We start from the raw sequence: 59268 nt of genomic DNA, 5'->3' as shown, positions 1-59268 counted from the left end.
TAGGTTTTATATGAAAGATGTAAGAAGCAGCTTCATTAGATAGTGACAACATATGCCAATAATACTATGACTATCCTTTGATAAAATCATTGCCTGGCAACAGGTAGCATACACCCAGTAAGACACAATAAACGCATGCTGTCGAGTCTTGCTTTTACAAGCAAACAGACATCAAAAACAGCCCCTATAGCCAGGATCCCCAGCTGACAGCTGAATTCTCCACAAGGGATATTATTGCTGATGCATCCAGCCTGTGGGTTCATAACAGCACCTCTCACTGATGACTGATCCATACTTTTCCAGATTGTACATCTTGTACATCTCTGTAAGGAAGTAGACTGGGAGACTGATCCAGCTAGGAAAAAATCAGGAGGAAAGAAGAAAGCTTTCATATACATCAGCTTCCAGAACAGACCAGTGTCAACACTATAGTTATTAAGTATGGTACAATAATTATTAACCAATAGGCGATCCTTCAGAAAAGCAAAGGGTTATAGCCTTTTTAAATATATAGTTAAAAAATTATTCTTCCTTCTCCTAGACTTCAGAACACAGAACGTATTATATTCCCAAATTCTCACTCCAGACTGCATCTGAAAGACTTAAACTAAGAAAAAAATGTTGCCTTTCTGATAGCAGTTGAAGTGTCTTACATAGGAATACTTGCCCCATTCCAATTTCATTCTTTACAGAGTTAATGTTTTCCCTTTCTTGTTCACTGAAGCCATCAGCAAATCAATTAAACATGAACAAAATGCATACAATAAGGTTTTTCCCTCTATCATTTTAGAATAAGATAGCTAGAGGATACACTTGTAAATTACTCATTTTGGGAAACTGTATTAGATTTTATTACAAAAAAACATTGTTTATATTTGAAAAACAGTTTGTGATAAGCCCAGTAGTTGTTTTCAAATCCTTCAACCATGACACTTAATGGGACAGATCTTGCAGACAGCACCAGGTTGCCATAGAGACTGCTGGATTAGGACTGAAGTCCATGGCTGAGAGAGGAACTGAGGCTGTTCAGGCCAATCTGCCCACTTACTGTAGGACCTGGCTGCGCACTCAGCACAGCTTTATCCTGCAAAAGTGGCCCTGAAGAAGTAGTACCTGAATTTCTTTCTAGGATGCCACTCTTCTCCTGACAGAAGATTTTGGTATGCATCTCCTGAGGGCAGGAATTACAGCCAGCACTACTTCAAGCTATTCAAAACGTTTTGTATTCCTAACGTTGTGCTGATGTGCAAGGGTTAAAGCAAAGAATTAAGAAGTTATTCTGTAACAAAAGTCTTTGGTGCCCCCTTGTGATAAAATACTTCCATCAGCAGAATGCACGTATTTGAAATAGAGGTCTATTTTCAGAGAGGAAAGCAGTTTGACCCTCAAGATGAATTCACATTTCGATTAGTTAATTGTGTAAATAATTTCCTAGAGTTAGTTTGTCATCTTGTTATCCATTCCTTTTTCCATGACATGCTCTATGACAACTACAATTATTTAAACTAAAGAAAAAATCTAGAACAGGAATTAAAATAATGAATACACTAGCAAGCATTCCTGTTCAGAGCACAAATCAGTATCCATACCTTGCCCTTCAGAAAATAAACTGTGCTTGTTGCTTGCCCATTTTGAATTCAAAGATTTGAAAGATCTTCGACAGAAAGGCTAGAGAATAACTGCATCCCAATGGCACATTCTGTACTGTACAAAATACATAGAAAGGATGAAAAACTGACCCTGAAATACTGATGTTTTGTGGGAGTGCTTTTCTGATAGAATTTTTTTTTCCCCTGGAAGACAGAAGAACATTCTCAGTGCAATCAAGCCATGTTTAAAAGCAGAAAAAGGCTACAATCTGTGGAGCATCTATTAGCCCACACACCAGGAAAGTGTACTGGATTCAAACCAGAGAAAAATACTAATTTTGAATCTCAGTGACCAATGTATTGGTTATTTAACTGCCAAGTACTGTCACAATGAAGCGTTTCTAAGAGACGTTTTTCAGGCCCCAGATAATTTTTCCACACACACTTGAAGACTTCGGGAACATCTGTTTGTGTCTTCTCAGGGAAGATGAGATTGGAGTCCTCCATTCAGCAGAAGCAATTTAAGATGACATTATTTTTGCTGAAGTGGAAAGACCACTATAGAACTCTTTTCTAATTATGCAAGAACTTTGCAGCTCCAAATAATTATATATATATATATAGCTCCAAATAATTATATATATATATATGTCATATATATATATATATATATGACATGTATAGATATATATCATATATATGATATATAAAATACACACATTTTAGCTGGGAAGTAAGAGTAGAGACTAGATTAACATTTGCTAACTATCCACCTTTTGCCAGAAATCACAATTCTTCTAATACTTCAGCTGGCCCCAGCCATGTCACAACGCTTCAGCTTTAACAGTTTGTGGGATTGGATCGTCACTATAATTCAGAACTGAAGAAGAGCACAGCTTCCCATTCACCAGAAATTGAAAGTATCCACAAAACTAAGACAGTTCAGTAACCCTCCCCCACAGTTGTTTTCAGACTTACTTTTATAACTCATGGGAAAAAAAGTAGGAGTACTTTTAAAGATAAACTCAAATCTCCAAGTTAAAGGTCTCTTCATATGAAGCTTCTAGTGTTCAACACCAAAGTCTAAGTTCATACAGAACTCCATCTCATTCATATTTTCAGTTGCATAGTTGGTGTCTTTACTACGTATCCAGCAGCACTCAATTCAATAAATCCTTACTAACATTTACATTTCCAAGTTTGGGCAGATTCTACTAATGTACAGGCTTGTCAAAATTCAGAGTAAAGCATTTTATTTTTTAAAAGAGAAGTATTAAATCTTGTTGCAATAAGCAGTTTAACTAACTGGAGCTCAAGAAGTGATGGAAAATAAAAGTTTCTTTTCGTTTAACTGTAAAAAACAAAGCAGCAGACAGATTTTGCTGAAGCATCTGACAAGTAATAACAACATGCCATATGTTTTGCATCAAAAATTCTATAAGATTCACTATAAAGAATTAGCACTTATAGATAATAGGAAGACAAAACACTAAATCACTACAAGACTGAAGTAGAGAAAGAAAAATCCCAGCAGTAGGAAATATGAAGTTACAACAGGTTAAACATCATCACTGGGAGTCAAATGAATGGGGCCAAAGCCTTTTCAGTGTTGTGCAGGAACAAGGGGTAACAGGTAAAATCTGGAACAGAAAGTTCCATGCAGACATGGAGAAGGAGCTGCTTTATTGTGAGGGTGACAGAGCACTGGAACAAGCTGCCCAGAGAGGATGTGGACTCTCCTTCTCTGGAGACATTCAAGACCCACCTGTGCTGTAAGGATGGCTGATATTCAGTGGTCCCCTCAAACCCTTACAATTATCTTAATATCCACTAAAAATTTACTGAAGAAAATGAGGTATTTTCAAAAATTGAGAAGAATGTACTCTAGAATATATGACTAGTCACTGGACACCTAGTGAGTAAATTGCAAGTGTGCAGAAGCCATATATAAGAAATACTACTCAGCGTGTATGAGTCCGTCCAGGCATTTAGGGGCGAGAAAGGAAAGCACTGACATTATTCAAGATCTGGAGGTGGTTTTACCTGGAATACTAGCTGCATAGATTCAAGGAATAGATTCAAATGGAAATAGTGAAGCGTCAGTAAGACAATCGGAGGAACAGAAGATGCATCTGAAATACTAAATAAATTTCAGGTTGTTTTGTCAAAAATGTAAAGGGTGAGAGGCTATTTGTACTATATAATCATAACATGTGGGGAAAAAGTTATTGAATAGATTTATTCAATAGGTATTCTAATAGCAATGCTGAAAAAAAGACAAATGGTTAAGTGACTAGTAGAGCAATCTGGAATAGATCTTCAATGTAAAGGTAATCAGACAAGGTTCTAACCAGTTTTAAGACAGCTCTTGATAAATTGATGTAAGAGCTTGGCACTGGACTGCAGGAAGCAGGAGTCCCTTCCTAACCTGATGTTTGTGTTTCTTCATGTGCCTATGAAGACAGAATGAAAAGGAATTACTTCTTACATTAAAATTACCCTGGATTGCCTAAAGTATACTAACAAATAACCAATATGTGGAAAAGGAAAATAATCTGACAGATGTTTTTGAGCTCCTTACTTTAATGAAGATAGAGTTACAGTGATAAAACTTAAAAACATTTTTTATTATATAAACAACTCAAAAGATTTATAGCAATTTTACCCAAGCTCCATGTCTCCAAGGAATGAATGATCAGAGACTTAAGTCATCTCAATTTCGCTCTCACAGACTAGTTGAAATTTATGGTCGCTGCTCTGAAACAGAAAGATTTATGAAGTATGATTGCTGAAGCAAGACCTGTCAGCAGCAAATGGCCATTTCTAAGAATTCTTTTTCAGGATTTAAACCCACAGCTTCAGCTCAAATCATCACCTTCAGAAATCTAAACACATTTCTACGGACATCCTTTGTAGGCAATATTGCTCCTCCCACAGCAGAACATGCCTGTCTGAAGAGAAATGGGAATGGCAAAAATGAGTTTTTCAGCAGTACATAAATTACATTACACATTAATTTTAACCTCATTATTCATGTCTTTCAGAGTGAAAGATAATTCACTCATTTCTTTCTCAAAACCTTGTAGTAAGAAAGAATTCTGGTGCTGGAGAATAGGCAAAACATTTCAGGAAACTCCTGACCATTAGCATCCTATTGCTTCTACCTAAGGACCACATTTGCATCCTTCTTCTCTATACTGGAAAGGAATGTTAGCACGTGATAAACCTTAGTCATTAAAGCTGCAGCAGCACTGAGCAAATATCAGGTTAAGGACTCCAAGAGTTAATTCAGCCAAGTAGGAAAAAGATAATGGGCATCAATCCCTCAACACCCTGAAACTATTTTATTTTACAAAGTAAGAAACTGTGTTCTCCTCTGCTGTTATATATATATTTCATATATATATACATAAAAATCTTCCAGTTCAAGACCTACCAGACTAACCATAGGCAAGAATAATACAAAGGTTTAACAGAATGCAAATGAATACAGAGTTAGAGCACTGATAATTGACTTAAACATTATTTTCTGGCAGATATATTGAGTTGATCTCGTCTTTAATGATATCATCCTTCGTTATTAAGGTTAGTACTAAAACTTTGGCATTTTACCAACCATGCTGTTTCACCCTCTACCATGCTACAGAATCCAAGTATGCTGAAAGTACTAACCAAAATACAATAGTTAGAAATGAGAAATAGGAAGTTATATCTTTAGAACATCCTAATATGAGCTGAATTGGTGCTTTTCTCTAATTCAACAGATAAAATGGAAGGAAAAAAGTCCGAAATTGCAATGAATAATTTTTAAACTATAAAAGGATATAGGAATAAGTATGAGACAACTACAAGGCAAGATAAAATAAAGTATGCACCTTATAACTTACTTGAAAGCCCATTTTATCAAGCTATCTTTTAAATACAGCCCAGTCCTAAGGCTTACCTGCAAATACACACGGTGAAGTTAAAGTCTCGAACAACACATGGTCCAAAAAACAAATAAAAGAGAGAAAGGAAGGGAAGGAGAGAGGAAACAGCTGACTACAAGCACTCCAAAAGAGGCTTATGATAAAAAAAAATCTCCGTGAAGATGGAATAGTAAATATCAAGTATCCAAGTAGAAAAATATCAACTGGGGAAGTAAACTGAGATTGTATCTCCATCATGTAAGTAGTGTTGTCTTCTGTTGTCAGTATTTACTCAAAATTTGATGTCTGGGAGGAAGACTGAATTATTTTTCTGCAAAGGGTCAATATGTTAACTCAAGTACAAAATCAGTGAATTCTCTTTATTAAGTCTAAAAGAGGAGAAAGGATAATTTCTATCCTTTAATTCAAGCAAAAATATGAAGATGATCAGTATCTGGAAGCTGAAGTAATACCTCACTAAACACATAGCCTAAGTCCGTAACAGTAGAGTGATACAACACCTTCTTTAGATATGTGATATATGCTGTGTCACCTGCAGTTTTCAAGTCAGTTTTCAAAGAAAAAAATATAAAAAACAGTAGAATCGATCATCACTGGAGCAACACTTTGATTTAGACTACTCTTCTACTGACTTGCACTATGGAGTCTAAGAACAACAGAATTATTATTCTAATTATGCAGAAAAATGCATAAAATTCAGACAACTAATGCATTCTTTTTGTGGTATCACCATTTATACAGATAGAAGTACTTGCAGGTACAACTTTTAAAGTAAATATTTTAAAAATAAGTGAACAATAAAGAAATTTCCAAAAACATTCTTTAAAAATCATTTTCTTTAATTTGTCATTAAGACAAGAATTGCATTTTTAAACACCTATGAGATGCTGTAAGCTAGATATTGAAGAATACATTTAAGATACTTTATTGAATAATTAAGATGTTAGTAAGTGCTTAGCTACTACATGACAGGTAAAACAAAACGTTTTAAAATATTCACTTTTTTCAAAAAGAAAAATGTACTGAATTAAGATATGTACACGTGAAATTATCTTGATAAGCAAAGCTACATCCGATTAGACTTCCAAGATGTCAGTACTTAGGAAGAAGGGGAAAAGGAATGAAATGTAAGGACTTGCGTGCCTTACAGATTTAGAGTCTTTTTAAATTTCTTTTGCTTTGGGCACTTCCTGGAGGAGCATCTTTTTTGTTCTTCTGTTTTGCTGATAAGCTGTTACATTCTTTAGACCCATGGAAAGCATGCAGACATAAAATACAGAACTCAAAGGCACAGGCCTCTCTGCTACATAGCCCCCATTTCTTTACCAATTGATACTTAGCAGGATATTGACATCTTGGACAGGGTTTTAGAGCTTCGTCAGTGAATAGAGTTTTAGCAACCTGTAGCAAAAAGGAGGGAGAGAAAAATAAGTTAGTTCTCATAAGTGAGAATTTTCTTAGAACTGAAAGTGACAAATTTCTTGGCTACCTACTTTTATGTATTCTTCCTGTCTACTGGTTGACTGGGGAACAGAACTGCATCTCCTGGGTGTAAGTTCAGTGTAAGAGGGTGGTGTTTGCAGTCCAGGAGTTCTGGCTTGAGCTTGAACTGGTCTTAGAGCAGATCTGTTGAGGACATTAAGTCTTGTGGCAGCATCTTCAGTTTTCAATAAGTGTTCCTGTAAAAGTTGATAATTATAAGGGGGATGAGAAGGAAGCAAATCAGAGCTTTATTTACTTCAGAATGTTTTTGCTTCCTAAGTTTTCTCCTTGCAACACCACAACAGAATATGTACAGTGCATGTATTTCCATTAAACATTTGTATTTAGTAAGGAGACAAGATAGGAACCACAAAAAATAAAGTCCCATGAGCAGGGTAAACAAACCAACAGTATTTAGCACTTGATTACTTTCACATCGGTCCTCACGTTTCTGAAACAGAATGCATCTCAATAGCAATCACAAAGCTACCAAACATAAGTTCTGTCACAGCTAAAGCATTGTGTGCACACATGGAGAATCTCCTGAAAAATGCATATTTATATTAATAATACATTTAATTTCTAGAAAGCTCTTAAGAACCATCTGTGTTTCCCTCTGTTCAAGTATACCATGAAGAAGATAAGATACTGGCAGCTCTGAAAAATAATCGGGAAGTAGTACAGAATTCCAATGGACTGTAGACTAGAGTGAAATGAGAAATACCATGATATAGAGGTGTTAGAAGCTATTTTAAAGACCCCAGGCTAGAATCACTTGATGAAAATATGCTCAGGGTGTAGGGGAAGGAAATCACATGGTTTTAACAGGAGTACTCAAAGTAGGAGCAGATGAAAAGCAGTAAAATCAAAGCAATGACATTCTCATGTTAACATGCTAGAACTGTTGCTATTAGCTACCTTTAAAAAGCTTAGTGCACCCTCTGTCTCAAATACTTTAATACACGGGAAAAAAAAGCAACCAAAAACATTACCTTTGAGACAACCCTTACCTCAGCTTCTTCTTTCAGCTGTTTTATGTATGACTTCCTCCTCCTGTCTGCTCTTTTATCTTGTACAATGATTTCACGCCAGTTTTTGCTTACTTTCCAAATGCTGGAACAAAGGAATGAAAAATTATCCACTCACAATTTTTCAGGGTATGACAGAAAACAGTATATATGTACCTTGTTAAGACTTTCACAGACTTCTTGTGATTTTATAAAGTACTTCTATATACTACAGAATTGTAGTATACCACTGCATGGTCATAAAACAAACTTCACACATTCTGCACCATTGCACAGTACACATAGAAGAATCTAGTGAATAACTGCAGTATAAACAGCATAGCACATCTTTGGCTCACCAAATTAAATACATTTTTTCCCACATAAGCCATTTAATTTTGCTCCTAAACTTATATTTCTAAGCATTAAGTATTCTGACAATATCTATGTCCTGATAATTCTACCTATTCCTTTTGTAACACATGTGACACTCCTCTTGATTTCTTTGAATTAAGTGACAACTTCCACTGATTTCAGAAAATAAATCCAGAACATTAAGCAATATTCTTCGAGCTCTTTCGTCTTTGTGCTTAGAAATAACTGAGGAAATTAAATATGCAAGAAAAATGATTGGAAACTTGTACTAAGAATAACTGACTTTCTAGATTTGAAAAAGAATGTCAGTGTTTTAAAATTTACAAGTAGTGTGACAGTTTCAATTTAATCTCCCCTTTTATTTTTCCCTCTAATTCCTGTATACAAAGTATTATTAGAACTACGTAGAAATAACCACTTAGTTACTTGTGAAAAACCCCTTTTAATTTCCCCTAAATTACACAAAAATATATATATATTGACAATTCCCATTATTCCAGAAATTACCCTAATTTATTCACAGAAACATTTTCAAAATTTAATGGGGTAGAGAGAAGGCAGAACAGCAGTAGTACCTACCTGCATAGACTTTCCACTGTCAAAGCATCTAAAACAATAGCAAGAACATGTTTTAAATTTCTGTATTTTAATTCAGTTAAAATATCTAACTTTTCAAGGCCCATTTTCTTGCCAATAAGTCCAGCAAGAACATGTTTTAATGCAACTATTTGTGTTCCAACAGTATTCTTTGATATTTGATTTTTGTCTGATCTTTGTCTTTGCAAGCAAATTTCATGGACTACTTGCAGAGCTGGAGTTCTTGAGAGATCTCCATAATTTACAGCTGAGTCTTTACTCGTCTGTTCCTTTAAAACTAATCCATGGTCTTCTGTGACAAAGCTTCTTTCTTCCACTAACATACGTGCTGAATTAGGACTGCCATGATGGTCTTCTGTCTCCGACTGTGAGCCCTGTTCCTGAAGAGTTGACAACCTTCTCACTCGTTCAATTTTCCTTGCCTTTCTTTTAATATCCAGAATTTTGGAACCTTCTTTGCGTTTTCGAAAGCTCTCTTGAAAAGAACCCTCATGATCAGACAACAAGTCTCCTGATTTGTCCAGTTGGAGTGAATTATATCCGCTATCCTCAGGTGTTGAAATATTTGGGTAACTTGCCAGTTTAACAGAGGGATTGTTTCCATCGCACAGCTCAAAGTTGAAGTTCTCTACAAGACTATCAATAGAATTCAGGATCTTGCTATCATTGGCCTCAGGTAACACATTGCAAGTAGGAGTCTGAAGCAACCCTTCACTAACACTTAAAAGGACACTCTCACTGAATTCATTAGTGTTACTAGCAGTAACATCCTTACCCTCAATTGGAGAAAAACATTCTGTTTCCAGCAGTGAGGGATCCTTACATTTGGACTCATCTAGAGTAGAAGTCCTTTGTTGTGAAAAGGATAGTCGCCGTTTTGGGCAATCAGGACTAGAGCCCTCAGTCTCCGCAGTGCTACCTCTCAGGGTGTTGCAACTTTCATCTTTCAAAGAGTGTGAAGCAGTTTGTGACAGTTTTTCTTCAGAGCTCAGAACAGAAGGGAATAGTTTTTTCCTGCTGCTCCCTGAAGAACCAACTTGTTTTTCACAGCTTCCTACAGCTGCACCAGCCTTCAATAAAAGCAGCCTCCTGCGTAACGAGGAGCCTTTTCTACCTGCTTTCGGGGTTTCAAAAAAATATGTGCTCCTGTTTGCTTCTCTTCTATCTGATAAGGAGATAGAATTCATTTCATTTTCAATAGATGACACAGAACAGAGGTCATTTGGACGAATATGGTCAGAATGCTCTTGTAGCAAAGATAAACTTGTTGCTCTCGGTGTTTCTTTATGTTCTGCATCAGGATCTTTTAATGACTCATTGCACCTGCTGTCCAGAATTACTGAAGTGGAACGAGTGTCTTTAAAACTGGAGCCTTTAAAACTGCTGCTGGGAGACGTTAACCTATTTCTTTTAATAATATTGAACGCTACTGAATGACTATCTGACATCTTCTGCTTTGCACTTTAACTCTGTAAATGAAGACAGCAGTGTTATTTTTGAAACAAACAATGAAAACAATCACCCCGGAAGAGTAAAAAGCAGCCTTGTGTAAATCTACAAATACATGTTAAAAAAAAGTATTTTCATTAGCCTTAATAGAAACAGTGCTTATACGTGAGTACAAAGATTAACTTTGTACAGTCAAGCATGTTGTTAGAATGATCAACTTCCCCCTTATCCCAACAGGATTGAATTTTTTTGTTATTTTTTTTTATCAGCAGTGTTACTGATTCATGAAATCACAAGCAGTAGCCCCCAAGAGCTAGCAGAAGATCTGATAATAGATTAACTAATGAGAAAATAACTTTTACATTAGAAAAAGAGAAGATTAGCTGTGAAGAGACAAGTCTACAGTTCTCCCTATTGTAGCTTCCACAGTAGCCAGACGGAATAAAATTTGACCTCCGGATGCAAAGCAGACAACATATTCTCATCTGCCTAATACTTAAATGTTATTTTGTAAAGGTGTGTGTTTTCACACAGGTCTGTAGATAAACTAAGTGGGAACTATGTGGGAACTTCAACATAAACTTAACAAGTACGGAAGTTCTCAAGAGCTACTATATGTTCTCCTCCAACCAAAAATAATAAATAGTTGATGCATGCATTTAAGTAATAATTGTAAGAACACAAAATGACTGATTTTTGCCATCCAGTAATGTGGAGTTTCTTTACATTGCCCCAAATTGCAATAGGTTGCACAAGATATAATAGTGATAAAGGAGATATTATGAACAACGCTGTTATGGAGGGGTGTTCTCACAGGAAGGAAAAAAAAAAATCAGAAGAGTCTCAAAGTTTGAAATGGCAGATTTCAGTGGGCTGTTGCTGGCCCAGCAGGTCTGGTATCCAAGAACTGGCCCACCAAGAACTGGAATCTTGGAATAAAAATCTAGAATTTATCACTGAAGTTTTAGACCAGACAAAACTGCAATTTTTATAGGTGGCTTAAACAACAAACATTAGGACACTGCTACTAACAGCACTGACCTAGTCAGGAATTAAGCCACCAAGTACAGCTGAGGCAAGCCCAAAGTCCTAGGGAAAGAAGGGGGGAAGAAATTATCCTGCGATGATCTAGGGTCAATTTTCAAATGATGAAGGCACTCTGTAGGATCATTGCAATATAAACATACTTTCATAGAATCACCAAGATTGGAAAAGATCTTTAAGATCATCCAGCCCAATCATCCACCCATCACCAGTATTTCCCCCACTAAACAACGTCCCTTAGTACATCCGTACATTTCTTGAACACCTCCAGGGAAAGTGACCCAACTACCACCCTGGGCAGCCTGTTTCAGCACTTGATCACTCTTTCAGAGAAAAAAAATTTCCAAAAATCCAACTTGAACCTCCCCTGGCACAAATTGAGGCCATTTCCTCTAGTCCTATTGCTAGCAACAAGGAAGAATAGGTCAACTTTCAGGCAGCTGTAGAGAACAGTGAGGTCTCCCAGAGCTTCCTCTTCTTCAGGCTGAACAATCCTAGTTCCTTCAGCCGCACCCCATAAGAGCTGTGCTGCAGACCCCTCACAGCTTTGTAGCCCTTCTCTGGGCACCTTCTAAGGACCTCAACGTCCTTCTTGTAGTGAGGGGCAAAAAAACCGAGCACAGTACTCAAGGTATGGCCTCACCAATGCTGAATATATAGAGAAAAACAGCTTCCTGGTCCTTCTGGCAACACTATTTCTTATATAAGCCAGGATGCCATTGGTCTTCTTGGCTACCTGGGCACACATCACTGGCTCATGTTCAGCCAAGTGTCAACTAACACCCTAAGGTTCATTTCTTCTACACAGCCTTCCAGTCATTTTGTTTCATTTTCTACAGTGAGCAGATTGCAATGTCAGTCCAGAGGACCACGACACTTGAGAACAGACTGTGAGAACCTGACATAAAGGTCTGTGAAATCAGACTGATGACAGTATGAAACAAGATTATATTTAAAACAAAGAATGCACCTAATTGAAAAGAATTTTTGCAGAAAAGATGTTAGAAACTAAGACAAATTTGGCCTTGTTCCTTTCCCATATACCTATATAACTACAATATTTTCACCTTACTCTCATATTTCACCTTTGCACTTGTTTTTCCTCATTGCTTTTTACTCATTTCTTGGATAGAGACAAGCTATGCACTCACTTAACAAAATAAGAATGGAGGAAATTCGAAATACTACAACATAAATTTGTAGTACATTTTTGAGTAGCATAAAATTGCAGAGAAAAAAAAGCTTTTTACTGTTGTTGGGATGATCAGAACAGCAGAGTTAAAGAAAAAGCGGCGTTGAAACCTTAAGCAAAAGTAAAAACTACAATGTTGGTGGGCCAACGTCCAGCAGGAGGAGCCTCTGAGCTTCCTATATTGATTTTATCTTTTTTTTTTTTTTTTTTTCTGAAAAATTACAGGGAAACCACTACAGTATGGACAGAGCAGACAGTATCAACTTAAAATTCTTTACAACAGATCCAAGTTTATACCTCAGTTTTTCCATAAACAATTATCACTTTTTAAAATTGAAGTTTAATTAAACACTAGGTCTTGTTTTATTCAGATCTGTAGTACCAAAAGGAGAGAATTTCTTATCTGCTGGACATATACCATTATAGAATGGCATAGTATTTATACCCATAAAAGATAACTAGTTAAACTCGTTAAGACTTGTTTACTGTTTTATAAGGCACTCTCATCAGGAGAAACATTTGACCTACTAGTTTTGATGTAAAAAAAACCAAGCCTTTCCTACTTGAGAATCTTGAAGTAATTGCTGAAAGTGTTAGGCTCCTTTTTAGGCATCAGGAAACAGACAAGCTAGGAAGAACAGACTGGTCGCATAGCAAGGACATATCAAGCCTGTTACAGAGGAAGGAATAAAAGGCATATCTTCCCTTTCAATTTCTTTAATATCTTTTTTCAATTCTGTAGTTTTCAAATTGGCCCACAGGTCAACAGCAAACTTTCTGGCACTTTTCAGAACAAAGTATTTTATGTTCAGAGACCCAAACTAAAGTAAGGGCTGGATTCAGATGCTAGAATTAGAATATCTGACACATCTAGACTTATCCTAAAAAAAGGAGAGGAAAAGAATGTTGTTTACTGGAAAGCAATGTAAATGGCACCTATATCACAGACATGAGTTCTAGAATGGAGTTACCCTGATCTTGATTCTAACTTACATTCCTTGGTAATGCACACTATACAAAGCTGCCTCTAACAAAATGTTTTCTGTACTTTTTTTTGTCACTGTCCATCCTGTTAACCTAACAGATAAAGCTTTGGTGATACAGGACTATTTCATCACATATTTCAATGGAAAACACACTTTGCAATAAAACTGACTTTATCTGAAGTCTCTGCTCTTTGAGCTCCCAGATCTAATGCCATCGATATTTTAGTTCAACCCTTTCTGTCACACAGGGTTAACTTACCCTAATTTGTGAAGCAAGTGGAGATCCTCCACAGCAAATGTATTGAACGCAAAGTACTATTTAACCCCTTACCGACAACCTAAAGTGAGACGGGGCACGAGTGAAAAAGAGGTACAAAAGAAACGTTACCAAGAAGTGGGATAACAGCTGAGAAAGTTTCCCCTCGGTCTTTCACTGTCACATTCACCTACCAGCGATGAGGATAACTGATGCTACCTAGGGAGCAGTATCGGTGTGAGGGGGTTCTCTCAGTCACCTGGGCTGTTGGACACGAACACACAGCTTCACCTCCTTATCTCGCACACCGCTGGGCACAGCAAACCGACCCCAGAACCCCCACCACCGAGAGCAGCCGATGAGGTCGGCGGTGCTCCCTGAGACGAAGGGCGAGGCTGCCCTCCCTGCCAGCCAGCGGGCTGGGGAAGGCGGGGATTCTGCCGCCTCCACAGCTTGCCGCCCGGCTTCGGGGCCCGTTGCCCTTAGTGAGAAGCCGCTTCGCTTCTCTCCACCCACACCGGCTCCTCGCGTGCGGCCACAGCCGCTTTCCCTCGCTTGGGTTTGAACTGCCCGCCTTTACCAACCGCTCCGCGCTGCCGCCCCAGGGGAGCGGCGCGGTTCTGAGGCGAGGGCAGGGCGGGGGCGGCCCGAAGAACGCTGCCTCTAGGAATAAGAACGGCAACAGCTGCGCTCCGCGTTCTCTTCGCACTTTATACTCCAACTCTGCGGCTCCCGCCGCTCCCGGCCCTCCATAAAGCGCCCCGGTGCCGCCCGTCTGCCCGTTCCGTTCAACTGCCCCTCTCAGGAACCGGGCTGAGGAGCTCCCGCTGCTCAGAACCGCTCAGCTCCCGTGGGGCGGGTGGGAGGCACCTCCAGTGGGGAGCCCGAGCCTTCACAAAGCATCATCTGCATCAGGATCTTTAAGCCTGAGTTATAAAGGCACTAATTAATTCACGTCAATTAGCTTACTCGTACCCGACAGCTTAGGAGCTAGATAATCATACACAATTTCTGTTTTTCTTTCCTAGAAAGCTTACGACTTTCTTCCTCCACCAGAAACAGTGCAAGATGAAAGAGGCTTTAAATCGTTGGGCGTCGCTCTGAGAGTAACGCCTCCGCCCTGGGCAGAATGCCGGAGGCTTCCCGTGGTAACGAAGGCTGCGCGGAGCGGGCGGGCTCCATAGCCCTTGGCGCCTCGGGGCTGAGCAGCGGCGCCGTAAGGCGGGCCAGGGGCAGCGCGCGTTGCAGAGCATTCCCTGCCCAGCCGGGGATCGGGTCGCCTTCGTGTACGGGTAAGCGACTGGAGGGTACCTGTAACGAGTAAAAAGATTAGGGATTTTGCCACGTTTCCCCGTTCCATTTTAGAATAAGAATTGAAGAGTTCGGAAATGGAATCCAGGATTTCCCGAAGTGCTTTCGGTAGCAGTTTCACGCGAATCGGAAGAATTTATCTTACGTGTTCACGGAGGAAATGGCCCCTTCTGCGAGGCCGAGGAGCTTTTAAGCGCATATACCAAACGTCCTTTGAGGACCGGCGTTTATCAGCCTGTCTGAACGGGGCTATACCCCGAGGGCGGCGGCGTGAAGCACAAACGGAGAAAGTAATGGACGTTTAAAGACTCCCTCCTCCCCCCCACCGAGAGAACGGTTAAATGATGGATATAATCAAGAGACTGCGTGATTTCCTTGAGACAATCGACTTTTTCATGGCGTATAATTAGTAAGTAGGTTCTAAAGCATCTTCTTGATGCTTTAATCCTTCCGTCAAACCCGTTTTATAATACAAAACGAATGCGGGGAAATACTATCGGCTTTATTCACTAATTTAAATGTCTGGTTACTTCTGGAGCGTTAATTACTTAGTGTCCATCAGCAGAGGAAGGTATCGTTCCGGGATTTTTTTGCTCTCGGCAGTAGCTCCCACCTCCGAGGATCGCAGCGGAGGACAGAGGGCAGCGAGCATCACTGCCGTGCACGTCCCGTTTTCCTTGAAGTGTTTTATTCTGGCACTCAGAAGTTAGATTTAGCTTTATTTTCGCACAGCAGCATGACAAAGCTGGTGAGCAGCCTAGAAATCGTTAGTGTGTTATTAATTTTAGCTTAAATACAAAATGAGGAAAACTGCAAGTATTTATTGTTTCTCAAGTTTATTTTATGTGACTTACAGCTTATCCATCTAGGTGATTTGCTGCTATGAGAGAATTAAATTATAACTGATAAAAGCTTATCGTCTCCCCAGGAAACAATTCTTATTTGACGTTCGGAAAGAGCCATTTCCTTACATCGGGGGATTCTTGAATGATGAACTCGTTTTGTAAATATTGAACAGTATTTGTTAAACACTTTCCAGGCATAAAGCAAAATTCCTACGGACTTGGGGACATGCAACTCCCCCAGGACGCCTGCGGAGCACGATCCTACAAATAGTATTAATATACAGTACCGCGGCTTGTCAGCTTGTTTCAGTGCGGGGATACATGGCACAGCCCACAGGGTACCGAGATTTAGTTGATAGTCATATATCTTAGTTGACAGTCATAGATAAAGAGTTTCTAAGCACGAAAAGGATGGCGAAGTAAAACTCATCGGCAGTAAAACCCTTCACTCGTATGATGAGACCTGTGGCAGGATTTAAGCTAAACACGCAGCTGTCTGCTTTCTCTGTAGGACAAAGAGAAAGGAATTTTTCTCATAGGAAAAGTCGGCGCTCCCGGGTCGCACAGCCCTCTCGTGTATACCTCCCAGCGCCTATATGGTGGCCTGGGAGCATTCTCCTCCTATAGGTCCCTCTTCTCTCAGCGCCAGCTTCAGGCGTTTCCCGCGCTCCCTCTGCCGAGATTCCTCCAGTCGCTAACCGCTGTGAATCCTCCACAGCGCGTAGAGACGGCGGCGCAGGCCCCGCCCCCCGGCGCTGCGCAGTGACGTCATCATTCGGCGCCGAGAGGACGGCTTGGCGTGTGCGGACCAGTGCTGCTTTCGGCTTTTCCCTGCCGGGCTGGCGGTGGTGCTCTTTGTGGTGAGAGGTGAGTGGGGAAAGGTCCGCCCCAGCCCGTTAAGCCCGTTAAAGCCCCTGGGTGTCAGCGGTGAGGAGGCGTGCCTGGCGCTAAACCGAGGCGGGTCTGGGGGGGGGGGGGGCTGCCTGGCGCCGTTGTTTTCAAACGCCAAGGAGTGACTGCCAAAATCTAATTGTAATCTACTGGCACAACGTGACTATATTGCATGTATATTAAGGTTCTACTGTGGTAGCAATAAAGGAAAGCCTTGTTTAAAAGTTACAGCGTTTAATGGATTATCTCGAATTATCTTGAATGAAGTGGCATAATAGGGAGTTTTGCAGGGGGATTTGCCATTTACTGATCAGCCTCTCACCAACAAAGAATGAAATATTTCTGTCATTCTCCAGTTTTCAAGCCAATAGTGCATTTAGATGGGGACAAACTGAAGGTCGGGGAGATGTACTAGGAAATCAAGCAGAAGTGCCCCATAACCAGGCTCAGCAACCTCAAAGAAAAACAAACCCAAATATGAATGTATTTGTATTCTAGCCTAGATTTACACTGGGAGGGGAAAAAAAGAGTGCTTTCTTTCTCTATATGGTCACAACCTCAAAATGTATGTCTGCAGCAGTGCTTCCATGTTAGATTGGGGTTGCTAAAAAATGAAATGTTTATAGAGTAGTTGTCTGATACTGTGAAGGAATACTTGAGTCCAAGTAAGGTTGAACAACCTAAACTATTACAATAAGACGTGAACTGATGTTTGGAGAGTACTACTGGTTATCTAATAGTTGACCAATTGGTAATTCTTTTAGAATTTTCATTGAATTTCTTCTCCCTTGCCTCCGTTTATTCATTTCTTTTTAATGGCTATTATTCTACCTACAGACAGCTCCCAGGATTTCTAATTAATTAGATCAAACAGTGTAAAGGTAGATTGGGGTATCTAGTGCTAGGACAGAGAAAAAAATTAGTTTTGTTTCCAGCAAGGTAAAAACTCTTACCACCAGCAGAAGGAAGGAAAAAAAAAATATTAAGTGAGCATTACTGTTTAAAATTCTCTTTAATATAAAACAATGTGCAGCCTCCATCTTCAGAGCTTTTTGACAGCTGATTGTAAAGACCTGAGCTGACTGTTTTGAGGAGGAAGTTGAACTAGATGAATTTCTGAAGTCTCTTCCAATGTGAATCATCTTACGTAGCATGTATCAACCACAGCTTGAATATTTTTGTATTTATTTTAAAATGTTTTCAATTTCTGTCAACTTCAGATGGAAATACTGAAATATTTATGTAAGTCAACAACAGAAACCATGTATTTTGTTTGTTGTTTTTGTTTAGAACATGGATTCACAGAAGGACGTTCAGCCTCCAAAGCAGCAGCCAATGATTTACATTTGTGGAGGTAAAGAAAAGACGTTAATGATATCTGATACTCTAATAATGAGGAATGCGTGATCATAGTGCTGCAGAGTACAGAAATCTACATAACTGTGTTGTGGATGCTGATGATCCATTAGCATTATGCACTGATGCTCCCACGCGCGTGGACTACCTGTGGATATCGATATGGAAGTCATTCACTAGAACTTCTGTTGCTGTGTGGAGGTCTTGCATCTCTAGAGGATGATAGTGGAACTTTTATTTATTGCATTTAGACACAAGGTTTTTTGGAAATACAGTGTTGTCACTCAACTTTTAGTAATGTGCAGGAGTCAAATTTTCTCTTACCTATATGTAAGTTAACAAAGTGAAAATCGGAGCTTTTGAATAGCCCCTTTAAAGACCTCTGAAAAATTTTTGCTAAGGAAAATAAACTTGGTGTCTGAGAGGGGCTGAGATGAAGGTTTCATTAGTGGAGTTTTGACTGTGGAATGTATTCTGTACAGTAATGTTTAGATAATTTTTAGCAATATGTTTGCCAATCCTTTTTTTTTTTTCTTTCCTCTTAACAGTATACTGATAATTTTGTTACTTACTAAAATTCAGTGCAATTATTTTCTATTGTGCTTTATTTGCCAGTAAAAAGAATTTGACCATTATTATTTCTGAAAGTTATCTGTGCTTTAGCAGTACTGTTTTTGTCCATCCATTGCCATTCTCTTTCTCCATCATATCAGAATGTCATACGGAAAATGAAATAAAGGCAAGAGATCCAATCAGATGCCGAGAATGTGGGTACAGAATAATGTACAAGAAAAGAACAAAAAGATGTATCCTTTTGCAAAGGCAATTGAATGCATTTGGGAAGCTGTGGGGGCAAGGTGCGTAAGAAAACTGAAAATGAGAGTAATGATGCAAGGATCCTTCAAGACCAAAAATCAACACATCAAACTACCATAGGGACATCTCTGGAGTGTAATTCAGCACCTTGTTTTTTGGTACTTTTAGTTTTCCATTTTTTAAGAAAACTACAGTTAATAATCTTGTGTGACATACTGTGAATGTTTGCTATTATACAGCCTTTTAAAAAGGGAAAGTGTTATAGGGTTAATTATCAGAGCATTTCAGAAATTATTTATACAGTTACTTGTGACCTCAGATTTATGCATTCTCTCTTCTCGTTCTCCCTGACCCCTTTCCTCTCCTGGATCTTTTTTGAACTGCAACACATTTTTCTTTAACTGCACAACTCCAGTGGTGGTTTTTGATGCCCGGTGATTTGACCTGAAGATACATTAATTTTATACTTCAGTATTTCTGGCAACTTTGCTCTGTAAATCCATTGGTGTATAAATGCATAATTTTGTGGTTTAAGATATTGAAATATTAAACTTTACTGTATTACTTGTCATACCATCACAATTCTATCTATACTACTTTCAGAAGCGGATTTGTTACTTAAATTTTAATCTGTTAAATTCATTAGTATTGTATTCATTTTTGAGTTAAGTGCTAACCTTGTTTTCACAACTCTTGCCTAAACCTTACTTGTGTTTTAACTCTTTTCAATGTTTTTTGAACTCCTGTGAACTACATAAAATCTTGGTTTGAATAAATCCCAGTGAAGATATATTGAAGGCAACACAAAATCAGGTCTGAAATTTGGATTTGAACTCGACAGGATCCAAATCAGGATAAAAATTATATGTGTAAATGCAAGTTCTCAGACTGCTTTGTGACCTTGCTTGTACTCACCAAAATAAGTAGGTCTGTAGTATAAAGATAAGGTAAAACTGAAATAACATCATTTTGCTTTAGTCGTGAGTCCTTAATAAGAAGTGGTTGTTGTTTTGTACTGATAAGCCCAAACCTTTTGCATCCCTTTACCTGTTCAGAATATTTGCTAAGTGATACTAAAATACCCATTGTGCTGATGTGTCTTAGAAAACACTGCTGCTTTGTGTCTGATGCTAATTCAGCCTGATTAAATGCTTGCAGATCTAAATTTTGATGCTAGTGCTGATGATGCTGTTGAAAGGCAAATGTGTCATTTCACTGCTGTCAGTACGGTATGATACCGCTGCTGGGGAGCCTGCTGCAGAAAGCAGCATTGATGGGTTTTAGTGAGGGTAATGTAAGGTTATGGGCAGTGGTGAGGCTCAAGGCACTTGGAAGAGTATCGGACTGATTTAGACTGAATAAAATACACTGAAAGCAAACCGGTGATGTTTTATGAAACCAGAAACCCAACTGCCATACTTCTGAAGAGAATACCCCGAAGTCAAATCATTTCTAAGACGAAAGAACCTTTTCATTTATCAGTACAATGCTAGAAATTATATTTAATAAAATATAAATTAAAACAGTGGGACGCGTTTCTAATAGCCAGACCGCTACAGCGCTGCAAGCCTAGACATCCCGCGCTGCCAGGGCTCGCCGCACCCCTCAAGCCTATGCGCAGGAGGCGCCTCCTATCCCCGCCCTACACCGCCGCGCCGGTCTCCTCCATCGCTCCGTTGCGCATAGCGCATGCGCAGGCGAGGCGAGCGTCCACGGTGAAGGCCAGGGCTGTTCGGCGTTCGGGCAGGTGGGCGTCGAGGGCTGTCGTGCAGCGCCGTTACCTCCGCACAGAGCCGGAGGGGCTCTGCAGGCGCCTCGCTAGGAGGTGGCTGTGTGGGTTCCCGCGCCTTCTCTGTCGATCACCTCCGCGCCGCCGGCCGCCATGTTGTACATAGCAACGGTTGCTATGTTGCGATTGCTGCTTCTCTCTGTAGACCTCTGAGAAGAGCAAATTGTGTTATCAGGTCTCGAAATCGGAAATTTTTCTTTTGTGGCAATAATTCTATCGCAGATAGTACTTTGTGGCGCAAACACGGCTATTCCTTAAATTAGCATCGCTTCAAAATACATCTAAGTGCCCGGAGATTTTTTTTTCTTTTAATGTTTAGTTATGGGTGATGAGTCAGTAATGTATTCACTGGATCAAGGAACTACTAAAACATATCAAATACCTATTGGTCATCTCGACTACAAGTTCATTGAAAAATGTACAGACGTTCAACACCTGGAAAAGATTCTCAAGGTACTAAGGTAAATGTTATCTTTTCTAAACTTTGTTACTAATTGTATTCCCATTCGATTTCTCTTGATCTCTTTGTGACTTTCCCTTTTAAAAACTTGAAGTTAAAATGTGCTGTGAAAGTAATTGTGTTAAAAGTGTCCAGATGATTAAATGGAGAGTTAGAAATTCAAGTCCTCATTTAACCCATCAAAGAGGTTTGATAAATTATGCCAGCTTTTTCTCAAATTTTGCTACTGCGTTTTTACAGAAGCACATCTTTCCTATTTGTGGCAATATCAAGTGCTATGCCTGTTCCACTTTTGCTGAAAATTACAGTGACATTTTTTATGAGCAACTGGAACTGTGTTTGTATGTCTGCTGGAAAGTGCTTAACTGAAATTTTCTGATCAAAATCAAGGGGTGATAGATTTCAGTTGCAACAGGAAAACAGCACTCTATAGTCACTGTATACAGAAAAATAGGGACGTTTGTGGGGAGTGCAGCATAATTTAGTTCTCTTGTGTAACTTACACATGTGTTCATTTCAAAGGTCTGGTGAAGAGGGATGTTATCCTGACCTGACGTTGTTTTGTGAAAAGCGTATTGAGCATTTAGCTCCAGGGAGCAGAGTTCTCAGAAAAGATAAACCTGCAGCCACAGCAGCTGATTTTACAGCTGAAGAATGGGAAACAATTAATGGTGAACTGATGGTACAGTATGACTCTAGTTTATAGTGGTCAGTAATGTAATCTCTTTGTTTTATCAGTTGTGAGTGGTTGTTCAACCTCATCTTGTGATTAAGTAGAAAGTGATTATTTGATTAACTGAGGTGAGGAAATGATAGAAAGGTTCGTTTGTGGTTTTCTTTTTTCATATTTATTGTGATAATGCTAATGAATCTTTAATACCCGTTATAACTCTACAGAACATATTTGTTTTTTATTATTCATTTGAAAAAGCTCAAAACAATTGCAAACTGCGTATAGGAAAAGCACTTTCCACAATCTGTTCATGAAAGAGCAGATGACTTTTCTATACTGTTCAGTGTAGGAACTGAAGATCTCTTTCTCCAACTGAAAATATTGAAGAGGTTTAGATGGGCATTAGCATTTTAGATTATATTATTTTATCTGAAAAACAGAATCTCTTGTAGTGTCATTCCTCAGTAGCGTGTCTTGCCTGTGATAGAAAATCCAGATGTGTACATTACAGAATCACAGAATTGTAGGGGCTGGAAGGGACCTCCAGAGATCATCGAGTCCAGCCCCCTTGCCAAAACAGGATCCTTACAGTAAGCTGCACACGTAGGCATCCAGGCAGGATTTGAATATCTCCAGAAGAATCCACAACCTCCCTGGGCAGCCTGTTACTGTGCTCTGTCACCCTCGCTGTGCAGAACTTCCTATGCTCCAGTTTATGGCCATTTCCCCTTGTCCTGTCAACACAGACCACTGAAAAGAGCTTAGGCATTGTCCCACACTTAAGATATTTATAAACATTAATAAGGTTCCCTCTCAGGCTTCTTTTCTCAAGGCTGAACAGACCCAGATAACCCCGCCTTTCCTCAAAGGAGAGATGCTTCAGGCCCTTTATCATCTTTGTGGCCCTCTGCTGGACACTCTCCAGGAGATCCCTGTCTTTTTTGTACTGGGGAGCCCAGACCTGGGCAGAGTACTCCAGGTGAGGCCTGCAAAGGGCAGAGTAGAGGGGGAGGATCACCTCCCTTGACCTGGTGGCCACGCTCCTTAAGTAGTGAAGTAATGCTTTTTATGGCCCAGAAACAAATATGCTTTGAATTATGTAGGAGAAAGTGAAGCAGCAAAGCTAATCTTATGAGAAACTAGGCAAAACTATTTTTAAATACATTATATGAAAAGACGGGTGAATGCTTTTTGTTGCTTTCTGAATCGGAAGGGTTAGAGGCAACTTTGTTCATAGCATGTTCTAATCAAATTATGCTATTTCTTTTTGAGACTATTTGTTTCCAGTCTTTTAAGGATGATTCTCCAAGTGCTTCTGAATGATTAGAAGCACTTCTGCTTTTATTTTTGCATGTTTCTCTTATAATGGTTCCCCTTTTTGGACTCTAAAAGATGATAAAGGAAGGTGTACTTGTACTCTGTTCATCATTAAGTTTTCTTGAATTGGCAAAGTTATGAACAGAAATAACCCTTTTAATTTAAGGAACTTAAGCTTATGTTTAAGCTTTTTAAGCTTGATTTTAAGCTTTATTTTTAATCTTCCTCTGAATTGCTTTTCCTTATTAAGAGCTTTGTATTGTAAGGATAGTTGCAGGGTCATTGTAGACTACGATGTGTATCTGTTGTACAGCTTTATGGTATGGATTCTTACTTATTTTCAGAGCTGGGTGGCAGAAATGAATGAAGATGATAATAAGCCACAGGTTTTGAAAACAGGCACATTGCATGAAGGACAAGATAACTTGCCTCCTATTCGTTGTTCCAGCAGCTGTCTTCCTGCTTTCCAGGTATCTCCAATTTTCTAAAACAGTATTTTTACATAAGTATGTTAATTATGTCTTTCTAAGATCAGTAGATTCAGATTTTAAGAAATTCTATCCCTTGAACCTCTAGATTTATTTTATTAACCAGAAAATAAAACCCTTTAAGCTGTCTAGTAAGAAACCAATGCTTAAACAAAGCTGCCTCTTACATACTAGCATGCATCTTGTAATTATCTTTTAATCTTGATAAAGAGTTACTTTCTGAAGCAAATCTTAAACACCCTTTTCTATGTACAGTTCATGTTTCAGTAGTGTTAAACGGTATATACTAGGTTTATTTTGCAGGTTTTTGGTTTTTTTTTACTGGTATGGAGTCATGGGACATATTTTCTACAAATGAATGAAGAGTGAGCTTTATAACAGAATTTCCCTCTCTTACATAATACAGAAGTTTCTGTATTAATAATCCTGTTTCTTTTTCACACTGCCTTGGATTTTGAGGTTACATGTATACTGCAAAATAAAAGAGGATCAGGGAGACAGCTTGATTATTTCTGTTTCTGATTGTCCACATTGCTTAATCATTAGTTTTGCTCACTTTCTCCAGGACAGAACTAAACCACGTTCTAGAAGTATGGGCTTAGAAGTATTCACTTCCATTAAGCAGTGTGGATGAGATTTCAGCAGATGTAGGTTCTTTGCCAAACACAGTACTACAATGCAGGACATGCAACACACATTGCAAGTTTTGTTTTAGGAAACTCCTCTGTGCTGCTATCTATGCAGCCCTCGTATTATTTTGGATATTCCAAATTGAAAAAGGATACTGGTTAGCTGGCTCAGAATAGTAACTTCTATCACAAGGGACCCAGCAGATATCCAAGGACAAGTTTTTGCATCTGAACTAAATCCAGTCTGAGCTCCATTTTTTGGTCCAAAAATTATTCACTGAGCTACAGATGCTGTGGGATCCGTGCGTTGAGAGTTCTAGCAAGAAACATGACAGTGGCAGAGGATTTTTTTAGTTTTCTGCCTATGATACCAAGTACCAGAGAAAAGTTAATGCAGCATGCAAGCATAACCTTTTCCTGAGAGGCTCCTGGATGAGAACAAACGAGAAATTCCTGACTCTGCTGTAGCCATGGTTTGGTTACAATGACCTCAAGAATTTGAGACCTAGCATGTTAAGGATTTTTGAAATTTTGCATCAACACTTCTGCTGTATTCCATTAAAGGACACATTGTAGTGCTCTTGCTGTATTAAAGTTGCATCTGTGTGTAATACGTCGTGAGTTTTCTTCTGAGTTTAACTATATGCTCATTTAAGCAATGTACTTACATTTGAAAAAAACTTTGTAACATACAGAATGCATACATAATGATGTCATTTTCTAGGAAGCCATATTTAGGTTACCTTCTCCAAACATGCATTAATCACTAAACGTGTTTGTCGTTTTGTCTAACTTCTTGAACAACTGAGAACATTATGTATAATTCTGGAGTCACATACTACAGAAGTTTATGTAACCTAGCATTATAGATAGCTGCAAGTGTTTATAGGAAGGCACACATTTGCATTATGTAAATTGAGGTGCTTATATTCAACTGCGGAAGTATTTCCTTGTAACAGTGCCACCACCGGTAAATCTAGTTTAAGAGGTTGCTGCTGCTGGTTTCCTTGGTTCAGTTTATCGCGTGTCACTTGCACTGGTACAGATGTTTAGGGGTTGCACTTTAATCTCTATCAAATTGTTTGAACCCACATAATTGTAAATCTGCAATCCTACAAACAATTACACTGGTCTAACTTGGTGAGAGATGGATTGCAAGGTAAGAGGAGGGTTGAACAAACAGCAAAGCATACATGGGAATGTTTTGAACTGGATGTTCCACAATGGAATCCTGTTTGGAACCACACCTTGTTAAATGTTGGAGTCAACAAGCAGGGAGAGACGTATCAGAAACGGTCTGGCAAAGGGGGAAAAGATGCCAAAGGTGACAGCTATGGAAATATGTTCCACTGGAATAGGAGATGGGTTGCAATATATGCCTGGTGAGTCAGTTATTGTGGTGGACTGTTGAAGGATAAATTATCCTAAGGATAAATTCTAGGTGAGGCAAATACCAGTGGTGGACTTGTCTAAAAGTAAGAATGAGCATAAATCATCTTGGAAATTAGCTCAGTTGGAATGAGTCAAAGAAGTATAAAGATGCTATCTAAAAGTCAAAGCAAATGTCCATTTTATGCTTGTTTGGAAGCCTCCAGAGGATCTGAGAAACTGTGCATTGCATTCTCTTGGGAATGGCATGCCTAAAATGAGGTTAGTGATTCAATCTCAGCATTAAACATCTCATTACAGAGGCGGAGTTTCCAGAGTAAATAAAGTTCCTTGCTGTGTTGAAAATACAGTTTGGAAGATGGCAGTTCAGTATACTTTTTAGAAAGAGCAGTGTCCTGTGTGAAAAAATTTATCCAGTGCCTCGTGGATAACAGGATGTGTAACAGGGCAGTGCAGAGAAAGTCTGATTACAAATGCATAAAGATGTTCATTAAAGCTACACAAATTAAATATTCAAGACTGCTGAAATTAGTCATGACTGTTAATTAGTAGGGATATCTATTACAGAAAAAAAAAGTGTGTTTTTTCTTTTGGAAATCATGTTATAGGCTGGCTGTTTCTTTTTCAGAATGAAAAGTTCCAAAACAAACAAAGAAATAAGAAAAATATACCACGGGATTACAGTGAATGGGATAAGTATGTCAAATCCTTTATATTTTTATATTTTAATTTTGATTAACTCTTACTTACTTTATAATGAAACACAGTGGTTTGTTTGGTTTTTTAAAAGCATTGTCCAGAAACACAGTATTAAGGTTAGTTTTTCAGGAAACTGTTTCAATGAAACTTAGGTTTTCCATAACAGTTCTGTTAAATTGCAAATGATGCACTGTGGTGCTACCAACTGAAAGGAAGTTAGTCGGTATTTCTTCTGTCCAAGTGGTGTGAAATATAATGAGTCAACAGAAAAATACAGATAAAATGTGATTTTGTTTAATATTTCTTCTTTTTTTTTTTTTTAAACATTCAAAATATAAAGCCTGTGGAGGTACCTAAAGCAGGAAATTAAAGATAGCTTAATTTATCACATTTTCAAAATGAAATAATGGTGACACATCACAGATTGATGCCCCCAAATTATTGCATGTGAAGGAGGTACACTTCTGTGTTATGGACAGTAGCAGCTTCCCTGCAGCTCTTTAAATGGTGCTGTAGAATCACAGAGTCGTAGAATCAGACTGAAGATATTTCCAGTGCTCTTGGTGGGGAGCTTAATCTAGAGACAGTGAGGTTGTTGAGGAAAATTTTTAATATCTCACTCTGCCACCAAAAAAACTCTACAGAAATCCTGTCTGCTTAAGACCTGCATGTAGTATATTATCATAGGATCACAGAATTATTGAGTTGCTCGGGTTGGAAAAGATCTTGAAGATCATCAAGTCCAACCATGACCTAACCATACTACCCTAACTAACAACATTCTGTTAAACCACGTCCCTGAGCACCACATCCACATGGTTTTTAAACACATCCAGGGATGGTGATTCAACCACCTCCCTGGGGAGCCCATTCCAGTGCTTAACAACCCTTCTGTAAAGAGGTGTTTCCTGATATCCAACCTAAACTTACCCTGGCACAACTTGAGGCCATTTTCCCTCATCCTGTCACCTGTCACCAGTGAGAAGAGACCAACCCTGCTTTTGCTGTAAGCACCTTTCAGGTATTGGGAGAGAGCAATAAGGTCTCCCCTCAGCCTCCTTTTCCCCAGACTAAACAGCCACAGTTCCTTCAGTTGCTACCTGTAGGGCACATTCTCCAAGCCCTTGTCATGAATATGCGCTCCAAAAACTGTGGCCTTCCTGCTCAAAGGTGGTTAAATAAGCAGGTTATCAAAATCATTTCTGCAACAATTTATTTTTCATCCTTTTTTACTCTGTATCATTTGAAGTAATCATTTTTTAATATTACTTGCAATTTTATGTATGTGCTCAACCTTTGTCCTTTAACATGCTGATAATAATGGATTTTCCTGTATATAGGAAATAGTTTAGATTATATGGGTACACTGAAGCAGAAGTTGTTTAGACTATCCCTGACCAAGAAAGTTTTTACTTATTTAAAAATCATTGTTTTGAAGTGTAATTAATTTATAATGAAAAAGTGAAAGTAGTGAAAGATCAGATTTAAAAGGGAGCACAGTTAGTCTTACCTGAAGAGGTTTTGAATTGTGTAATTTTTCTGAATGATGTCCCATTTCAGAAATAAATTATTCAGGTTGTTGAGATTATTGTGAAAAACAAAGCTATTTTCCATTGAGTCAGAAGTAGAGAAGCGGTGTAGCGTAGGAATTGGTTACTATGTATTTGTTTTGTAGGATTACAGCAGCAATGTTTATTCAGTATAAATTCCGAAGCACTTTTCAGAAGCTACCGCAGACCTTAGAAATATCTGAGACTGTTTGGAAACCTCTCTCAAGTTTATGCTGTTAGTCACGTTGAAGCTGTGTATTCAGTGTTTTCAATAAAGGTTAATACAGATATTTGACAGGACTGGAATTGAGCCTGAAGATGCAGTTTTCATAAATTTCACCTGCCTTTGTTTGGAGGTGGTGAGGAGGGGGAGGCAGACATTTTGCTGATTTTTAGTTACTTGTTTTTGTTTGTTTTAAACAAGAAGGGAGGATGAAGGAATATTTGTTTTATTGTTTAAATGCATGTATGTTTACATACATTTGTGCACCTGTGTGTACATATATGTATGTATGTATATTTGTGTGTGTGTGCACATAGATATGGGAAAAACAAACAATAACACAAGGAAAGGAGGTAAGACTAGACATTTTTTACCAAACAAGTAATGAGTAATTGATCGCTGCCTTTATGCCTGCTTAGCTTTGGTTTATAATGGAAAAACTGCACGCCGTTCTGAAAATAGAGGACTTTTCTTCTGCAACATTGTTGTATTTGTTATTTGTGTTAACTTAAGGTTCGATGTGGAAAAGGAGTGTTCTAAAATTGATGAAAGCAGTGAAGAAAATAACTCAAAAGCAAGATTCTCTATTAGACCGAGTCTACCTCTAATTGAAAAGAAAATAAACACAACTGGTAATGTCCTAAAGCATATTTTTTAATTTTCTTTGACTGTAGTACTCTGTTGTCAAATGTGAATACAAATCAAATTGTATTATAGAGATGTCTTTATTTTTCAGTACCTAGAGTTGCTAAAATTTCGTAGAAGTTCATGTTTAAAAATATAATATCGTTGTCTTAATAATTGCTTAAAATATTTTAACGTGCTTAGGTTGAGAGAGCTAAGTTAAAATATAAAGCGCACTTCTGCTGCTATGATCCACTGCTAGAGGTTAACCAATTCATCTTGTGTTCAGAATGTGTCATCAGAGGGATCTAGGTTTTTATTGTAGAAATTACAAGGCAATTCTGTCTTTTTATAATTCAGGTTCTTTTAAAAATAATGAATATAACATTCAAAGTATTTTAGCTGACAGTATTTTGGTTGCATCTGTGCAAACTGGTGGTTGTAACAAGTATAAATACCTTCTTGTAGGCATGACAAAGAAAGAGAAGATCTTTATTGCTACTCGGGAAAAAGAAAAGGGCAATGAAGCCTTTGCCAGTGGGGATTATGTGGAAGCAGTGACATACTACACTCGGTGAGTAAGCAGCTCGTTCCTTTATTTTAATAACATTTACCTGTGAGCATTGTTTTGATAGCTATGGTGACAATTAGATTATTTTCAACAGGGTGAAAGGATTTTACAGAAGAATCCTTATAGCACTGTTGCATCCTGATTCTAATATTTATTTATCGAGAAGATAGATCAGATAGATTTATTTTTAAAAACTGACTTAATAACCTGTGCTTAGGAGAAAGAAAAATAATTGTGTGCAACTTAAGCATAACTGTGTAATTAGTAGCAGTCCAAGGAAAAGCATATCATCTCAGTTTCTGCTGGGACAGAATTGTCTGGCAGGATGCTGTGTTTTGGTTCTAGGAGAAGAACAATGCTGATAATTCACCAGTGTTTATAGCTGCTGCTAAGCAGTGTTGTACAGAGCCAAGGCCACTCTTATCAAAGGGCCCACAGATCTGGGAAGGAACAGAATGAGGACAGCTGGCTTTAACAGGCCAAAGGGATATTCCATGCCATATGGCATCAAGCAGAAGGTGTTTTGGAGGGGATGGGAGTTCATCTTGCTCTCTTCTGCTGCTCATAGGCTAACTGGGCATGGGTTGGGAGATTGTGAACAATTGCTTGTGCATCACCTATCATAAACATTTATATATATGCGTGTATATGTCATAACTGTTATCCATTTCTCTATCTTAGTACGTAGTTTTATCTCAGCCCATGAGTTCTACTTTGTTTTTCTGGATCCTCTCCCCCATCCTGCTGGGAGGGAAGGGAGGGAGAGAACAACGGTGTGGTGCTCAGCTTAAACCACAATTTATGTAGGCACTGGATTAAAAAAATGCCAACTGAATCTTGCCTTTATTAGTGCTGTATTCTATTTCTAGTCCAGGATTTTGCATTTGCTGTTATTTCTTGGGGTTTTTTTTTTTTTTTTTTTTTTTTTTGAGCTTACTGTGAAGTTTGTCAGCTTGTTTCTCTGGCTTGTTAAAGCCTTTCTTGTCTGGAGTTCAGCTCTCTGCTGTATTATGGACTGTCCCCCTGCAGCTGTGTATCAGCGAGGAGCTTCCTGGGAGAGCCTTCTGTTCCGTCTTAGAGATGGTGGTGTTAAGTTGTATTGGGCCTGCAGGGGGGCCTCTAATAACTGGTCGCCAGTTGAACTTCATATGTCTTGTCACACTTCTTCGAGCTCAACAGTCCAGTTAGTTTTCTTTCTACTTTATTGCCCACTTAGGTAGTCCACATTTTACCTATTTGGCCATGAGGATACTGTTGCTTGCTTCGAGAATCTTAAACTCTACTATGTCATGGCTGCTGCAGCCAAGGTGCCCAGGTGACCCAAAAGGCCAGTAACATCTTAGCCTGTAACAGAAATAGTGTAGGTAGCAGGACTAGAGAAGTGATTGTCCATTTGTATGAAGCACAGGTGAAAGTGCATTTTGAAGATTGTGTTCAGTTTTGGGCCCATCATTACAAGAAGGACACGGAGTTGCTCCAGCATGTGCAGAGAACAGCAGTGAAGCTGGTAAAGGGACTAGAAAACAGGACTTACACTCCCTTTTGACTGAGGAAATGGCACTGTTTCATCTGGAGAAAAGGAGGGTGTGGGGAGCCTTCATTCTCTGCAGCTACCTGAAAGGAAGGTTGCAGCGAAGTGGGTGTTGGTCTCTTTTCTCAGGTGACACATGGTAGGGCAAGAGGAAATGATCTCAAGTTGCTCCAGGGAAGGTTTAGATTGGGTGCTATTTATTGGTGTTATTTATTCATGGAGAGGGTGAGCAAGCATTGGAACAGGCTGCCCCACTGGTTTAATGATGAGACTGTTAGGTAGGTCAGGTTGATGGCTGGATTTGGTGATCTTGAAGGTCTTTTCCAACCTAATTGATTCTATGATTTTTGATACTCTGAAGGTATCATTTGACAGTTTGGCTTGAATCAATATGGATGAGCAGTGGGAGCCCTGAAGATAGTAAACATAGTTGGTGGATTATCGTCTCTGTTGTTGCCAGAAGAAGTCCCTAACCACTTTGATTAAATTAGTATCAGCATTAATGTTGTAACAATACTGTTTACAGATTCCAATAGTACATTGCTTCTATATTCAGACTTCCTAATGATGGGCCCAGCATGATCAATATTCTTTTGCAGGAGTATATCTGTGCTACCCACTGTAGCTGCATACAATAACAAAGCTCAAGCAGAAATCAAACTTCAAGACTGGGACAGTGCTTTGCAGGATTGTGAGAAGGTGCTAGATATGGAACCTGGCAATGTAAAAGGTAGAGTTAAATATAAATGTGTCTTTCTATGTATTACTTTATTCCTAGCAAATAAAATTGTTATTTGTATCCATTCATGTTGTTAGTTGCTTTCACTGAGTGGAGTTCCAAGTATGAAGAAGAAGGAAATTAGCTTCCCAAAGTAATTTCGACAGTATTGTGGAAGTCAGGGAAGTTTTAAGCAGTCTACTCTGTTGTTCCATGATGGCTATTCTTATGCAACAGTGTGGAGCTAACTTCTGTTTTTTATATTATAAGTATATACCCTCTTATATTTGTGCAGTTGTTTACATAGTACCTATACTGCAGCATTAATTATCTTAAAAGCAACATGAAAACAATGAAAGTTGCTGGTTTAATCCTTTCTTAAGGTAAAGGCTTGAGTGCAGCTAACTGTATTTGCACGTGAGGAGTGGACAAATTGGAAAAACGTGAAAAGATGCTTCACAGTGAAGCTGGTGAGGGGTCTGGAACAGAAGTCCTGTGAGGAGCAGCTGAAGGAGTTGGGATTGTTCAGTCTGGAGAAGAGGAGGCTCAGAGAATCTTATTGGTCTCTACAACTGTCTGAAAGGAGGTTGTGGTGAGGCAGGGGTCGGCCTCTTCTCCTGCGTAACTAGCGATGGGACGAGAGGGAACAGCGTCAAGTTCCTCCAGGGGAGGTTCAGGTTGGATATTAGGAAAAATTTCTTCTCCAGAAGAGTGGTCAGACACTGGAATATGCTGCCTGGGGAGATGATGGGGTCACCAATTCTGGATGTGTTCAAGAAACATGTAGATGTTGCACTGAGGGACATGGCTTGGTGGGAAATATTGGTGGTAGGTGGATGGTTGGACTGGATGATATTTGAGGTCTTTTCAAATCTTGGTGATTCTATGATTCACAAGTCATGATTCTTATCTCAAAAGATGTCATGAAATCAGATTGCTAAAAACAGTGAAGAGAATCAGTAAGCCACTCATTATGAAGCAAATGCAGTAAACTTTAGAAATTGTTCTACACTTCATATTTACAGAAAAATAATGAATAGTTTTTCACTTTATGCTTTAAAAATTTATGTAATACATGCTGTTCCTTTGTAGCTCTGTTGCGCCGTGCCACTGTTTACAATCAGCTGAAGAATTACCAGGCAGCTATGAGAGATCTGAACACAGTACTGTGCATTGAACCAGAAAATGCTGTAGCTAAGGTAAAGATAAGTGACTTGCATATGACTTGAAAAATGTTGTAGGCAGTTGCAGAATAGTGCTTATCATTTATATTATTTGATTTGAATCTTAAGTTTGAGGACACAATTATCTACTGTGCCAGTGATGAGTTTCCTAAGAGCACTTAGGTGCTTGTGGTAGAAAGTTGGTACCTGAATGTGACCAAATCTTCTCATACTTAGTTGTGAGAACCTGTAGGTGCTGAAGTCTTTTGTATTAAAGTAATCCAGGTGCCTGCCATATAGCTGCTGAACAGGCTCACAGTGTTAGTGCATTGGCTAAAATTTCTGTCAAAAAGATCCATTGGGATAAATACACTTGAACACTTTGATATGTAATTCACAAGAAGAATTCAAAAGAGAGGCCAGACATTTTATTGTTGCGGTGGTAAAGCTAACCTGAAAGGAGAAGACCTAAGTTCTGTCTTTACTTCATTGTGTTCAATGTTATGAATCTCATTTCTCGTCTGCAGGCTGGGAAAAAAACAAACAAACCAACCTTGCATACTTTATGAATAGGCACCTAGGAGAGCAGGATGCTTTATTTGAAAGCTCAGTGTCAGGATGTGGTCCTTGTACAACTACTACTTCAGCTACTTAGGATGAGATTGGTTCTTGTCATTTCATCGGTATTTTCTCACGGGTGATTTACGGCTTTGAATATGGATATCACCTGCCCTGAGAGTTTTCAGTACTGGGCAATTTTGATACTAAGCTGCAATTGGTTTGTCCATCATGCTGCTACCCCTCAGTTTTGGGGAATTGTCTCATCACGTGAATTCTATTTGGTTCTTACTGTTGGCACATTCTAAAACGCTAGCAGCTTGCTGATTGCTTCTTCTTTCTGTGGAGTTACTTGACCACTGCTATTGCTTCCACCAGAAAAGTCAGAGAGATCTAAGCCTATATGTCATATTAACAACCTTTGCATTCATGCCTGTTCTTGCAGATAACATCTTAGCAAGAACAATTCACATTAGTAGTGTGACTAGCTCCAGAGTTTGCATCAACCAAGGAATCTACTTACCTGCTTCTTTATCTTTTCAAACACATCTGTCTTGATTGCTAAAAGAGCTCTTTTGCTTTTTGTTTTATCCTTTATAACACTGAACTTCTCAGTCTATACTGACAAACTCCTCAGAAGTCTTTGTGCAAAGGCTGTGCTGAGACTTCTGATAATGGTATTCATTGTGAATATGCTCTTCAGAGATCCAAAAGCAGTGGTAACTCAGCTGAGTAATGCTTCTTATTGCTGAAACAATATCGGTTCTTTGTCCTTATCTGTGCCAGCTCTTCTGCCTTGACTGAGACACCTAGAGGTGATACAGTGCTTGGCAGGACGTGTTTTTCAGTTCCTTTTTACTAGAAGGATCCTCAAAACCCTCTTGAGCTAAACAGTATGTAGAACACAAACAACATGAATGTTTAAATGCAGAGTCACTGAAAGAAAGGTACATTGCATGTCAGTAACAGGAATTTTTCAATGAATCTTGGCTTTTTCCTGTCCTTGTTTATCTTTTTCTTGTTGAAGTGAGTACTGAAACAGCACTTCTTTGTACAGCACTGAATACAAAACCAGAAGGTGCTTAATATTAGGTGTATTTACTCTGTTCTGAAAGTGCGAAGTGTTGTTGGGGCATTTTTTTTTTACTAATCCAAAAATATTTAAGGAATGAGAAACCTTCTGTCTAATTTGTAGATGTTATTACAAGAGAAACAAAACTTTTCATTATTCAGCAGTGTCCTGCTACACTAAGAAGTTGTTACCTCTTGTGGTTCTATTTCTGTCGGTTACATTAGTCCATCAAATATCCACCAGACACTGAGTTCTCCATAGCATAAGCACTGATAATCTGGTTTTAGACTTTTTCAGAGGCTCTACAAAGCCTATTTTCAGTGTGGCTTTTCTGAGTAGACCATGCCAGATATCATCATAGCATGATGTGTTTATTCAGCTATTCGGTTACACTTAAGAAAAGAAAGATACATATTTACTTAGGTGCTTTATTCTGAGTTTCAAAGAGGCAGAAATTCAGTGTTAATCATGATTTTGATACTGACTGAAAAGTCATGTTTATTTTCTCTGGTTTTATATTGATAGCATTTATCTGGATAATTCGTCAGGATCTTTTGTATATTACTTAACAGAATGCGTTTTCTAGAAATAAAGGCTTTTGCTGTTACTGTTTATTTTTCTATTGCAGAAAAATCTGCTAGAGATTGAAAAGAAACTGAAAGAATTAAAGCCTGGATCTAAGAGCGAAGGCAGAGGAAAAAGAATACTTATTCAAGATATAGAGGATTCAGAAGGTGATGAAGAAAGAGGGGAAAATGCAGAAGAATGTGGAAGAAGCAGCAGAGATAGAAGTAATGTCATATCATTTCCTATTAATTTCAGTCTGAAGAAAAAGATTAAAATTACATTCACTGCTTAAAGTAGGCCTGAATGTATTGGGGTGTGATTGACTGCAGCACTGCTGAGGTGAGGCTGCTGGCATAGTTGGAACTCTTGGCTTCAGGAGAAAGTAAGGCAACAGCAGCCATTGAGACTTGTGCTGTCAAGTTGTTTGGGGTTCAGCTGCATGTCTGGACTCCAGCATGCCACAGAAAAACATCTTTGGGTTGGTTTCCACACTTTTTATTGGTACTTCAAGGTAATTTGGCAAGACAGCCGTGGCTTTTCTGTTTTCCACAGCCTATGTAACTCTGTACCTTGAAATTAATTCAGTCTGTTGTTTTTTCAGTTACCCAAATGTTCTACTTACATGCGAATTACAGACTGTAAAGGCTGATTTAATAATGCACTATTTGCACAAGAGTTTAGGGAAAATATATCCTCAAAATGAGTTGTTATCCACTAAGTCTTCTCAGCAAATACCTTGGAAGAAAGGATGGATCATATCCCTAGCCCTACACATCAGTTAATTGAGGGTTGCTTTCCATTGGCAGTATTCAGATGACTAAGTGTCTTTTAGTTCCACAGGAAGACTCCCATCTCTCATCTGATGAAAGGTTAGGCTTTTAAACATAGGGAAGTTTGTCGACTGACATCAGTGTCATGTGTGTTCATGTTATATATTTAAGTTTATTTGAGATTAAGGTGGCAAGCATCTTCATAGATTACTGTGTACTTTCACACAGAAACGGAGAATCACACGGAATTGTCGGGGCTGGATGGGACCTCTGGACATCGCCCAGTCCAATCCCCTGCTACAGCAGGATGCCTACAGTAGATCTCAAGTGACAGCATCCAAATGGGCTTTGAATACCACCAGAGAAGGAGAGTCCACAGCCCCTCTGGGGAGCCTGTCTGTCCCACTGCTCTGTCACCCTCACAGTAATGAATTTCATCCTTGTGTTTGTCCAGAACTTCTTGTGTTCCAGTTTGTGTCTATTGCCCCTCGTCCTGTCGCTGGGCACCACAGAAGTCTGGCCCCGTCCACTTCACTCCTGCACTTCAGATATTTACAAACAGTGATGAGATCACATCTCAGCCTCCCCTTCTGCAGGCTGAACAGCCCCAGGGCTCTCAGCTATTCTTTGTGCAGGAGATGCTCCAGGCCCCTAAACATCTGTGTAGCTTTGTAGTTTTAAAGTTTTAAGTTTGTTTTAAAGTACATCTGGAAACAAATACGAAGTCAATTTAATTATTGAATAAATTTGATATCTTCTGTCAATAGCAGTAAGTAGACTAAGCATCTTAATCGTCTAGATTTACTTTCTATGTGATATTAAATTTACTTGCTAGTACCAGCTTAAGGTCCTTGTCATTATGACAGTACCAATCAGGTGTCTCTAACATGATTTGGAACCATTCTTAGATTGAAGAACATCTTCATATATCAGTCTTCTGTCTTGTGACCTTGTTTTCTTTAACAAAATTGTTCTTCATGGAGGGATGTTGTTTAGGATTTGATCGGGAAAACAATGTCTCTGCAGATGAATTACATACTGTGGATGAATTACACACGGTGTTCTGCTGATCTTGACCAGGTAGAGTTGTTCCTCTGAAGTAGTGACTTATGCCCTTAAGTAAAAGGAGGTATCCTCACAGTGACTGATTGACAGCCTTCCAAAACAAATAGTTGATAACACTCTTTGAGTTTCTCTTGTTGATTTTCTAAACAAATTTTATTAAGTGGATATAGTATGTCTCTGATCATGCTTTCACTGTAATAGAAAGTTAATTTGCCACTGTGGCCTCGAGTAAGTGACAGTGTCTGTGTCCATTCTCCCTATGGTTAGAAGCCTTATTGATGAGCTCTTCTATGAGAACATTTGTCCACCTTGTTAACCATTATATTTGCCATTCTGCATTCCCTGATCCTCTTTTCAGTGTGCTTTTACATTTTATATTTTTTTTATTTTTAGAATTGTAAATGTTGTGAAGAAGGAACTCTCACTTAGAAGTACTTTGTGTAATGCCTACTAGTACTGGGCATACTGTCGTTTTTAGGCTCTATTGAAAACTCTGTGAGAAATTAGGTCACGTTAAAATACACACTGTTGAAAAATAACTCTAGAATTGAATTTGTAGTGAACTTCCTGAAATCAAGAAAACCCCTCAATTACAAGGTCAGTGTAAATGTTGACCAGTAAGTTGTTTTCCATTCTTTATGACTACTTCTAAACAATCAGAGACTGGAATTATGTAAGAAGTTTGTTCATTGTGTGTTCTGGTTTAGAACAATCCAAGTTTCATTTCAGTTTCAGCTACAGCAAGAACGTGTAATACAGGATAGTTTAACTGACACAGTGTTGTACAAAAGCAAAAAATATTATTTTTTATATATATGTAAAATATAAAAAATTATTAAAGATCTATCTATCAAGATTAGGGTGATTCCAGTTGCCTTTATATATAGCTAGTCCAGAATGGATAAAAAAAATTAAAACTATTACTTGGTTTCATAGGAGGTGAATTCATTGTGAAGTGTACTTAGATATTTTGCTGTTCATTCTGCATTCCATTTCATTTTGTGCCATGCTCTGAAGGAGATATACTTTCTGTAGCTGAAAACTCATTTTAAGTGATGTAATCCATTGTGTAAACACATGTCAAATATTCCTTTCAGGGCATTCGATAACTTTCCATTTTAAGTTGGTTCTTTTAGTGCTAACGTGGATTAAAATTCTTTTTTGACATATTTAGCATTGCCACATTTTTGCTGGACAGAAATCTCAAATAAAAATAATAAAGCTTCATAAAAATGGAGGAAGGGGAAGTAGAACAGATTTTTCGTATCGTCGTTCCCATTGCAGAATATCAGCTTACCGAAAAATAAACGTATTTCAAATCAAAGAGGCTGAGATGAATTCAGAGCTTTTGTCTATTAGACAGCAGAGAATCTAAAAGCTCACATACATAGGCAACAAGACTCCAGTAGTTCTACTGCATATGGCATGAATTGTTTTCAAAAATCTTATGCTTTCCCATCCTGTTTGGTTTAATTTGTTACGTTTTGTGCATCAGAAAATGTACTTTCATATTCTATCTACTTCAGAAGTTTAGTTTGAGTCATTTGAAATTATTCTAATAGAGGAAGACATGAAAAACTGTTTGGCAGGCAAGCACATCAAGTTAAGGGAAGAGGAAAATCCAGCATTTTAATTAATTGTGCCAAGTGATAATTAAAAGAAAATGTTTGCAGAAGTCCCTTAGTATAACTGGTAATTTCAATAGTCAGGCTTTCCACTGAAATATGTATTTGAATGCTGGATTGGTAATCTGCTAATAATTCAGATGAATAAGGGATTTATGTATGTTAATATCCAATACTGTTACTCTGTGATTTTTTTTTTTAATTAATGGTAATGGTGAAAATTGAACGATCTGAACTGTCTACAAAAGGCTCGTTGAACTTAGTTTAAATGAAGCCTTTTTGAGAATGTTGTATGAAATGTTATTCCTCCTACAGGAAGGAGAGAATTCTAAAATGTGTAACATCACTGTTTTATTGGTTGCGTGTTCTGGTTTTAACCTGCAAAGATTTTGATTTGGTCATGGAAAATCGGTGTTGCTATTTTAATATTCAGTATTTAAAGAGTTAATTCCAAGGTGAGCTCTGTTCCATTCTGACAGTGCAGAACAGGGGCGTTCCCTGGTGCTCAGCAGGGAAAAATGCGATTTCACAGGAATGCTTTCTTGGTATTCATTACAGATCACTGCTAAGTAGGAACTGTCCTGTGCTTTTTGAGGCAAATCAGTCTTTGTGAAATGCAGCTTTGTTGCACTGTATTCTCTGGAAGTGCACCCCTCGTTTGGCATGGCAGTAGTTTCTTCTGATGATGCAAGCTCTAACTCAGCTGATTAACTTCCTTGCAGAAATTGTCCTGCCAGTAAGAGGCGAGGCGGCTTTGGGGAAGGCTGAGATGGGGAACCTGCTGAGAAAGTTTCACAGCAAAGGAGGTGGCTCCAAGTTGGACGGCAGAGAGACCGAGAAGCAGAAGGAATCAACTGAGAGCAGATTAAAAAAAGACGCAGCGGAGAAAAAATCACAGAAAACAGACCATGAAGGTGAAGCCAACGGTTATTTAAACAGCAACCAAACAAGTGAAAACCCTGAAGCCGGCCAGTCCTCCAGATCGCATGGCGCGGGGTCCCTGCCAGCTGGTTCTGCCCATTCAGCTTCGCTTCCTCCAGCTGCTGCAAAACTGAAAAGTGAAGGAAATGAGTTATTTAAGAGTGGGCAGTTTGGAGAAGCTGTGCCAAAATACTCAGAAGCAATTGAATATGTCATCAGTGTCGGTAAGTGTGATACCTTACGCTTAAATTTAGAATTGTTGTTTATGTGATTTGAAGGAACTGCAGATGAACTAACCTAGCCTATCCCTGGATTTTTGGCATGAGTTACTGTGCAGTGAATACTTAGTCATTGCCGGTAGAGGATAATTCACGTAATACAAAATGAGGAAGATGAGTGAAATACTCTTTTAACTTCTCGGGACAGAGATGTTTGCGTTTCTTTGTGTTTGAATAACTAAGTATTCTAGGTGACATAATAAAGGAAAGCTCCTTCCGGCTTTGCATCAAGAGCAGACTGCATTGCTGCAGTACAACTTACTGTGTACAAATGCTTTAATTTTTGAGTGTCATTTTAGTAATGGTCTTTGGTTGTAATTGTAACTTCTTTTAGGAGAACGAAGTCTGGATGATTTAAGTATCTTGTACTCAAACAGAGCAGCATGTTACTTCAAAGAAGGCAACTGCAGTGACTGCATTCAAGATTGTAACAGGTAAATTGCAACCTTCTAAGCAGAGCAACAACATTCCTGATGATGATTAAACATTTTATGTGATATCTTGTTATTGTACTTTGAATCCCTGTATAATCTGACAGATGCATTTATTTGTTACATAAACATTCACGTGAAGCTTAGGGAAGGAATAACATTTATCTGACTTACAAGGCTTCTTGTATACACAAGTATGTGTAGAAGATCTGCGTTTTTTATTATAACAGCAGGCTTCAGTAATGTTCACTAGTAACCTCTGTGTGCAATCTTTATTAATCCATAATGCTTATAATAATGTAGGAAATTATTTTGAAGCATTTGTGAGGTTCACATATCTGCATTGTTTCTGTGTTGTTTTTATTTTTTAAATATATATTCAGCTTAGCTACAAGCAATGATTACAGTTAAGAAACTGAGCTAAAATACTTCCTGCTTATTATGGCTTTAAAGGATACAGGAATGAGAGAAGATGACATGCCTTCAGTAACTTTCAAACACTGCCTTCAGCTAAATTATTAGTGTATTTCCAGATGTCTTTTGTTATATTTTCTTAAATAGGATAAAAACAAAGCTTAAATGGCAAAGAGTTTCTCAAGATGGTTGGGATACTTCAGATCTTTTAGATCTTTTTTTTTTTTTTTTTTTTTTTTTTATGCTAGAAACCAACTGTTAAAAAATACACCTTATATCTAACTGGTTAACCACATTTGTTAAAGGAGATGCAGGAACATGGAGAACAGGTTGCCCAAGGAGGTTGCGGATGCCCCATCCCTGGAGGCATTCAAGGCCAGGCTGGATGTGGTGCTGGGCAGCCTGGTCTGGTGGTTGGCAACGCTGCACATAGCAGGGGGTTGAAACTAGATGATCATTGTGGTCCTTTTCAACCCAGGCCATTCTATGATTCTACAATAAAACAAGATGGCATACTTAACAGCCAGCAGATAACTCAGGAGTTTTCTATTATAGAAGAATTCAGCCAAAGTCAGTAATACAGTGATTTTGGTTTTTATATTCTTACTGAGTGAAAGCTCATTTTCTCATTATTTTATCACGGCGTTCTTAATCTTGTGCATATTCAAGAACAAGTGATGCCTACTAAGCATAAGAGAGATGGAAGTAATGTAGAAACTGGGAGGCAGAACAGCCAACCTGCAGAAAGTAGGCAGTGTCAGTTAAATTTACTCCAGGCAACACAATATAAGGGATGATTTCCAAATAAGTTGCTTGATTTAATCTAGTAAAACTCGATGTAGTGCTTATGCTTGTGACATTAAAAGTATACAAATGTATTGGACATCTACTAAGTTTTAGCTGCATAAGGCTTAAAGATTTATGAAAAGCCATCTGTTGGATCACTCTTTGTGTCAAGTCTCTCATTTGGATATTTCTTGTTATTGTGAGTGAAGCAGGGCTCCTACCCTAACTTCATTTTCCCTAATTTAATATGATGGTGTGGCTTGTTTTGTGAATGTATTATCTTTACTTTCTGCCCTGGGAAGAGTGTTGCATTCCCACCAAATGCAACACACATTTTCAAGGAATGTCTTCCACTCTAAATAGTAATTGTGATTTTTCTGTCATTCTAAATACTAGGAGCCTGAATATTGTGTTAGTTTTTGTGTAAGCTACAGAATTGGGAGCATTTTTGCAAAGTTTTTTAAGAGCTGTGACATCATATGTTTTTGTATTTTTCAAATGCATTCATTAAGATAAGGAGAGTTGGAATGTTGGTATGCTTGTGAAACAGAAATTGGAAATCTTCGTGACAGAGATTGTTGTTTCTCCAGTTTTGTGGAGGAGTGATGGTGAAAAGCTAACTTAACAGCCAGGAGGGCCAATAACATCCTGGGCAGTACAGAGAGGAACGTAGCCAGTGGATTAAGGGAAATGATTATCCCTTGTACTCAGCACTTGTTAGACAGCAACTATGTTATGTTATTGTATTGGATTTTGGTTTCCCTGCTACAAGAAAGGTATTGATAACTAGAATGAGTTCAGTGAAGTGTCACTGAGGGGGCTTTGGGCTTTTGCAACACTTGACTGGAGTAGCAGAGGGAGCTGGGTTTGTTCAGCTTGAAGAATGGCTTCGAGGGCTCCTAGCAGCAGGCAGCCAGGTCCTATGAGGAGATCAACCAGAAGGTGGAACATGCTCTGGCAGTGAGTGTACTGTAGGAGGATAAGTGACAGCTGGCAAAAACAAACCCAAGAAGTTCTGGCTGCACATTGGAAGAAAAAAACATTTCCCAGTGGGGGACAGTGGGATATTGTGACAGGCTGCCTAGGGTGCTTGTGCAGAAATTTCCCTGGAGCTTTTCAAAGCCTGACTGGATAAAGCTCTGAGCAACCTTTGTCTGATGTCAGAGCTGACTCCACATTTAGCAGAAGGTCAGACTAGAGACCTTACTGAGTGTGAATTAGCTTAGGATTCCATGACATCTAATTGCCCAGACTCACACTAATTTAAGTATTTTGGTGTTTATCTTTTTGTCTTATTAGCAAGGATCAGTGATTAGTAAAAAGTAATATTTAATTGATAAAGCTTTTGTGGCTTCATCAAGTTACTGGCAAAGCACTTGATGTTCAGAAGTTCTGATTGCACACTATCAGGGATTGAGGCACAGAAGAACAAGACAGGCAGAAACCTAAAAGGCAAAAGTAGACAGGGATATATTTGTTTTTCATTAAATGCGTTTTTACGTGAATATTTTCACATAAGGAAGAAGAATTAAAAATTGTGTAGGCAAAAGCACAATAGACTTGAAATTCCTGTAGGTCTAGGCATGGCTTGAGAAAAACAACAGCTGTCATTTTGTTACTTTCATCACCAGGAAAGGAGTAGTTCTGCAGGTGGAAGATGCGGATTTGAGTTGAGTAGGTTGTAATAAAACCGTTTCTGACCTGCATTTCATTTGGGGCATTAATAATAAACCACTCAAGAGTGTCTTCCTGGGTTATATCACTGTAAGTCAAATCTGAAATCACACAGTTGTTCCACATAGTTGTATATATAATGAAATAGTCATACTACTATTATTTACTACTATTATTTACTTTTTTCTGCTTTAACATCGTATCTCTTTTGTTTTTTCCAGAGCTCTGGAGCTTCAGCCATTTTCCCTCAAGCCTCTCCTACGACGAGCAATGGCGTACGAGTCTATGGAGCGGTATCGACAGGCATATGTTGATTACAAAACAGTTCTACAAATAGACAGCAGCATACAAGCAGCAAATGACAGTGTTAATAGGTAAATGCACTTTGTACATTTTCTACACATCAGTCCAAATAGAGGAATGTAGTTCCGTTTTGCCTGGGAGTACTTCCTTTCTGCATTTATCCCACAGCAAGGTCATCACAACTAGTGTGTTAGAACTAGAGGACTGGCTGTTTAATTTTGTTGTTTTCCCACAGCTTAACAGTTGCCCTCTGCAGCACATTTTTCTTTTAAAATTATAATATTAAAAGACTTTTGGTTTCTTTTTGGACTGGCACTCCAACTTCTTTCCTAACTTGTATTTGATATCATGTAAAGCAATATTTTAAGTCCATACCTTTTCTCTGACATTTCTGTTTCCTTAATTTACTAGCACTCTTTATGTGGCAACTAAGATTTATGTTAGGTGTGAATTCTTCAGTATGCTGCAGTTGAGCACTAGAGCAGCTTGTTGCAGCAGTGACTGGCTACAAAGCTTAGAGACATTAAAAAAAAAAAAAAAAGGAACATAACAGATTGCTTGGAGATACATTACACTATCTTACTGTAAGATACTGTATATAATCGTTCATTATTATGATAGTGTTGTTACAATTTTATTCTCATTAACATGTTGAAAGTACGTAAGTGCACAAATGACAGGATTTTCATGTTGATTTTCTTTCCTTTTTCTTTTTATTGGACAAAAAAATACTTAGGAAAGCAGAACAGACATTAATTGTCGAGCAGGACCCCATGTTTCTGCAACTTTTTGCAATGGAATCTAGTTCTTTCCTTCTGAAGGCTAGGTAATGAGTGTCTATGTTTTTCTTTATGCTTCAATGAAGAGGCAATACTATTTTTAAGTTCTGCTTATTTAAGAAGAGACGTCCAAAGGAGATCATGAAACTTTACTGTCTCCTCTTTGTAGTCGTATTTTTGATTACACAACAAATTGTTGCTGATCTCCTGGATCTGCATTGATAATAGACCATTTGGTTTGCTGAAGTAACTTCCTGTCTTGGTATCTCTACAGCTTATCAGACTTATTATACCTTTTTTTTTTTTTTTTTTTAGTCTTCTTGGCTTATTTATCCTCACATATTCCTTTTTTGGTTTCTTCTGACAATGACTTGTAACTTGCTTAGTAATGAGCTTATTTCCTTCTTTTCCCTTAACATTCTTCCTTTTCTCCTCTCTAGGCCTTCCTTATGTTTTTAGCTTCACTGCTCATTATTCTTTCCTCCCTGGCAACCCATCACCTTATTTCAGCTGCTTCTTCCTTCTTGTCTTCTCTTCTGCTGGTAATTAATTTTTGCTTGCAAATTCTTACTTTCTTGAGCGTGGACCTCCTGCATTACTGAATTTTTAATATAAATTATTTTTGAGTATTTTATTGCTTGTAAGTTAACCTGTAATCGATGACCAAACTATCAGTTTTTATTTCTGAAGTGATACACCTTGAAAAATGACAATAACAAAGAATTGTAGGTACTGTACAGCCCTTTAACTTTGTGGGACAACCTCAAAATACATCTTTGAATTTTTTAGAAATGTCAGGTCTTAACAACCTGCTTTTACTGAAGGATTTATTTGTTCTTGAGTTTCTGGAGGAAACTGGATGGCGATTGTGTAGGAAACTGACAGAAAACCTCATCTTCCTACTTCTGTCTGAAAGTGGGCTCACTAAATCTTGTTAAGGCTAATCTTGCTGTGTTTACCTGCTAAGCGGCCTTTCAAAAACTCTTAAAACCTAACAGCTGTTCAGTCTGATACTTGAGATTGTTCTCATGTTAAAAATGAGTCAAATTTTTAAGATAGAGCCTTTACCTGCTGTTTTACAACCAAAGTAAAATAAGAAAGAATGTATTTATTGTTCTGAAAAGTCAACTGAAAGCAAGCATAAAGAACTGTGTGTTTATCATGGTTAGATGATTTTCAGTTGTGTCTTTCATGCTGGACAGTATGTTCATGCGTTTCCATTTATTAAATTGAAATGTCATTCCACTTCTCTCAATTCTCAACAGAATTATTCTGTTATTTTCTATGAGAAGAACCAGAAAAATAAATAATTGACTTTTAAATAAAAAGTGTACAGTTTTATTCTCTAATAACATTACCAGAGTAAATCTTAGGGCTGTCTAACTTATGACAGTGTGCCACATTTTTCTTAACACTTGCATTCAAATGATGCTTAAAAAAACCCTAAAGCTTTAGTAGAATAAGAACAAAACAGAATTTCTCTGTCACCCTATAAAATACTGCTTATTAATCACCCAGATAGAGGAAAGCCCTGGAAGGGTATATGCAGTTAATACAAAGAAAAATGTTCTTGTTCACTTGGAAAACAGATTAAATAGCTAGATCATACACAGAATATCACATTTTGTAGTGTTAAGAACTTATTTTCAATACCAAATGGTATGTTTCATGCAGCATGTAGCAGGCATGTTTCATGCAACATAGCTCATAAAATCATGCACTGTATAGCTCTACAAACAGTGCTTTTATTCTGTGTTATTTTTTAAAATGCTGTGTTAATTTATGATCAGTGTCTGCCTGGACTGCCCAAGTTGTCCCTGCTTGAGCAGGAAAACTGGACCAGATGGATCCAGAGATCCCTTCCAACCTTAACCACACTGTGGTTCTGCGAAATAATATTAGAAGTGCTGCTTCTTGTATTGGTTCTTCTTTTGGATCCTAATAGGAAAATAATTTGGTGCCAGCTGCTTCGGCTCCAGCCGGTGTATTGCACTGAGGAGTTTTTTACTTTATAGCCATTATTATTGAAACTTTTATAAAGGAAAAAGCAAGGAAGGAAACTTTATCTGGGTTGTTAGTGCTCATTTTGTCTCATTTGAGTCACATTTAGGGTTACCAGATTTTATTTTATTTTTTGGCAGATAATTAGCATAGGGTGTTTTCTTGCACTACATTAGATAGAAATGCATCTAATATGCAAATTCAATTCATTGATTTACAGAGTATCAATTTGAGTTGCTTTACAATTATGAAAGCTTTTCTTTGCTAAAGTAGACATCAGAGTAGCTACCTCTTGGCTCCTAAATTAATGTTGTTATTAGAAGGCTTTTATATCACTTGTATTACTAGCATTCTCATCATATGTTAATAGTTGCTTGATTGGGCTTTTTTTTTTGTTTGTATGTTTCTTTTTTAAATCACTATAAAAGTTGCAAGAAAACCATGAATTCTTTATTCATGCTTGTTTAGGTCTTTCTCCAAAACCTATCACAGAAATGGGAAACTCCCAGTTAACTGTATTCTGTATTGAACGTCTCATATGTAGAAACAGATGATCTGTAATCTGTTCGTTAAAGAGAGACTGAACAGTTTGAATATACTTTTCTTTGCATTTTTGAATGGTGATGAAGAATAATCCAGTGAAGAATTTCTGACAGCTGTAAGAAGTGTAATTTAGTAAGTAATTTGTGAGCTGTACTGGTTGTTTAGAAAATACTTTTGTGAGAGATAATTGTATTTTGTTTGACATGGGCAAATTTAGGTACCACGCTTATGTCTCAGGACGTTGTTTTTTACTCTTGTTTCAGATAACACCAATGAGCTTCTGAGAAAACTAAGCAGCGTAGATGTCTGTTTCCCCTCCCCCTTTCTTTACTGCATGTTTGAGGCAGCACTTAGAGCTTGGTTGCAAAATCTGACATTTGCTTTTATAGATCTGGCTGATGTCAGTGTCCTGTCTCCTACATACCAGCATAAGTACTCTGATTTAAAAAGGGAAAAAGTCTGAATCAAATAAATAAATTCAGTAGTGTTGACTACCAAGACAGTTGTGGTTGTTTTTTTTTTCAATAATCTTAAGGATAATTGTTCAGTTTTGTGTTTGTTTTTTCTTTTTTTTAATTGGAGCATTGTATTATTTAATTTGTAAGTTATTAAAGCATGAATTAAGTGTATGAAGAGTCATGTTGATGGGGCTTTTCCTTTTCAGAATAACGAAGACATTAATTGATCAAGATGGTTCTTGTTGGAGGGAAAAACTGCCACCGATTCCAGTTGTTCCTGTTGCTGCTCAGCTACACAGGTGGGATGGAGGCAACTTTACTTCAGAGGCTAAGCCAAGCAGTCCCACACATATCAACAAAGAAGAACAGTTGCAGATGAATCGTATGTATAGCTAATGCAGATAAGTATGTACTAGAAAATACTTTTAACCAAAAAAATGGAATACCATTAAATATAGTAAAGAATTCAGAAAGAAAAGAAGTCAGATTAGATGATCTTTTATGTGATTAGGTTTGATGCACTTTATAGAGCCACAGTTATGGTAAATGTTTTTTGGAGGCCAAATGATGCAGTGTAGTTTGCAGCATGTCATTTCTGAAGTGATATAAAATATAGCAGAAATGCTCATCAGCATTGTGTTGAGTCCTATCACAGGTGTCACTGGTTTGCCTGACCTCATCATACAGCAGCTAGAACAGTTCTCTCCCCCCCAAAAAATAAACTAGACAGAAACCCACCCTAAGTATCATAAGCAGCTGCATAATCTGTAGCCATCATTTAATAGTTGATAAAAATATTACTCAGCTGTTCAGAACAGAACAAGTAGGCTTCTGTGTGGCCAGCATGTAGTGAAATGTACTACAGAAGAAAAATTTTGATTTTTTTTTTACTACAGAATTTAATTTCAACAGTGGCTATTCAGTAAGCACTCTAAGAAATGTGGTTCAGAGACTTTTCATGTATGCACTGAGTGCTTACCTTCAGTTAGGACACTTTCTTCCCTCTGATTTTTTCCTTTTGGTGGAGTTTTTATTTTTCTTGCTCCAGTAAAACAGGTGAAGGAGCCTCTCCAATTCTGCTCTTATTGATATTAAATCCTCTTGCAGCAGCCTTAGCTGTATCATTTTTGAAACTTCCTTGACTGTTAATTAAGGTTAAATAAGGTTCCCTTATGTGTTTTTTGACTATGTAAAGAAAATAAGCACTGAAGATCACAGAATCATAGAATGGCTTGAGTTGAAAAGGACCACAAAGATCATCTGTTTTCAACCCCCTGCTGTGTGCAGGGTCACCAACCACCAGACCAGGCTGCCCAGAGCCACATCTAGCCTGGCCTTGAATGCCTCCAGGGATGGAGCATCTATATCTATGCTTGTTTAACAGAGAGGAGAACGCACCGCATAATTATGTTGCTGGCCTAATATGTAGCAGTGATAGAGTTGTCTCTCCACAATCAATTATTGCATTAATGCATACCTTCAAATAATCTGTACTCTTGGGCACTACGGATTTAAAGACCTTAGCGCTATCTGAAAGGTCATCCTTAAACTTATTTATGCTTGATGGAGAGCAACAGACAGCTTATGCATGCGTGCATTTATGAGAATTTGACTTTTTTATTGAGAATTAAGTGTGGTTCTGGAAAACTTGAATGGTGTAGATTATGAATAATTTGAATAATGGCATACATAGAACAATGGTAATGCTACAGGAACTTAGTTTTTTGTTTAAGGAACATGAAGGATGTCAATGTATATTTTAAGCTCAATTAAATTCATAAAAGTTTTACTCTACTTTTTAAAATGTTCAATGACTGGAGCATTTCAGTTAGTTGTGCATATTGTTACGGATTTATCACTTAAGGATTGGACAGTTTAGCATTTATTTTTGAGATGAAGTAGAAAACTGATATTTTACACAAATGTGTTGCTATTAAGAAAATTTTCAAGCTAAGCTTTTGTATTTATGCTGCAGTGGTTGTACTCTGAGCTTTTTCTGTTATCAGGGAGTGCCATTTATTGTTTTTTTTTTTTTAATTTCATTTTAACTTAACTAGGTTAACTAGGAACGATTGAATTTACCTCTCTACAACATTGTATAACTTTGTGAAGAGAGAGAATTTGAAAATTATCATAAAGCTACAAAGATAGCAGTTCTTCCTTAGATCATGTTTAACGTGCTCTGAGACTTTACTGTTAGCCATCACTGTCTCCACAGAGTGTTTGTGTGGGATTTTGACATAAAACACTTCTCAGTCTACTTCAAGAGACTTGAAAGTGCAATCAGGCTTGGTTGTCCATAGTAAACATTAAAGTTGTGGTCTAATTCAGAAGCACGTGCAACAAATGATGTGGAAGGAAAGATAATTATGAAAGAAGAAAGCATTTATATATATATGTATAGTTTGGTGTTTTCCAGTTACTTGAAACATCTTTATCATAAAAGTCATTAACAGAATATTGTTGATGTCTCACTAACCCCAGTGATGTGATTGTCACTGTCAGTTTATCATAGACATTGTGATGGATTGGTTTCTTGCAAAAAGAACATTAGGTAACATAACGGCCTTTTTGGTGTGATGGGGAAGATGTAGAAGGCTTTTAATGCTACTGATTACATTTCTACTGCTGTAAATAAAGCCAGTATTTCAGTGGTTCATCCCACAAAGAGCAGGTTGAGAGGAGAAGATGAAAGTAGAGTTGTCTGTTGCATTCACATTATTTTCAGCAGAAATAGTTACCTTGGTGTATTGAAACTTATGTGTTATGTCAGATGTGTGTATGTAGGTTCATACCTTTCTTAGAGCATTGGGAAGATGTGGGACAGAAATTGGAATGTGCAAACTGATAAAAATACTCCAGAAGGCAGGCAGTTATTCTTGGTGTGGGTAGATGATTCAGTTACCTGTAATGAACCGACCTGCTTACATAACACTGTGATCCTTTCGTTATGCAGGTGAGAAAGCTGAGGAAAAGTTCAGGACCTTAAAAAGTGAAGGGAATGATTTTGTGAAGAAGGGTAAATATGATGAAGCTGTCAATAAATACAGTGAATGTTTGAAGTTAAATCTCAAGGACTGCACAATCTACACTAACAGGTAAAGATCTAAAATCTAACCCCACTTTGTGGGATAATGACGCTTATATTTTCGCACTGAAAATAAGGATTTTGCATCACTTCAACCTCTTTTGTAAAGAAAGGCTTTTTTTTTTTCCACTTGATAAGCATTTCTAGTAACAAAATTGATATTTGGTTAAACCATGTTGTCTTCCGAGCAGAGCAAGTATTCATGTCAGTGATGTTTATATAAAGATGTTAAGATGTCTGTAAAGTAACCGAAGTAAAAGTTATAATTAACACAGCATTTTGCAGAATGTTGTGAGAATATTGACTTGATATTAATTACAAACTAAGGTGCAGTTGCAGTGTACCAAATAGAGAGAATAATAATTTAGAGAAAATGTGCGTACTGAAAAGATAGAAGTAGAAGCATCGTCATACAGCAGCATTATTTTAAAGGTTGACCTAATTCTTTGGCATAATTCTTTATGCTGTAATCTTGTCAGCTTCCTCAAACTAAGAAGGATTTTACTAGGCCCAAACCTGAATAGAAGACTTCCAAGTAATAATTAAGTACAGAAAATGGTATTGCTTATTTAATCTAGAGCACTTTTTTACCTCAGAGTGTCTGCATAGAATCTGTATTATATACATTACTATACTATCATATTAAGCTAAAATAGACTCTGCTTTTAAAGTACTTGTATACCTGCTTAGCTTCAAGCATTATTCATACCTGAATTTTAACTGGAATTGGCCCTAAGTCCATCCAGTGATGTCATTAATACTTACTGATTTTGATGTATTGAAGGAAGAAAAGATGTACTGTAAGGGAAAAACAACAACAGCATATTGATATTGTGTGAAATACAGTAATAAACATTACAGAGAGTCAGATGCTGAGGGCATTATAGTACACTAGAATTTACTTATATTGCAGTGTATTCTGTTTTTCTGTGTTAGAGCTCTCTGTTATTTGAAACTGCATAAATATGAAGAGGCTAAGCAAGATTGTGATCATGTTCTTCAAATAGAAGATTCTAATATTAAAGCTTTTTACAGAAGAGCACTAGCATACAAAGGATTACAGGTGAGGAAAAAGAACATGGCAGATAGAATCATAGAATCATAGAATCACTAAGGTTGGAAAAGACCTAGAAGATCACCCAGTCCAACCGTTCACCTATTCCCAATAGCTCCTACTAAACCATGTCCCTCAACGCAACATCCAGTCTTTCCTTGAACACCCCCAGGGTCGGTGATTCCACCACCTCCCTGGGCAGTCCATTCCAGTGCCTGACCACCCTTTCTGAAAAGTAATACTTCCTCATGTCCAGCCTGAATTTCCCCTGGCGTAGCTTGAAACCATTCCCCCTGGTCCTATCACTAATGACACGAGAGAAGAGGCCGACCCCCAGCTCACTACAACCTCCCTTCAGGAAGTTATAGAGAGCAATAAGGTCTCCCCTGAGCCTCCTCTTCTCCAGGCTGAACATTCCCAGCTCCTTCAGCCTCTCCTCATATGGCCTGTGCTCCAGACCCCTCACCAGCTTCGTTGCCCTTCTTTGAACACGCTCCAGGGCCTCAATATCTTTCTTGCAGTGAGGGGCCCAAAACTGGACACAGTACTCGAGGTGCGGCCTGACGAGTGCTGAATATAGGGGAACAATCACCTCTCTGCTCCTGCTTGCAACACTGTTTCTGATGCAAGCCAGGATGCCATTGGCCTTCTTGGCCACCTGGGCACACTGTCGGCTCATGTTCAGCCGAGCATCAATCAATACCCCCAGGTCCATTTCCTCTACGCAGTCCTCCAGCCACACCGCCCCAAGCCTGTAGCGTCGCCTGGGGTTGTTGTGGCCGAAGTGCAGGACCCGGCATTTGGCCTTGTTGAAACTCATCCCATTGGCTCCAGCCCAGCTCTCCAGCCTGTCCAGATCCCTCTGTAGGGCGTCGCTACCCCCAGGCAGATCCACGCTTCCAGCCAATTTGGTGTCATCTGCGAATTTACTGAGGGTGCACTCGATGCCCTCATCGAGGTCATCTATAAAGATATTGAAGAGGACAGGCCCCAGCACCGACCCCTGCGGAACACCACTCACGACCGGTCGCCAGCTGGATTTGACTCCATTCACCACCACTCTCTGCGCCCGGCCCTCCAGCCAGCTCCTTACCCAGCCAAGAGTGTAGTGCCAAGATGTCCTTAAGTACTTCTAAACTTGCTTATCCTCTTCAAAGGCAATCATCAGATAATTAAGTCAATGAACATAAGCAAAGTATGCAGTGCTGATGATGTATTACTATGTAAAGCATTAGGCATATATAGAATATAAATATTTTTTGAACATAAAGATCTGCACGTTGATTTACAATAATTTGAGAAAAGAAGGAATATTGGAATAAATAAGCTTTGAAGAAAGGCAGTTAAGCAGGTTTAAACTCTGTTATAATGTTCTAGTTTACCCCTGTATGTCCCAGTCTATTTTTTTTTGCAAGGTGTTCACTATATCTTAGCTGATTACATACAGATTCTCTTCAGATCTGCCTTCATCTGTTCAAACTAAAATCTCAAGCTGTCTTCTGGCACCTGCACATATTTGAGTGCTTGTCACATTAAACCAGGACTCTAATTATCTTCGTTCTCTTCTACTTTCCTTCTCCAAATGCACTGGAAATCTTTGTCAGTGATTTCCTTTCTCACTCTGTGGGCATTGTGGAGATTCAGCCTTTGCCTTTCCATCAGCACACTGAAGTTGTTGTCATCACATGAGGCACAGCGCTCATGGATTCTTTCAGAACTGAGCACCTAGGGACTCTCAAGATGGCCAGTTCTAGGGATGAGGGAGTCGTAATGCTAGGGAAAGCAACAGAGATGATCTAGGACTGACAAATGACTTTGTAACAAAAGATAGTAAGAGCCAGATGCATCTATTTTGTCAAGATGTAACTTAGCTGGAAGGTGTTGTTTATAAACAAGTATTTATATCACAAAAGCTGCAGTGGAATTTAATGATTTTTATACACTCACTGAAATATAGTTAAAGAAAGATCAGGATAAAGGTGGTACTTGTTTGCTGAATTAGGCCTATAACACAGGATATGGGACTGGACTGTACCTTCTACACCCGATAGCCCAGGATGCAGTTTAAAACCTAGGAGGACTGGTTGTTTGCTGGCCAATGTGATCATTGTCAGAAGTGTGCTCTGGAACCTCATTTCTCTGTAGTTGTGAATATTCAAATGTTTCAGCTCAAATACAGCTGTTTGCTGGAGGAGGCAAGCTGTCCCCTTGCTGCATTCATTTGCACAATTCTGATTCTTTGACTCTTCTTTCATGATACAGCAAACCTTGGTTCACTCGCAGACTTCATGCAATTTCTCTGCACCTTGAATGCAATTAATTGGTATTGAACAAAACATTCTGGATAGAAAAGAGAATGTCTGTCTTTTGCACTGGTGGTTTCATAACTGTTGAGAAGCTGAGGAAAGATGTCAACTGATGATGCAACAGAGGATTGTTTTTTTAGGGTTTGTTTTCTTTTCTGTGATAATATGACCCTTAATAACCTTGAGACGCTGATTGAGAACAGAGGAAATAGTAGCTCCCTCACTTTTCTGTGCACAGTCTTTTGCTATCTGCTGTTACATTTACCCTTATTTTCAATATTCAGCCCCCAGGCTAACTTGGTTCATTCCATGTGGTTTTTCAGCCTTCCTCAGAACTGATGCTGCTCTGAACTTTGTCTCTCCAGAAAATTTAATATAAAAATGCATAATACTGAAAGTCAAATCTTGAAATGAAAGCATGAAATAAATGACAAGACTGATTCTGGAAGAATTGTGTCCTAATGTCACTCTATCTTTGTATTGGTCCTTCTGTATTTATCCTAGAATTCATCATCATGTAATCTCGGTCTTCCCAAGTATTACCAGGAATTTCTTTGTATGTCAGCCCGTTTGAGATGAGCTATTGAAATGGTGCCCAGGAAGTTAAGGCATAGTTTTAATTTAAGTTTAATTAGGCCTACTGTCAAAGTATGCAAACTGCTGAAGGAGTTGCATTGAGAAGGTATTAAAGTGTTAATTATGGTTAAAAGCAGCAATCTCCAGTAATCTATTTTCTAACACAGGGAAATGTTTTTCAGAGCATAAATTAATTCATACTATATATTTAATATGAAAGTATTTAGACAGAAAGTATTCAAACTCATCCTTGGCTTCCTTTTTTTCTTCCTTTAAAAATTACACTGCATTTAGATTATTTTTGTCTACTTAATGTCAAGATTTCAGCATTTCTATTTCTCTTAACAGTAAAAGACAATACGATAATTGTAATTTATTTTTCCCATGGTGTATTTATGAAAAAGAAAAATTTCCCTTTTACTTACAGAACTATCAAGCCAGCGTCAATGATCTCAAGAAAGTACTTCTAATAGATCCAAATGTTCTTGAAGCAAAAAATGAACTAGAGGAGATAACCCAGCTGCTCAGCCTCGGCAGTGCTGCTGTCGCTGACTGTCAGCAAAAGCAAAGGAAGAAAATAACCATACAAGAGGTATATCTGTTCTTTTTTACAAGCAGGCAGTACAGAAGCCATACATTTGCAAATATAATACCAAAGCATTTGGGTTTTAATTCTTAGCTCTACACCTGCTTTAGGCAGAGTTGTATTTTTAACATATTGGAGGATGCTCACATACAGTGTGTTCATCATCCACTCTGTTCTGCAGTAAAGCTTTGCCTGCTTCGAGGTGCATTCGGAACCACAGCAGAAATGAAAAAAGTACATTTAGACAGCAAGAAACTTCAGCATGTGCTCCTTATAATCAAAAACTGTTTAGATTTTGAAATAGTAATTCTACAGGATATGGCTGTCCAAGAGCAGCCTTGCTTTTGAAGTCTGAGCTATTCTGGCAACCTCTGGCAAAGGTTGTCAGCAACATGCCAGCTGTTCTTGTGCTGGTAATAAAGCTACTGGTATGAAGGATCCCTCCTTAAAAAGCAGGTGGACTGTCACAGGTGGACTATCTGCAGAGTCTGGCAAAAGAAATGTGTGATTTAATATTATCTATTGGATCAAAATAATAGCTTTCCACAGTTTTTTGAATTAAGTAGTGAAGGGATTTTCTCAGTCACCTGATGTTTTCAATTGTAATTTCAGTAGTCCTTTAAGAATGTTTTTTTTACCCTTCCCTGTTTAAAATACATAGTTTCCAGTCTATGCTATTAAACTGAGACTGTAATTTGGATTGTGCAATTTCAAAATGATGGTGTAATGGAAACGGTGGTTACTAACACAGCAACAACTTGTTTTATTGATATATTTCCCAGCGTCACAAGTTTGTGGGATGTGATGTAATGGAGTAAGCTGGGAATAGTGTTAGTTAAGCTGTGAGTTGTGACAAAGGGACTGAGAGTGTTCAGAGGAGCTCTGGGCAGTGAATGCAGTGTTTGGAGATGACTACATTACCAGCAGAGGTAATTCTTGCAAGGCTTGGGCAGGAAGCATTGATGTTTGCTGTTGTAATTGCTGCTGCCACTTTAAGACACCATTCCTTGTCTAACCTACGTGGGAATGCCATGAAAGCAGTATGCAAAGAAAATGAAGGAAAATGTAATTAGAAAGAGATTTGTCATTATTATTCCATTTTAATCAAGCTATAATTTTATAGAAGACAGCTAGATATCTCCCTTGATACTAAGGATTATTTAAAAATAAAGCAAAAGCTCTATAAGCCCAATGCCTGCGGAAATGACTAAGCTTGCTCCCAGCACGGCACTGTAATGCGTACTGCTGCATCTTCAGATTTTCAAAAGCCTGACATGAAGTTTTTGGAGAGACACCCTGTTCAGTGAGGTGTAGTGGTAGGTTTGTACTGACTCCACAGCTCCTAAAAGTTTGAAGCGGACTTTAGTAAAAGTAGTTACGTAGTTGTAAATGTGGCTGGCACTGCAACAGGTTGTCCAGAGGTGTGGTTGATGCCCCATCCCTGGAGACTTTCAAGGTGAGGCTGGATCAGGGCAATCTGATCTAGGTGTGGTGTCCCTGTTCATTACAGGGGAGTTGTCTAGATGGCCTTTAAAGGTCCCTTCCAATTCTAAGGATTGTATGATAGTGGAACTCAAGGCTAATTTTCTAGCAACTGATTGATGAAGCTCTGCACAGAGCAATCTGTGCCATCTGGGGAGAAGTGGCAATGAAGGCAGTTAGACCATGATGAGCCTTCTACTTCCATGGCAAGTTACAAACAGCAACCTGATGCAACTGCTGTGTGCCTGTGCTATTCTGAAGTCACAGCAATAAAATAAAGCTGTAAATGAAAAGTATGTGGAAACTAAACTTCAGTTCTGCTTAAGTTGTGTAACTTCACATTTAAAATATGTATCCCAATCCCCAGCTCTCTTCCAGTGTGCTTCATTTGTCTTTCTACAGTGGAATGCCAGGCAGTGAGAAGAAATGCAAAATACAGACTTTTGACTAAGAAACCTTTAAGGATAAACAAGGGTTGTACCATTCTGGGGGGAAGAAGGACACAGAGGAACAGAGGAGCCTTTATGAAGAGTAAAGCCTATAAAGAGAAGCCTTTGTGAAGAGTGAAATGCCAGCTTTAATTTAGCGATTTTATTGTTGAATGTACACGTGCCATGTATGGAATTAATGATTTGATGCCATTTCTTTTGTGAAGGTAACTGATGAACAGGAAGAGGGGCAGCTTGTGACATCAGAAGACGTTGTGGCTGACGATGTCTGCTCTGAAGAAGCAGTTCAGAAGAGTGTGCCATCAAAGACCTGTGAAAAACTGACGATTTCTGAACCATCCAATGCCTATGACTTTGGTCAGATTGTAAATGCAGTGAACACCAGTAAGGATCAGTCTGCTTGTGCAGATCTTCTAACAATTACTGATCCAAAAAAACTGCCAATGCTGTTAAGTAACAAGCTTGAAGGAGAAATCTTTTTGATTTTCATCCAGTCATTGGAACATTACATCCTTGGAAAAGATCCTGGCCTTGTATATCAGCATCTTTTCTATTTGAGCAAAGCAGAAAGATTTAAGGTAAGAACTTAGGTTAAATGAGTACTTCAATCAAACAGAAATTTAGGAGTTTCATATTTCAGTAGGAAATGATTGCTGTATTTCTGTCAAATGCTGTGATTTTCAGTTGCCTGTGCTGATTATAACCTAATCTGTTTTCTCAGGTGGTGTTGGCTCTTCTCAGCAAAAACGAAAAAGAACAGGTTCAGCGACTGTTTGCTTTGCTCACGGAAAAACAGAATCATCAATACTCTTTGGAAGAACTTGACAGCCTTAAAAAGGTGTATGAACTTTAAGAACTTCAAGTTTATTTGTTGTGTGGTTAGAGTTGCTGGTTGTAAGATGTCAGTACAACTCTGCAAACACGCATGGGTTGAAGTGGGTCTCTACATGGACTGTCTGAATTCTGTTTTAGTTTGACAGCATACACGTATTTAAAACTCGCTGCTCTTTTTTTTCTTTTTAGTTGTATACAATTTTAGTCTAGAATTTAATGCATGTCTTTGTGTTCAGTTATGGAGTTTGTGTCATCCTGATTTTGTTTAGACATGGAAATATCTATTTTGCATTTATATACAGCATGAAATACCTTGGTGGTACAAAGGAAGTACGCTTTCAGTCATCACTTGTTCCATCACCTTGTGGGTTGTATGTTCTCGTGGTAAGGAAGCACCTTCAAGACAAACAGATCCATTAACAATAGCTTTGCTATAAACAACTTACAAGTATAAACATTTTTCAAATAAACTGCACAGCCCATCTGTTTCTTCGCCCCCCCAGCCTGTACAAAACAGATGTAAATATTTTTGGTGCTGTACAAAGATGAATGAATAATATATTAGCTTGTCATGGAACACTTTAGCTCAAAGTAATTAATTATTAACTAAATGGGTATGTTTTTTAAATGGCAAACGAGTAAGTTTTAGTGCACAGAGAATTTTGTTTTCTGTGTGCACGGAAGGATTGCTAGTTTGCACAGCTTTTAAGGGAACAAATGGCTGCATCTAACAATTAAAATATTTAACTCCGAGTCTGTAATCAGATTACTTAAAATACCAGCTATTGCTGTTTACAGACGAATTCATGAGGCTAAAACTAAGGCTATTTGGTGGACCAGCAGGGTTTTTGTTTTCTTTCAGGCAGTACTTCTGTTTTGTATTTCATTGTGACAAAGCTCCCATTTTCAAGATGAAGCATTAAAACTTTTCACATGCCCCAATGCCTTCTTTGCACATTTAATATAAATTATATCATACTCACAAGTGCTGCAGAAGTATCATCAAGGATGTTGTTCCAGTGAAACCTTTTCTCAGGTTAATTAAAAAAAATAAATAAAGGTCTTTTTCCTGAAAAGTACAATTTCTGGACTCTTACTTTTGCTTCTACCCTCTTTGAGCTTATAGTTCTGGCGTGGTTTTTGGGTTTGGTTTTGAAGTAGAATACCAAGAATGAAGTTTTTAATTGCTAAAACACCGTTAACACAATTGATGGGTTTTGCTCTTAAACATCCTCTTCCTGTGAGGCAGCTGTGTATCTGAGAGAGCTCTGTACTACAGCCAGTTGCACTGAGCCAACAAAGTGCCAGGCTGCTTCATTCCTCACAAGGGCCAGGTATTGGTGGTCATTAACTTCTACGATGACAATCTCAATCATTTTAATTGTAGCTCTGTATGTTCTGGGGTTGGATGGGGTGCTGGGCAGCCTGATGATGGGCACTGGATGAGTGGCAGCAGCACTGCCTGTGGCAGGGGGTTGGAACCTGGTGATCCTTGAGATCTTTGCAACCCAAGCCATGAGTCCATCTATGCGCAGTTTAGAGTTGAGTGTATTTATGTTGTTTTCATTCATTTCATTATGTATTTAGAAGGACAATACCTTCTGAAACTGAATTATTTTGCTAAATGGGATGATATTGCCTTCTGTAGCAGAAATACAGCTTACTGCATTGATTAAATGTATTTCTCCTGTGGTAGATT

General features: G+C 38.3%; 3 protein-coding genes across 3 annotated transcripts; 2 read left to right on the top strand and 1 right to left on the bottom strand.

The window, feature by feature from the left end:
- Nucleotides 1-6670: 6670 nt before the first annotated feature.
- On the bottom strand, nucleotides 6671-10427 carry FBXO43 (F-box protein 43; the record flags this gene model as incomplete). Its single annotated transcript, XM_079533280.1, has 4 exons — nucleotides 6671-6919; nucleotides 7012-7197; nucleotides 8011-8113; nucleotides 8962-10427. The coding sequence occupies 4 exons, from the start codon at nucleotides 10425-10427 to the stop codon at nucleotides 6671-6673; spliced, it is 2004 nt and encodes a 667-aa protein (XP_079389406.1).
- A 7819-nt stretch (nucleotides 10428-18246) lies between these two features.
- On the top strand, nucleotides 18247-19643 carry POLR2K (RNA polymerase II, I and III subunit K; the record flags this gene model as incomplete). Its single annotated transcript, XM_079533148.1, has 3 exons — nucleotides 18247-18307; nucleotides 19023-19115; nucleotides 19541-19643. 3 exons carry the CDS (start codon nucleotides 18247-18249, stop codon nucleotides 19561-19563), a joined length of 177 nt encoding a protein of 58 aa, XP_079389274.1. The 3' UTR covers nucleotides 19564-19643.
- Nucleotides 19644-21235: 1592 nt separating this feature from the next.
- SPAG1 (sperm associated antigen 1) lies at nucleotides 21236-57588 on the top strand (the record flags this gene model as incomplete). The annotated part of the gene is made up of 18 exons (XM_079533632.1): nucleotides 21236-21375; nucleotides 21897-22056; nucleotides 23709-23834; nucleotides 26499-26566; nucleotides 28856-28974; nucleotides 29435-29540; nucleotides 31668-31798; nucleotides 32879-32985; nucleotides 35208-35370; nucleotides 39329-39751; nucleotides 40140-40239; nucleotides 43332-43484; nucleotides 47401-47576; nucleotides 50151-50292; nucleotides 51219-51345; nucleotides 54646-54810; nucleotides 56942-57313; nucleotides 57457-57588. 18 exons carry the CDS (start codon nucleotides 21236-21238, stop codon nucleotides 57586-57588), a joined length of 2910 nt encoding a protein of 969 aa, XP_079389758.1.
- Nucleotides 57589-59268: the final 1680 nt, after the last annotated feature.

The sequence above is a fragment of the Tetrao urogallus genome, assembly GCF_951394365.1.
Source record: "Tetrao urogallus genome assembly, chromosome: 3".
In the NCBI taxonomy this organism is placed as follows: domain Eukaryota; kingdom Metazoa; phylum Chordata; class Aves; order Galliformes; family Phasianidae; genus Tetrao; species Tetrao urogallus.
The sequence above is the reverse complement of the archived record's forward strand: the minus strand, read 5'-3'. Positions and strand labels throughout refer to the sequence as shown.